Genomic DNA, 72089 nt, shown 5'->3' with positions numbered 1-72089 from the left:
GAGGGGGGGTCTGGCGGCCGCAGTCGCCGGGGGGGTGGGGGGGTTAGGGTTGAGGGAGGGGGGGTTGGGGTCGAGGGAGGGAGGAGGGGGGGGTCTGGCGGCCGCAGCCACCAGGACCCTTAGAGGGGAGAGGGGAGGGAGGGGGTGGGGGGGGGGTTGGGGTCAAGGGAGGGAGGGAGGGAGGGGGGGGGTCTGGCAGCCGCGGCCACCAGGGGGGGTGGGGGGGTTGGGGTCGAGGGAGGGAGGGGGGGTTTCTGGCGGCCGCGACTGCTAGGACCCTTGGAGGGGGGAGGGGAGGGAGGGGGTGGGGGGGTTGGGGTCGAGGGAGGGGGGGTTGGGGTCGAGGGAGGGAGGGGGGGTCTGGCGACCACAGCCGCCAGGACCCCTAGAGGGGGGAGGGAAGGGAGGGGGGACCCCTAAGGAGGGGGGCAGGGGAGGGGGGGCAGAGGGGGGGAGGGGAGTGGGGGCGGGGTCGAGGGAGGGAGGGGGGGTACTTTCTTATTTTGTATCTTATGATCATGACATATTAACATATTTAATATGTCATGATGGACAGTGCTGCATATCGGCTAGTATCTGCTATCAGAACAACCACGGAGTAACAAGACCAAGTAGAATTCAAAAGACGTCTACCAGTGGAGCAAAAAGATGGGCACAGGTGTGGGTGGAGAGTTGCCTACAACTGCATGTTGTTTCTTAGAGAGATTTTTGATTTGGAGTTACCAGTCAAAATGGAATCATATACAAAAGCCGATCTGCTAGCATTTCGAGCTAAGAGTATTCAGCATCTAATTGCTACCATTGGGAAACAACCTGAAAATATGACTACATTGCAGCATGTATAAAACCTTATCTTTATACTTGTATGCTTGTTCAAGCCTTTAATTGGGATGTGTAAATCTCATAACTTTTTTATATTTTCCTCCAAGAGGGGAAGAGACTGAGTCTAATGAAAGCATGCTATCTTTATACTTCTATGATTATTTAAACCTTTATTTTTATTTGGGATGTGTAAATCTCATAACATTTTAAAATTTTTCTCCAAGAGAAGGAGAGACTCACTCTAATGAAAGCATGTATGAAACCTTACTTTTTAAATTTTTTCTCCAAGCCGAGGAGAGACTCACTCTAATGAAAGCATGTATGAAACCTTATTTGCTTGTTTAAGCCTTTATTTGGGATGTGTACATCGCATAACTTTTTTATATTTTTATAGCAGAAGGAGGATGTAGAAGACATAGCAAGTGAAGAAGAATACGATGTAGACTACTCTCTCAATAAGATGAGTCATGAAAATATGAATCTATTGGAGCAGATTGGAAGTTCATTCACCGCTATGTTGTTAATTCGACAACAACCTCATTTTTTTGAATTTGGTAAAGAAGAGATTTCAATCCTCTTGAATCCTAAGAAAGAGGTTAATGTCAAAGTCATTACAACCATCCTCAGGTTTGATGCAGCCTTTTCCTTGGCTTTATACTTTGCTTATTTTGATTAAACCTAAGAAGCTAATACTTTTTTTTTAAATATAGTAATGTTATAGCAAATTTTTCGCAAAATATACAAAGCGTTTCATATATGCTTGATCCTCGTATTTCGAAAGTGCTTAGCAACAAAGAAGAAACCATAGAGGATGTTTGCAAGTGGTTGAAGCACGTTCCTATGAATGACGCACGAGTTATTTTTATAGCATATTATGAGAAGTAAGCATCAAACCCTACTTGTTTTTCCTATTGCATTGCTAGAATTGTCTCAAACATAGTAATTATTCTTTATTGATAATGCAGCTCACAGTGGAGTCTGGTAGTCGTGGACATCTTTGCGAAGAAGTGCTTCTTTGCCAACTCAATGACATCTGTCCATGGCACTGTGTTAGAGTAAGTATAGACTACACTTGTTGTCACTTCTTGACATGTAGATTGATATGCAATGCACATATTCACTGTTGTTATATGTTTTGACGTGCAGATCAGCTCGAAAGTTAGTAGGTGCTATTGACACAGTAATGCAGCAATGTGACTTGGCACAACAAATAGAGTATATAACATGTTAGGTATCACATCAAGAGAATAGCCACATCTATAATTGTGGATGGAGGGTGGGCTACAATTGCTTTTTGGTACTTGGTCAAATTTTTGAGATACAAAATGACACCACACTATCAACATATACGGATTTGCATCTCTATGCATTTATAACATGTACCATTCGAGCAATCATTAAGGGCGACACTATGGACCCTCCCACAAGGCAAATAGATAATGGCTCAAAGGAGTGCAAAATGAATGCCGTCAAAGAGTCAAAGGGGATAGAAGACCTCAACTCTACAAACATGGCTTCATTGGAAGAATTGGGAAGCTCTTTTAATATTAGGGTTATGATTCAACATAGACCTTAGTATCTTGAATTTGGGGGAGAGGAGATTTCAATCCTCTCTAGAGCTTCAAATGAGGTCAATAACAACATTATGATGGCCATTCTGACGTTTGATACAAACTTTTTCTATGCTTGATAATTCAATATTTTGATTAAATCTAATAAGCTAATATTCATTTATTTGTTGGTGTAGTATAGTTATCTCATGATTTGGTAGAGCTGTACAAAACCATGTGTATATGTTGGATTCCTTCCTTTCTCCTATACTTAGCGATAGCAGAAAGACGATAGCCGATGTTTGTAAATGGTTACAGCCTTTACATTTACATGGCGTGCGAGTCCTATTTATGGCATATCACGAGATGTAAGTATCATGGCAACCTTTATTTTCATCTTATACTGGCAACATTGTGTTAAATAATAATGGTTCTTAATTATTCATGTAGGGAACATTGGAGTCTGGTGGTTTGGGACCTTGAAGACAACTATTGTTGGTTTGTTAACTCGATTGCATGCTTTCATGGCTCAGTGCAAACGTAAGTATTCTATTAATTTGTTGTTACTTCTATATTATGTACCTTATGTAATAGACACACTAAGTTTTTTTAATATGTCATGATGAGCAGGCCGATTGAGAAGTTGGTATCTGCTATCAAAGAAATAGGACAGTACAAAGACTCCGTAGACTTCCAAAAGCATTTAGTAGTAGAGCAGGAAGATCGGCATAGTTGTGGGTGGAGAGTTGCCTACAACTGCATGTTGATTTTCAAAGAAATTTTCTCACTTAAGCCACAGATCTCATCGAAAGACTCTTTGGAGCTCAAATATTCAGAGGAGGATATACAATTGTTTAGGGCTGAAATCATTTGAGACCTAATTGCTGCCATTAGAATACAATGTGTAACTGAAGCAATATCAAAGCTTGCATTTAAGGAAGAGGAGACTGAGTCTACTGTGAAAGCACTGCACACTACAGAAGAAGTAGAGACTCAGTGTACACCTACAGCACCACAGTCTCCACTGGAAGCATTAGAAGAGTTGCCACAACCTCCGAGAGGATACTGAGTCTACTCTGAAAGCACTACATACTACAGAAGAAGTAGAGACTGAGTGTACATCTAGAGCACCATAACCTCCATTGGAAGCATTAGAAGAGTTGCCACAGTCTCCACTAGAAGCATCAGAAGAGTTGTGATGCATGTATAATGTTGTGTTTGTATATATGCATGAGGAGCATATTCTCATGATGTTGTTTACTCCATGAATATTATGGTTGACATTTATTTGTTGCAATGTATGAATCATGATATAGTTTTTGTTGATTATACACCAATTTCTGACTTATTACTTAAGTGGCATTTAGTCATGATATTTATATATTTATTTCATGCACACAATTTTATGATATGAATGTGTGATGATGTGATTATTAGGAAATATAACCATTTGTGATGAGAATTTTGATATGAATATGTGATGACGTAATATTTGTAATATATTTCATGGCAAAGTATCAATTCCCAATGCTCCACTGACTTAAAGTACAGCATTCCCAATGCTCTGCAAAATTTTATTCAGTTGGACAGTCTCCACTCACTTAAAGTAGAGCATTTCCAATGCTTCTCTCACTTTATTCCAACCCTTATCCTTATCATAACGAACACATCGTGCCTTAGTGCACTTGTAATCTTCCATCGTAGTCCTTCCACAAACACTCTCTTATTTCTTACATCCTAGTCCTTCTGATTAACTTGTATTCATCTTTCACTTTACGTCTTCCCTCACTTTCTATCACTCTTGAAGGAGGGGCAGCTCACTGTGCATCCCTCGCTATTGCTCCCTCACTCTCCTTCTCCCACTTTCCCTCTAAGACAATGACTAGTTACTACCCAACTTCATTTATTGAACTCAAATTCTGTCTTAGATCTCTTTTATATGGACCAATGAAGGGAAAATCATTCGAGGAGGATATGTTACGCACATGGCTGCTTGATTTGAACTCAGCAGAAGAGGTGAATATCCTTAGCTTTCTTTTTCGCTTCTTTTAATCACGTACTTCTTATGCGAACGAGTTAACTTTTCGTACAAGATATGGCGGTGGCTAGAAACTGTATTGAAAAAATTGGTGAAGATGAGGAAAGCCAAGAGAGAAAAGAAGAGTTGTTGAATGCTTACAAGTTGGCAGAAGATTCGAAACAAGTTGTGAGGAGAGTCTGTGAGGAGATTTGCGATGCTAACCCTGGTTATGCATGGCCTGCAAGTTTAAAGTCTGCTTGTTTTCATGAAGCCAATGCCATAGTAGGCACTTTCGAGGACATATGCTCTCTCTAATGACTTAATAGTCAAGTGATGGAAATTTAATTCCATAGAAATTTAAAGTAACTGTGAAATTTAATTCCATAGACTTATGTGTTTTCTAAAGTAACTGTAATAGACAAGAAATGAAACTACAGTTCCATAAAGACTTTTTAGTTCTCTAATGTAAAGTTGTAATAGACAAGAGAGACAAAGATGACATCTTCTAGGCTGAGCTAATGGAAGGTGTTTTTTAACACCATATGGCTTTGAGTTATATGATCTACTTCTTGTACAAATGCATCATGCTTTTTTTTAAATGTACTCTAGTTTTTTTTCTAATTTGATTTTTTAAATTCTTACTTTTTGTCTCTTTTAACAACATGAAGTCCTCTTTTTTTAATGTACTCTAGTTTTAATAACATGTCACGCCATTTTTTCTAATTTGCTTTTTTAAAATCATACTTTTTGACTCAAAGCTTTGTTTTATAAGAGCCTCTTTTTTTGAAATGCTTTATCCAAAATTATCTCACAAAATGAATTTGGACAGTGCACTAGTCCAAAATTAATGAAATAGGTGTTATTATGAGAGGACGTTAATTCAAGGCTTCTAGTCATTTTAATGAACAAGAGTTATATTTATAATGGTTATGGAACCACCATAGGTTAAAAATGTATGATGACTTTGAATGGGAAATATATCCACGAAAGGATGAATATGGGATTGAAAAGAAACCCATGATATATACCATCAACTGTTTAATGGACTATACGTTAGAGTCATCTTGGAACACTAATTTGTCCATGGGTAAGTAGAAGGGACATACAAGTACCCGTAGAGATTGATTTTACCCAAGGGATCCCAGGGGATGAAGGAAGGATAAAGAGAGGGATAAAGATTCTAATTTGAGTGCTATATTAAGACAAGTCCCTATCCTACCTTACTAGGGTAGATATATACACTAGGATGGGAACTGGGCACCTGTTAATACCGCACATTGAGCAATTAGGAGATTGCAGCCAGAGAGATTTTGCACTAATAGGCAGCCACAAGCATAATGGAAGGCAGTAAGTACCAAAGGACCCCCTGGGAGGGAGAGTCCTCCCCACTGCCCAAGATACTGCCTCGATACTGCAACACCCAAAGGGAGATGTAGAAGATAGGGAGTCCGCCAGAAGAGAGCTTGCAAAAGTAGGACTGAGCTTCAAGACAAGCACCTCCAGTGGAGAGCATCCAAGGCAAGGTTGCTAGTGAGAAGCATGAGATACTGGAGGCACTGGAGTAGAAGGGACAAGTCCAGCATGATAAACTAATAACAAGACTTGGGAACTTGTGTTCACACACTATGAACACTCAGGAAGACATACTATATGCAGACAAAGGAGGATGGATGCTCAACAAGTAGGCTATTGCATCAATTTGATCAAATGCACAGCAGCCAGGGCAGTATTAGGATGCCCCCAAAATCTCCCGTTGGAGGCTAGTACCAGCATAGCCCTCAGTGAAATGTTGTAGTGAATACCATCATAAAGATCGATTTCTCATAGATGGAGCTTAAGTCTGGGTGTCACGGGAGCACGTTTGATAGTTAGATGATACAGTTTGAGAAGAAAGGTCTCATAATAGAAGTGCCCAGTAAGAGCAATGATGCTGAACACTGTGTAGCCACCTCCCACTCGATCATATTATTGTCTACGTGAACGGTTGTTGAGGGGATGTGGGAAGCGAAGTCCATTATGGGACATCTCCTCTAATCTATGGAGATCAATCCAATAGTATAGATTACCACATACTCGAGACCTTCAATATATGCATGCTGTAGTGCATCTTTTACAGAAATAGTATAAGGGTCTGCTTACCCAGAAGTGTGCCTCTGTGATTCCTTACGTATTTTCATTTTTGAAGCACCTCCATGACAAACAAGTTTAATGGGTAGAAGGAGAGTTTCGACAATGCAAACAGATCACAGTAGACCAGGAAGTGGATGTCACATAGCTCCCAATGAGCAACGGCTGATTAAAAAGGAGGGACTAGCCTCTGTTATGTTCTCGCCGGCGAGAACGTAACACAAAGCAACTATAGATGCGCTTGGTAGATGCATAAAATAGCGGGCGCGTCTATAGGCATTGCTTTAGTAGAGGAATTATGGGCACATCTACAAGTGCATCTAACAACTCGTCTATTTGCGCATGTATTAACACGTCTATTTGTGCGACTAAACTGAGAAAATACGAGCCCGTCTAACATCGCGTTTATCAACGTGTCTATTTACACGTGTATTTGCGCGTTTACACTGAGAATCAGATGCGCATTTAGATGCGTAGATAGACGCAAACCAGAGAATACAGAAAGTGAGATTTTGGTGCACATCATTGCTTTCCAAACATTGCTCATGATTACCAAAGCACATAATTTTAACAAAAACATCAATGCTTTTTTGCAAGCCCACATCTATAAGAATTAAGTGAGGTGAGGAGAATGAAACAATATGTAAAATAGTTTTGCCAATATCAATGATGGGGCTACGGTTCAATCTCATCCTCAATGAGATCAACCCTTGCCAAATTATCTACTTCAAAATCCAAACAAGTGTTTGGATCTATAAATACATTCAACCCACTACTACTTGTGCTACTCATGTGCTCATCGAAATCAGCATCACCAATGGTAGGCTCGTCCTCACAGGTAATGGCCTCAATATCTGTATCTCCTATCTCATGATCATCCTCCTCTCTTGTATCATGGTCATCATCATGTCCATGGCCATGATCATCCTCCATATGCTCCATATTAGTAAATGTACTATACATCACTTTGGAACATGGCATAATAGGTATGACATGCCATCATCTATTATTATCCACCATTGGTTGATAGACAACCTAATTCAAACACAAATATAATCATGTTATTTTTCTTACATCAAATATTTAAAAGCGAGTATTTTTATATGTGTGCACAATACCTGTTCACATTGTTGCGGTAGTACTAGTGTGTCCTTCCTACTTTGCCAAAACTTTGTGGAGTCAATAGTTACAAAGCCACTTGCATGGCGTTTGATTGTTGCATTAGGGCCTCTTTCCACCAGGTCCTTAAACCACTTTACATCCAAAACATACACAAAGAAGCGTCGAAAGTCAAGCATAATAATATCTTGGATTATGCCACAATAATCATCCATGGCTCCATTGGCTCCCTCAAAGCTAGCAATGACGCCGCAATCTTGTGTGTTTCTCTTATCATCAATCCGTTGTGTTCAAAAATGCTTGCCCTCAGACCATATAGCATTGAACATAGTGCACTACACCAAGAAAAAATCAATTAAATAAGCAATCTAAATTATTGAAAGCTCCTAACTTATGCATAACATTCTATATACCAACCTTGCTCATGCATCCCTAGCATACTCCCATTCTTCCATTGTGATATGCACCCCCTCGTCTTTCTTTGCTTTCTCCATTTCATCAAGTAGCCAATCCACATGAATATCCTTTGGAAGTGCTCTTAGATACTGAGGGTATGGCACACGAGATCCGTGGTGTGTATGAAAGAGGGCCCTTTCTTCTTGTCTTCTTGCCTTTGCATCCTCGTATCTTGTCACCCATCTTTTCATCACATCACTATTAAGCATGCAAAAGAGGTTGATACTATTATGCAACTCCGTGTCTATTACTTTGTTGCATCCTTTCCCTTGAGGCACAATAGAGGTCATCCTTAGGTCTTCATCATCTCTCCATAGTCGTGGGAGAGAGCTATCCACATCAACAAGAAACTCAGAAATATATACAAGTGACTCTTGTACCAACCAACCCTCGGCCATGCTACCTTCGGGTCTTGCATTTTGTCTCACGAAGCCCTTCAAGGTCTTCATGAAGCGCTCGAGGAAGAACAACCATCGTGCACGTATAGTACCGCATATAGCAATCTCATCCACCAAATGCACTATAAGATGTAGTTGGCTTGTGAGAATAGAACGTGGAAATGTCTCCTCCACTAAACAAATCACCTCCACTGACATAACTCAAGCATTCTCAAGCGTGGTGGGATCTATTTTCTTTGAGCTCACATACCTAGAAATGAAAAAGTACAGCATATTAGCAATATGCATTCAAACTTGCATGGAGCATTGATATGCATCATATTTCGTATCATGTAAAGTACCTCACAAGCTCGCCCATCTTGTAAATACAATCTTTCACATCCTTCGATGCACTACGTGAAATGCTAGTAGGTAGTATGAACTGAACCCACGAGAAGGTGGTTGATTAGTTGCTTATAATTATTCACTCACAAATTTGAAAGGAAAAGGACATTATGCACATTAAATACTTACTTGGAGCATCTTGTGCCAATCATGAGATTTCAGTCATATAATTGCTCTACACCTCTTTTCTTGCTCTTTGTAAAGGCTCCCTTCAAACACTCCCACATTTGAGCTCTAGAAGCTGAATTTTGAGAGGCATACAAGGAGCCTCTTTCAAAAATCTCTCCATTGATCATACATTGGATAATCATCCATCGACCACCAAGATCATTACATGCTATCCAGGGTTGTAGATCATGTCTGGCTAAAATGCACAGCCCAGAGAATTGTTCAGATCCTGCATAAAATATTTCATATCCTGAAAAGAACCCATGCTGGCCAGCAAAAGAATGCTGATTATGCTCTTGCAGACACACAACATCTGGATGAGTTTTATTTATATAATGCCATAGGAGCCTCCATTTATTCTAGTTGCAGAGGCCCTGTATATTATAAGAAATACATTTAAGAGAAGCACGCATGAGAATATGTACAAGAGATGAACAGTCCTTTCACACCATTTTGTAGCAAAGGCAAGAGCACACTACCCAAATTTCCTCCACTCTACTATAAGCTCAAGGGAAGGATTGACAGGTTGTACAGGACTGACAGGCTGTATGGAACAAAAGACAGGCTGTACGGAAAAAGTGAGGGGTGTACGGGAAGACTGATGGTGACGGTTGCACGGAAGATCTGACGGGCTGTACGGACGTAGGGAAGGTAGTCTGCAGGAAAGGTACGGCTATGCAGGCATGTATGAAGCTCAGTTCAGAGATGCAAAGAGGTAAGCCAGACGGGTGTACGGGAAGATCTGACGTGCCATACGGGAACCGTACGACAGCCGTACAGATGTACGGATGGGGAGACAGGCGCCACGCGATCCCTTACAAGGATGAACAGTAGGGGCAACGAGCTCTCACACCTGCGCAGCTCTCACACACACATCGACTCTCTCTCACACACACACTCACACACACACACACACATTTTTTTTAGTGAAATCTTTATATTTCTTTGTGGGAAACCTCAAGAGAGGTAAAAACCCACTTGAGGTGGGACCAATATGGTAAACGATAAAAGATGGAGTATCTAAACAAAATAAAGTGTTAGCAGGCAATCTTTATTTCCAGCCAATATAGCACACAATAGTTACAAACCCTTATCGGCTCATGCCAAGTGGTGGAGGAGTCATGGAACCGTCCCAAATTCTCATCCAATCTCTTGCGATGAGTGATTGTGGGAGGACTTCATTCCAAGGGGCAACATATCTAGGATGATCAGGTGGGAGAAATCGATGGTGATTCTCATAGATGACCTTATTCAATGCATCTGCCCATGAGGCAACTAGCGAAGGACCACAAATAGGACATGCAAGGTAACCCGATGTAGTGAGACCTGAACAATAGATGCAATTAAGAGTTGAAGGTGGGTTTAGGGTGCCACATCCTTTGCCTATTCATAATTAGAAGTGCAATGCTTACCTGAACACTTGCCATAGCCTGGGAAGTCATGCATCGTCCACATCAAGACTACTTTGTAGTTGAAGTCTCGTGACGAGGGAGGCCTGCTCACATCATGCACCTCGATAGCTCTCCAAAGTATCTCTAGCTCATCAATCAAAGGCTCCAAATAAACATCAGGGTTTTTGACTTTATGTTTCCCTGGAATTAGAAGGGATAGCATAACATGTCCTTTCTTAATAGCCATAGAGGGTGGAAGATTATAATTCACCAATATCACTGGCCATACACTGTAAGACGTGCTTTTGAGACCAAATGGGTTCACACCATCCATACCCAATCCAAGTCTCAAGCTCCTAGGTTCTTCCTTGAAGCTTGGCCATGTGTCTTCAATATGCTTCCACATAGGAGAGTCTGTGGGAGTTCTCCACTTGCCATCGGTTGATCGATGGGAGAAATGCCATGACATGAGCTCTGCAATAGATTTGCACTTGAACATATGTTGGATGTGAGGGATTATGGAAAAATGTCACAGAACCTTACGAGGCACGTCCAAAGTTTTGAGATCTGCTCTATATCTTCCCTCTCCACAAGTAGGACACTCTCTTGCATCCTTATGTAGTCCACGAAACAAAACGCAATCGTTGACACATGCATGGATGCGCTTGTAATCTAATCCTCCAAGAGAGGTCACATGTTGCCTTGCCATATCTCTTGAGGTCGGTAATTTATTCTCCCTTGGAAGCATTTTACACAATAGCCTACATGTGAAGACCATAAATGAGGAAAAGCATTCGAGTAATTGACCCACTAGCATAATTCACCATGTTTGCAAAATAGACTTTAAACTTACTTGAGTAATGCATTCAAACTTGCATTGCTCCATCCATAGATGGTTTGCAAATTTAGTAACTCAAGGGAGGAACGTAGAACAGAGAATGTGCACCCCTCAAACAGTGGAGTCGATGCTGCAGTAAAAAGATCATCCTGCTCCATGCTATCATCCCTCCCTTGATGGACATATAAATCCCGCACCATATCATCAAACACCTCCTCCTCCATGGCTTCATGAGGTGATGGTGGAGGGCTACTATCACCATCACTCCATGCATCCGTAACGGTCCCTTCTGAAGATCCCACCTCATATCGCCGACGCTTTGCCTCCTCATGACGAGCATAGGGCAACATATGCGGGTGTGGCACTGCATCTTGTATCAAATTAAAACGGGATCATAACTCAAACATATGAACACCCATAGGTATCTCAATCAACCTTAACTTACAAGCTCTTACCCTGTTTATGGTCACATCCCATTCTCCATACTTTGAGATGTGACTGAGTGTAATCCTGTGTGCACGATACATGTTTCCTCGACATCGATCACACATACATTTGATTTTTTTCTCCAACCACATTTTGCGATGGTGGATACGGAGGGATTCATCCTCACTGGAGCTACTTGTTGAAGATGAAGACATCCTACAAACAAACAACCCAAAAAAATTTGCTCTTCTTCAAATGTTTAATTTTAAACTCTATGGCATGTCTAAAGGCGTGTCTAAAAGCACGTCTGCTTGTTTTTGATGCGTGTCTACAGGCGTGTCTAAAAGCGCATCTAAAACCGCATCTACTCTTTGTATTTAGACGCGCCTATAGACGCGGCTTTTAAACCTGCTTTTAGCGTGCTCGCTTCGCTTTTCTTCACATTACTTATACTTTGCGGCTTGCTTGCTTCCTTATTAGCAGATCCATAGTTTCGACACTTAAGAGGAAGGCTCCCACTCTTACTTCCAAGCTTACACTTAAGAGGAAGGCACCCACACTTACTTCCAAGCTTAAAGGAGAGGAGGGCGAACAAGGAGGAGAAGCAACTTTGAAAAAGGAGAAGAACCTTCCATACCTCTATCCAAGGTAAGTCTTTTTGCAGTTGATCTTTTTTGGAAGTTTGCTCTCTTTGGATTTGTACTTTCTCGTATCCAAAAAACGCATGATCTGGGTATCAGTGTCACGTTTGTGTGTCGGGCGCAATGTCCTTTTCTACTTTTTAGAAAAGTCCATCTGTTGAAGCGCGTCTATAGGCATGTCTCAGAGCACGTCTAAAACCGCATCTAAAACTGCATCTACAGGTGCGTCTAGCTTGTTTGCAGACACAGACAACTGCATCTATAGATGCGCTGTTATATGCAAAAATAGACGCACTAATCAAACGCGTCTATAGACGTGCTTCGACAGTCCGTAATCCTCTCTTCCCTTCCCCTTTCTTCTCAGCTCATCAGTAATAGATTTTTTTTCTTTTTTCCAGTTCAACATGTGGCCAGGAAGTGCTTCTAGCTCACCTGATCCTCGGGATTCTATTTGGAAGGACTTATATAACCTTTTAGGGCACCTTCCTAGTCCTGCGGAGTTATATGGGTATATGACGGGTACTTTAAACACCCCACAGGAGTCGGCACTACAGACTCCAAACCACCCCACACCAGCTGAGATCACCCCAGCGGAGTCAGCACAGCCTAGCTAGCTACACAACACAGGCCCATCTCCCATGCCGTCTTATGCCCCTTCCCCCATGCCGTCTTATGCCCCTTCTGCCATGCCATCTTATGCCCCTTCCCCCATGCCGTCAGGAGGTCCTTCTATCTTGCAGAGCCGTCGATGTACTCCTGTGCAGTCAAGACTCGGTTCTCCAGCTACGAGTGGTCAGCGTAGTCCCGTGTAGTCTCTAGCTACGAGTGGCCAGTGTACAAGCTCGACACAACACGGTAGCAGGCGTACTAGTAGGGAGAGCGGTGGAGGATGCATGGCACAGTGCTTTGGGAGGGGTGGCAGTGGGGACGATGATGATTCAGGTGATTTAGACGTGCCTCCGAGTGATAGTATGATATTCTATGACATCACTCAAACAGGAGGCATCTTGATGGATGCATGAGGGAAGGACATCATGGCCTTCATGCGCTTTGTAATTGCTAACAATTACAGAGATTGCTTTATCCACTTCAAAGACCAGCCAAAGAGGTTGGCTGATGAGACCCTCGCTGCTATTCACTCTAGGTATCCTAACCTCCCTAATTGCCAGTTCACAGATAAATGGGCCAAGTCAAAGATTATTATGATACTTGGCAATAAAAGATCTTCGCTTAAGAGGCATGCACTAGCGGAGATTGCCAGGCTCAAGGGAGGTCAACCACCAAGGGGCCCACCCCACACCGCTCACAAGCGTGAGTGGAAGAAAGCAATGAAGTCAGCAAGGGAGGACTCTAGTCTGTAGCACATGGAGGCACGAAGGATCCAGATGGAGGAATATTGAAGCGCGCATTTTGGAGCAGGGGGTGTTGATTCATGGGAGGCCCGATTTGTAAGTATCGATCTCAAATTATATTGCTTATGTAGTTTATTAGGAGGTTGTTTCTTTGTACTAATCCCTCCGCAAATTGTGTCGTCTTGTAGCTTGAGATCGTGGGCAGATACCCTACTCCTATGGAGATAGCCTACCACCACCACCATCGCAGAGGAGATACATGGAGGCACTTCTATGATAACGGGTTAATTACTGAGGAGTAGTATATCCGGGCTACTGGAGCGGCCCCCGAGGTATTTGAAAGTAATTAAATAATGCCAATATAATAAGTAAAGATTTGATTTTTCATACATTGATATATGTTGTCCCTTGTTTACAGGCCCGTGCACAAGACGACGAGGAAGACGAGGAAGGAGGCACAGAAGGGAGCATAGAAGGGAGTGCAGAAGGGAGCGTGGAAGGCAGCGAGGATTAGTCATAGAAGTAGTGCTAGCTACTCTTTTTTGTACTTAAAGCCACTGGCTTGGCTTCGTGCCTCTTGTATATACACTCCTCTTATTTTTTGTACTTGAAGCCACATGACGTGGCTTAGCTTCCTTATTTTTTGTACTTGAAGCCACATGACGTGGCTTAGCTTCGTGCTATATGTACATACAAGCACTTTTTGAGCTTTCAATTTTATTATGTTTTGGAGTTGTAATGTTTTATTTGGAATTGTAATTAAAATGTGATTGCATTGGCTGTAAGAATTGAACTACACAATGTGGAAATGGGATTCTTGTAACTATATAGCATAACAACATACACAGCATTCTGTAAATTAAAAAAAATATATTATAAAGCGCGTCTATCAATGCGTCTACAAACGCATCTATATACGCGTCTGTCTATTCAATAAAGTCTATTTTTGTGTCTATAAACGCGTTTATAAGAGCATCTATTTAAGTGTCTAAATGCACGTCTATACGCACGTGTGTTTGCTATATAGACGCACTGGTAGACACAGGTCTCCAGATGTGAAAATAGATGCGCAAATAGACGCGCCCGTAAGTTCTTTATTTAGTTCAATAAACGCGTCTGTGTGCACGTCTATGGGTGCTTTGTCTTGTTGTGGCCCCGCACTGGTGTATAGAAGCGTATCAACAAGAACCATGCACTATGTATATTTGATGAACTCCATGAAGGCTTGGGAGCCAGAGAGTTCACAACTAGGTTGGAATAGTGAGGATCCTAGTTATGGGACTCGTGAGATGGCTCCAAGATATGAGGGTCTATAGAGTACTAGTGACAAACCGTAAAATGTCATCATGGAGCTCAATGTCCAAGCCAAGACTTTCAGCCACAATGGAGATATGGGCTTCTCCCCTTGAGCTCACTGCCCTCCATTCTCGTAGCCCGCATCTCATACTAACCCCCATTACAAGCCACCTTTCCAACTTTCTTCCTAAGCCCTCAGAGGTACCTTTATCTCTCTTCTCTTTACTTCCACCCTCTGTGACAAAGATCCATGGTGATACGGATCTCTCATTCCCACCATAGTGCACAATATCCATGCATAGGAAGTAGAAGCATTACGTATTTTTTCATGCACACAGAAGAAACATCCACATTGTAATTGATGGATTTTTCGTATCGAGACCATGGTTGGATATGTAGATGAAATACTTTCATTCTATTGTGTATATCATCAGTAGACCAGTAATACATGACCATTAATATTTGGAGTAGTGAAGGATAGGTTGACCCAGTGTTGGCAACAAGATTACTTTTAGTCTGAGCACATTCGAACCGGAAGCTCGCTACTGTACTTTCTCCACCTGACTACTAAAGGAAGGAGAGAAATTGGTTGTCCTTGTATAATGAACGTTATCTATTTTATTTCGTTGTTGACATGCAATTTTTTATATCAATGAGTTTTCAATTAGATATTGGAAATAATTAGTTTAAAATCTTTCTTACATTCAGTGATTGAGCTATTACATTATATGGGAAATTGTGGAGCTATTGACATCATATATACTTTATATATTGAAGTTATAGTTTTGTGTGTTGCAATATTAAACTAATATGCAAGGGATACAATTAGTTAACATATCCCCACTTAATAAAGAGAATGCCTCCCATTACACAAATTATATTAATGATGGATTCATTCGTGTTTATGGTCTTTATTACCAAGATTTGTTTATTGTGTACTGCATTTTTTAATGCCATTTACTGATTATTCTCAAAATGGATAGAATGTACTGAAGGTTTTTATTGTTGTTGTTAGCTCCATATTTTATTATCATTTAGAAAAATTTTGTGACCATTTATCGAAGGTTTTTACCATCATTTAATGAGGAATCTTATTGACATATCTAAGACAATCTTGAGATACAAGTGCCATAATGAGATCAAATGCAAGTCAAGTTGGGTGACAGGGATAACAACTGTGTGCTGGCATAGTCTAAGCCTGCATTCCCACATTAAAAGGTCATCGTTCTAACTTGCCCTTTTTGTTGATGGATGCAGGTGAGTTGGCATACTTCTCAACTAGATTTGCTGATGATGTTTGCTGAAGATGCCACTAGCACACTTTATACTACCGGTGGAATAGATGGATGCATATGTTCATCTTATGATAATAGTGGATATTTTGGATGCAACTTTTGGCTAAGACTGAGAATTTTGGGAGTAGATTGTCCTTTGTATGGGTCTACTATAAACATGGAATTTTGAGTCAACTCAGTCATCTATAGCTATAACTATGATTTTATAAGTTTTTGGGGAAGACAATAGTTTTTACCTTAACACCTTCCATTAGATTTGATGGTGTAGGATTTTTGCATTGAAGGAGGACTGATAATAGGGAAATTGGAACACCTTGTACCCCCCTTTCGAGATTACATTCAGTTGTTGCTAATATTACGGCGCCTTTACTTTCAGCCATGCCAATCTAATGATATATAATATTCTCTGATCTAGTTGAATGGGGAACAGTGGGACTTGGATTTAGGACTTGGATTTAAGGGTGTGTTTCTTGCAATGAGAAACAGTAAAATTGAAGATTTTTATCAGTGGATGTAACTAGGATAGTGGATCTCCTTTTGCACCTCATAAGAGTAAGAGAAGGTTAAAGGTTCCCCTCTTGTAGGGAACTTAGAATCCATCAAGTGTTTCAAGAAGTCCCTTGCAAATGCTTTAAAGGGTTTTGTCAACTTTCGGAGGTAGTCCCCTTCATGTTTATCTATCAAGCCTAAAACTTGGTACTAGGCATACATCAATGTATAGAGTGCACCCTCCAATTGTATCCCTTCCCTTGGGATATGATTTGACCTTTTTGTACCTCATTACGAAGAAGTTCATTTTGAATTAGGGAAGTATCCAATGTTACTACATGGTTCCAGTTTTGTTAATAAACCTGGCCATGTGTCATGACTGCTTGGGATGCTTGAGAAGGGGCTAGTAATGGATCCTCATAACCAACGTTGGTGAGGTCTACGAACCAAGTAGGCACCTGGGGGGGAAAAAGGGAGGGAGAAACAAACCCATCAAGTTAAGATCTTTGTCATCACGATGAGCTTGTTACGGTGTGTGTTGCCTACTAAAACAATAAAATCTATTTCTCCCTTATTATACCCTCTTGGCTCCCATGCATTAAACCGCCCTTAACATCCAATGCATCTCCATTCCCATGCCATTAGTGTCTTCTATGGTGTAGTATATTTCTATGGTGTTGCACCCTATGTCCAAGGTTAATGCTAAAACATATATCCATGGACATACAATACTATATCAAGACTATCATGTTCAAGCTGCATATCAATCATATAGTGCAGAATTCAAATATTGTTTTTTCACACATAGTTTTTAAACCATAATTCCTAGTTTGTCCAAAACAAGGTACAGCAAAGAGCATCCATTATTTATGTCCCGCTTGCATAATATCCACACTACAATAAACAGTCCACTGTCGGATCAAGTATTGCTTGTATTGAGCCTCCCAAAAGATGTTAAAATGTGTCAAAACCCTCTTGGGGGCAAGGTAAAAGTCTTTCTTGTAGTAGACATTCCCGAATTGAGGAACACTATATAGTGATTAAGTTGCTAGTAGGTGTATCACTATCCTCCCTCCTTTTAGCCAAAAAGCTGAGACAAGTAGCTAGACTCACCTGCATCAATCAAGGTAACATAAGGGTTAGAACCATTGCCTTACACTTGTAACCGCATGCTTCACGACCCAACCATGATTGTTAATCTTGTCATTCCCAACAATTCAAGAAAAAGAGGAGTTTGAAGGAAATGCCTATATCCTTCTTAAAAACCATTAACAGTTCTTTTTAGCAGGCTATAACTTGCATATAGTCCCATTCTATAGTGGATTTACCTCAATGAAGATCTATACATATAACAACATCATTACACAATTCTAGGCAAATTGTATAAGGTCATTAGGAGCATGTGGACCTTGAAAATCTACCATAAGTTGCAGTAAAGGGTAGTATAGAATTTGCCCTTAGTGTATAACCTACTAAGAGATCATCCCAAGGACAGAGAGTGTTGGAGAGATGTTGCAATGACAGGTGACCCCCAACCATATCGAGTTGTATTTCCATGTATAAGAAGGGTATCAACCCACAATACAAAAATTTTGCATTAGATGACCCTTTGAGAGGTATAGTAGGTGAAGAGGAGAAATATCTATGGAAGGCGGAAAGGAATGACAAAGGTAGTGAGCCATGCCCTTCGAGTGTACGCTCTTCAACAAAACCCATTGATAGGGGCGTGAACGCAGCCTGCAAGTCATAATATGATTACCAGGCTAACCCATATCTCCAAAGTCACTACCATTTGAGTGTCTACGTAAGGCCACCATGGGTTAATCTATTATCATGCAAGCAATCATAGCCGAAAAGTTCCATAATAAAGCAAGTTATATAGGGAACAAATGGAGCGCTATCATTTTAAGCCAAGACTTTCTTGCGCTATTCTACACAGAGAGGAGTTCGAGATGTCAAGCTATACCGGTTCGTACCAAGCTTTCTGGAGAAGAAGATAATGGCTGCACACATGTACTCTCTCTGACGAAGATCATCCTGTGGTAAGGAATCACCTATCAGTGGTGTTTCAGTTCGGCCCTCATTTTTCAGACTTACGTATTAGCTTTAGAGCAAAAGACGGTAGCTCAGTCCCTATCGCTCCTGCTTCCATTAGTTTGGCGGACAAGGAAGGAGAGAGGTGGAACATTGTATGTTAGAAATGGTTTTGAAGTTGTCCTCAACAACGTCCCAGGCTTCCCATGTCCAGCTGAGTACTCGGCCTCGGCTGCTCAGAGCTATTGTATTTATTCACAACCATATTCTCATGGTGAAAGGTTGCTACTAGATCTCAGGTGCCCCGTATGCAGACAACGACTGTTACAGGAAGCTCATATAACGTAACCGAGTCATACTCCCACAGCAAGCGAAAAAATGTTTACAGAGTTATCAAGCACGTAGAGAGGTCGATTCCGCGCACGGAGCACATGCAAAGTGTTCTTTTACGTGGATTGCACTGGCCTTATCTACATGCACCGTTTTGGTATAGTAGTTGCTACTATCATGCGAAGCGCATGCAATCGTTGCTCATAAGTTCCATCATAAGTTATCGGAAACAAGAGACGAGACTCGAGGGCAGCGTTGTTCGAGGGAGTTCTCATGCATGAATGCGTGACGTTTCTACGTTCTCCTTGACTCCCAGCTTCCTCATGCTTCAGTCGACGGTTCTCAGTCGTTTCTTCCTCTTCATGAGAAGTAGTAGGAGAGTTTTTCGTGGGGATAGTATGCAGGTACATATATATATCTATGACTAAAAATATTAAAGTATATATATATCCCCCAATGGGGTATTGGCATATACATTTATCCTTATCACTCCCTTTTTGGCCTTTTTCTCTTTTATATATATGCCGACATGAAAGCATATTTTGTTAAGCATCTAAGCATGCCTTCGAAGTATAAAGGGTTTTCGACGTTCAAATTTTTGTCTTCTTTTTCTTTTTCTTTTAACCATTGGAGTGAGATTGGAGTATTGTGCCTATAGTATACCCCCATCCGGGTAATATCTATTAGTATTTCTCATCTCATTTGAGTATATGTTCTTCTTCCGGGTAATATCTATTAGTATTTCTTATCTCATTTGAGTATATGTTCTTCTTCCACAGGGTATTGTCCATTAGGGGAGGTGACCAAATGTGTGTGCTTGTCACTAGAATGTGTGTATGTCCTCCTTTCAACTTTTCCTATTATTTTTTCCTTGATGTTATAGTTGTCTATTAATCTGTGGAAGTGGGGGGACTGATCTTGTAAAGTTATTTACTGTATCCATTCCTCCTTAGGGAGTCCTGTCTAGATGTGCACTATTCCTCTTCAAATGTGCACCAATCTAGTGGGGTATTCTCCCTCGGTCCTTGATCATAAGTGTGTGTCTCTGGTCTCTTTTAATACTAGGGTGGATGCTTATCCTTGAAGTGGGTCCCGTCCCTCTGGGGGGCAAACGTGCGTGTGTGTGTGTGTGTGTGTGTGTGTGTGTGTGTGTGTGTGTGTGTGTGTGTGTGTGTGTGATAAATCAATATGTCATGATCAATCGCTTTGAAGTTCACCTTGGGGTCCACCTTTTAGTGGGTGTGTGTGTGTGTGTGTGTGGGTGGGCAAGGTTTCCATATTCATTGAAGAATCCTTCGACCAGTCGGCCGAAAAATACTATAAAGCGTAATAAGTAAACATCCTACAACCAGTTGGTTGAGGTTATCAATAAAAGTAACAAAGAGAAAATGTATTCTTTCCCACTTAATATTACAACTTCAAGCATATAAACAGATTCTCTGCAATAATTGGAGCCTCGTACTTAGTTATCAATAGTAACATATTAGAGCACAAAGCAAGCTAAAGAGCCATATAAGTCAATCACAAAGTTCACCATGAGCAGGTGCAAAATTTTATCCCTTTCTTTGGAAATCAAATCCATGATGAGGATGTCCCTATACAAACCCCATGGGAGGATCACTACGCAAAGCAGACAAGCCTGCTTAGTTCCTGATGTTGATAAATCCAAGTCCAAAATTTTGGTAAAAATATCTAGAAATGGAATCCAAAGGAGGGTGGAATATCCAAGGCATTTCAAGATATCTGTATGTATGCATGTATGGACATACGTACAAAAATAGGCATGCATGCATGTATGTATGTATATACATATGTATGTATGTATGCATGCATGCATGTGTGTGTGTGTGTGTGTGTGTGTGTGTGTGTGTGTGCGCGTGTGTGTGTGTGTGTGTATGCACGCACGCACGCATGCACGTGCACACACACATATGCTATCAATTTGCCCTAGTCAACAAACAATTTGAATGAAGGAGAAATAGGCCATACAAAGGAGAATACCTACACAAATACTTTATGCCCATGTTACAAAACTCACTTGAAATTTGGTTGCAGTACCACGAAGACATCATTGGGATACAAAGTTCCATAGACTTTCTCTAGAAGCAAATATCAAGTGGTTAAGGATTGAAAATTATTCCAAAGTTGTACATCAATTCAAGTGACATTGATCAAAGCACTCAAGATACGTGCAAAAAAGATGGGTGGTAATCCAAATCTAGTTTTAAAAGATAGTGCAATCTTTAATGAAATGTTGGTATTAATCCATGAAGCGCTAGTCTCAATAGATAAGCACCCTCGTATATTGAGCTTTGATCCCAACATGAAGATAGACTCAAGAGTCACTAGTTGTCTCCACACTGTCAATACTCTTGAAGGCAGCCATATGTGTTGATTTGAAAAAATGGTCCATCGTGGATTCTTAGAGTTAAACAATGATGTCTATGGATCAAAGACTTAGCTTGATCAGCTTGCTATAAGTTGGATTGTATTAGAACATTTAGCATATATGATAGCATTAGAATATTGGGATACATTTCTAGGTTTTTTAATTCCATATTCTAGAGAGAGAGAAAATAGGATTACAGACAATGTTGTTAACTATGAATCAATAAAAAAAGTTTAAGAATCCCCTAATCAAGACTCCATTTTCACTTTTGTATGACCCATTTTACATCAAGACCTTGAATTTCAACACCAAGTGTATTTTAGGCTAGAGAGAGGACTAGTTCTAGCAAGAGACTGGAGCTAAAGTGCACTAATAATACCTATTTCTAAACCCTGAAACCTCACTCCCTATTCCTTATTTGAATCTAAATCTCCTAGGTTAGCATATCTAAGCCCTTAACCCCTCAAATTTGGTGCCAAAGGATCACTTCTAGATTCTTACCTTCTTTGAATCTAAACCAATAACTTCTTTCAAAACCCCACAACCTCCTACCCTAGAACCCATTACTCTTTTCTAAACTCTACAACCCCCTTCTATCCCTAGAACCTTGTGGAATGGTTATCTCTTAGACCCTTTTGTGATGAGACCTCTTGCAAAAGTACATTATGTAGTATAACATGCTTGTTTGGTAGTTCAATCAAGGATGGAGGAGTTGAGATCCAATGATCATCATGCACAATCCTCTTACAATGTGTCATATGAGGACCATTTACAAAAACATCCCTTTAAAAATCTTTATATATGTGCTCATAATTTCTTCTTCTAGTGGGAACTAAAACAAGACAATTTGCCACAGTACACGTGCACTTATGATCACACTAAATCATTCATGCCCCTAAGAGCCCTATAGTAATTTCCTCTTCTCAACGAGACAACCCTATCTTGGTCTCCCTTGCCCTAGGTTCTTCCTCTACCCTAGATATACAATCCCATGCACTGTCAAAAGTGATGATTGGTATTTTCATTCACCTCTATTGTAGCTTCTACATTCCTCCCTCAATCCTCATGATTGGTATTTTCATTCACCTCTATTGTAGCTTCTACATTCCTCCCTCAATCCTCATGCCTCCTGACCACCAAATTCAATATAAGGAGCAAAGCTTGCATGGGCAACACAATTGCTTATATGTGCATCCTTAGTTGAACCGTGAAGAGCCAAAGAAGATCTCCAATTGGTTCCTTGCAAGTTCTTGCAGAAATTTATTTACATGGTAATGAGAATGTTGGATCCAAGTGTATTTCCGAATGATTGTGATTGGCAACATTAGACAATTTCATTAACAATATATATTTAGTACCTATGGCGTATTATTAATTCAATATATACCTTTGTAAGAGTAGAGTAAATCCAATCATAGAAATTTAGATTTTTTGTTGTACTAAAGACCAAAAATTCTACACAGAAAATAAAAGAGAAGCAAAAAGAGGTAAACAAAAACTTTATGAAAAACAAAAGGAAGATACACTTAGCAAGCAAAGCAACACTTATGTCGTCTCATCAATGCCGAAGCATAACAGCTATATTGTGTTTCTAATGACCCGCGGACTCTCTTGGGCAAACCCAGTGCTTACTAAAATACGTCAAATAAACAAAAGAGAAAGAAAACACGAAATAAAGAAGAAAGGAAGAAGGTGAGTAAGCAAAAATAAACAAGCAAGTCAAGAAACAAAATCTTCCAAAAAACTTGAATCTCTCTCTCTCTCTCTCTCTCTCTCTCTCTCTCTCTCTCTCTCTCTCTCTCTCTCTCTGTGTGTCTCTCTCTTAGCTAAAACATAAAAAGCTAAATGGACCCTTTACACTTATGTATCACTTCCTACAAAAAGGCAAAATTGCATTCCTAAATTAGAAAGCACAAGCATAATCAATCAAGCTCTCTTTTGAAACTAAAAGAAAAACAGGCTATTCAGCTCTCCGATTTTTGTTTTTCAACTTATGTTCAATCATTCTAAAAATACCTAAGGCTGATACACCATAGATAAAAGACTTTATATCTAAGATTGTGCGTACTTTTTTCATTATTTTCCTTGGATTATACCTCTTGTGTAATAGTAAAGGGATTAAATTACTACATTGAGTGATAAAAGACTCCTTAATTGTACAAAGGCGGGAAAATCTATAGAATTGGGAAGAAATGACTCCTTATTTTGCCAAATGAGAAATGTTTGAGTCAATGTGAGGCATTTTTATAATGTGTAAACCACTATATTCAGGTTGTTCACGTTTATCGTATATATGAACCTCTCATCCTATGGTAGATTGAGAAAGTCTAAGATCTAAGAAAACACAAGAATCCCCTCTTGAAGTGCAATTCAGTTCACAAGAGTCACGATGATAGATTCCTTCTCCAAAAGAACAAGCGTCTTTGTACGTAAAGTCTTGAAAGTCAGGAACATCTGGTACAAATAAATCATCAATGAAAAGCCTAACTTGTCTAAGCTTATGTAAAATGATAGGGAAGGTATTGATAGGGATTCCTATAATTTATTGAAACAAAGAATCACCTATTGTGATGTAGAGATTATTTAAAAGAAAATCTATCCAAGAGTAAACATCTTCAACACTTACTACCTTTGTGTATCTTTTCTTTTTAGAACTGATGTCATGATCTTTAATATTTAGCCACAAAAAGTCAAAGCATCAAGTTGTCTTCTCAACTTTTAGCACTTGCATTTATCTTTGTCAAATCTCAATTTGAAAACTTCACCCACTAGCTTTTTTATTCTAATCTTCAGGTCTTCCAGCTCGATCTTTGTGTAAAGCATGGTAAAATCATAGGTTTGAAGGAGAATAAAAGACTCTTTTTCTTGAATGCTTCGAGAGGAATTTTTAATTTAAAAAATTTACAACAGGAATCACTCCTATAGAGTCATTTAAAATCTAGCTTGAGTGCGAGGGGACATCTGCCTCCTTTACTAAGTCCCTCCAAAGTTCATGGATGCTAACTAGACAACATGGCTTTGAAGCAATAGCTTAGCCATTTAAAGACATCCGTCAAAGTAGTCTCACAAGCAACTGCAATAAATCTTGGACTTTTTGAAGTTTTGTGGAACTTCCAAGCAGCACAAAGAAAAGGGATACTTGGATTGCAAACAAACCTAGAAGACTTGCAAAAACTCCAGTGTTTTTGAGAACAAATCCTTTTGAGAAACTAAGGTAGGGGCGTAAGTTTTGGCAGACGAGTTCACTTCTCTCAAAAGACATTCTAGGTAAAACTTTTTGCAAATAAAAACAAAGTTATTGAAACATTTGTCCATATCAGAAATGACAAAATTCCAATGGAATTTTCGAAGAAGAGTTTCATCTTATTTAGAAAGATGGTTACTTTGCTTTGAGCAATTAACCAAAGGAACTTCTTCTAGTTTCAAAGCAACTTTCTTCAAAACCTTTCCTTTCCATTCTGATAAGATATTTTGAACTCCTAAACATTCTTCTAATTGCAAAGCAAACTTTGAGATTCCCTTATCAATAGCTTTTAAAAGGCAAGACTCTTTAGAAGAGTACAATCAAAATTTCGTGCCTTTCATGAAAACATCTCGAGTTACTAGAAAGCCAAATTGAGGTATCAGCTGTGACTACATGTCCTAAATCAGCATCAATAAAGCTTTGGAGTTCCTTACTTTTACAACAGGGTTCTCTAAGGATAGAAGATTTTGAATGCTCTGAAAGCCTTTTACCTCTCTCTCCATAGTTGAAAGTCTTTTGTCCTAAAGTTTTTACATACTTCAATTGAATGCTTCCAAATTCTTCTCACAAAATGAGGGAGAGCATCCATTACTCCAAGAGACTTCAAAATTGAGTTTGAGCCTACCTTGTCAAGAGAGGGAGAAGTAAAAATACAAATCAAGAGTTCCTTGGACTTCTTTGCTTTGAAAGGAAGCTTTTACTTTTAAGAAGCGATCCAACAAAGTTTTAAGTTGTATACAATGGAGCTTATTTAGATTCAAATCCTCAAAAGAGAAGTTTTCCAAGGTGTATTGAAGTTTTAAAAGAACTTTGACATTATATTTTTCAAAAGCTTTTATTGAAAGATGACCCAAAGATAGTAATCTATCTAGGTAAAGGAGTCTTCTTTTATACTCTCGAGAAGAAAAAACTCTTGGAACTGAGGAAGTTAAAGGAACCAAATTTAGGAGGACGTGGGGGAGGCAACTCACGAACATGCGAGTGTAGAAGAGCTAGGACAACCCCGTAACATAACTTTAGGTTTCCATACGAGGTTAAATATATGACTATGTTGGTAAAGAGAAATGTTAAAGGGCTTGATACGAGTTCTCAACATCAAAATATTCTTTTTAGAGGTTCTTTTATTCTTATGATGAGTTGATTTTCCTTCCACATTAAAACCTCTTGGGAAGAACGTGTGTAAAGTTCTCATCCAAAACAATTTACGAGAACGAACAACCTTCTAAAAATCATTGGCATTACTAAAATGGCCATCTATGCTCAATGGGAAAGCAACGAAAAGATTCGAAACCAGACTTTGCCATTGCCGCATATAAGGATTTTGCATTCTCAAATTAAGGAATTCTTCCTATGAACTTTTCTAGCTTCCCTAACATCTTGAAAATAAATACAAGCTATCCTATAGATTTGTCCTACATAAAGCATATTACTAGTATGTATGTTATAGACAACATAAATTACTTGTGTGGCATGAATAGGACTAAAGAATCAAAAGTCTTGAGATGCTTGTTTCTAAGACGTCTAGTTTTTAAAGGATTTTTATGTTATTATTAGCATAATGAGTGCTAACTAATAAAGCCTTAAAGTTAGACCAATTAATGTTACCTTCCCCAAAATCATGAAGATTATTCATGTTTGACCTAGCTAAAAAGTTAAATCTTTCTCTATATATATTTATTATAACTTTTTTGTTTTGATTTACCAAGCTAGACCCAACTAAATCACCTACAAAAGAGACGAGCATCATGAGTATTTCCAATGTTGTTTGGTGAGATCAAACGATCCAACATTGGAGAACTTGCCTCCACTCTCCTTGCCCATCCCAAGGCAAATTCTCCCTTGCTATATCCCCTAACTCTAGCAAGAGCAGGACTAGTATGTAAGGGGGGAGGGGAGGGCTTGCTTGCACAATCGTTACTCCTCCCAAGGTAACTCTCCTTTACTACTACAAGGGAATGTCACAAGAGCCAAATGACATCCCAATAGATCGCCCTGTTGGTTTCCAAAAGGAGAATTCATCATAGCATATGTATTGCTAAGCCAATATACCCCTAAACTAGCGATTACAGTTAGGGTTAGCCAAGACCCCAAGGCCACTGTCAGAGATTAATCAACCTAGAAGCACCAAAGAAAGAGAAAGAGAAGAGAAGTTACCATTATTAAAAATAAATAAAATTTAAAAAATAAAAATAAAACGAACACTACCAAAGACAAGAAAAGAGAAATAAATAGTGAAATAAACAAATGAGAGCAGCTAAAATAAAACGCAAAAGCTCACTTTTTGTAAAAAACTATAATAAAAATGACAATAAAAAAGTTAACTAAAAAATGAAATAAATTTGAAAATAATAAAAAATTAAAGAGAGAGAGAGAGAGAGAGAGAGAGAGAATAATAATAATAATAAAATATTAAACAAAAAGAAGAAAATTAAAATAATAATAAGAATAATTGAGAAGAATTTTAGCTATTGGGGCTTCTCCACCCATGCAAGATAAATCAACGTAGTTAAACAGCTGATCACCACTTGGACGAAATTCAAAGAATTTGCATGTCCGCTAAGGTGATAGAAAAATATACCTTTGTAAGACTAGGATAAGTCCAATCGTACAACTTTAGATTTTCTCTTTACAAATTCAATGTCTTCTTTCATTTTACATTATACTTCTCTACATTGTTCAGCACATATATTATCCTCAATAAAAAAAGGATTCAATCTCATGAACAAGGCTCTCTCCCTTGTGGAACTGCAACGTTCAAATGCAACTGCACAAATGTGGAATTAAAGTGCAAGCAAAACAATACATCACACCTTTTGCTATCATTAGCCCACCTTTCCTTACTTTACAATTGAAAACTGGTACTATTGTGCCCTAGATTTCAACTCCAAATACAACCACAGTACCTACTGCAATCTCAATCCTCTATTTATTTTTCAAGTGCATGAAATTTCACACAAACATGCGTATAAAAGGAGCACAAAATGGATATTGCTAGAAAGTCACTTGTGTACCAATGTCAGAGATTAGCGCTAACCTACAGTTTGTAGATGTGCCCTCCAAGCAAATTTTGCAGAGATATGGGCGAAAAGCCATTTCTCACCTTCTCAACACAAGAACCTCACCTAGAAGTTTATCTGGCATCTCGTGGAGGTTTCAGTGCAACAAAAGCTTTTTTGACAGCTTTTCTGTTCAACATATGTTGTTCAACAATGTAATCAAATTTTTTTCTTCTCAGGCAGAATTTGGAATGAGATAATTTCAAGCTGAGTATGAATAATTTCATTGAAAAATTTTATGACGTAAGAGACTGCTATACCTTCAAATTATTTTCTGATCTTTAGGCCAAACTGTTCCCAAACTAATCAAATGGCAGCATTCTGCATCCAGTGAACTCTGTCAAGATGATCTTAGAAGGGTCATTGGCATTGATCACCTAAAGTGATGTTGCCTGTAAGTCCTCAGTAGTGCCAATTTGGGACCAACCAAAATAAAGGATACACTTCTTGTTTCCTTTAGGATTTACTCAATTTGAATGGAAGTTCCTTGAAGTTAAAAGTTCTTGATTAAACTTTTCATGGTGCTTATCCTGCTATGCAAAATGTTATAACTTCTACTATAAGGAAGGTTCTGAAGTTTTAAAAACATGGTAGTCTGATAAATCAAGTTGGAAAATGAACATAGTGGCACCCTCAGTGCAGAAATGGGACCTCACGAGGCAGAGCAATTATGATTAGTATGGTTGAAGCAGAGCTGTGGGATCAGATCCACTAAAGCAAAGATTAATAGAAACAAGCAGAAAAGGTGTTATTTGATGAGCATAAAAGAAGAACCAGAATCCAGTCAACAGTGATGCTTTCATGCAGTAGCTTGAATGCAACTGCAACTATCCGATATTCCAGTTCAGCCAGAACCCTCGGTCTTCTCTCTCCACCATTCCAAGAACTTTAGATTTGTGTCCATGCAATCGAACTTGTGAAGCCCATAAGCAATAGTTGCACCCTCTTGTGCAAGGCTCCACCCAACTGCCGCCCCTGCCACAAGTGACAGGAATGCCCCTACAGGAAACAAAAATGGATCTTAGTCAGCAACCATAAGAACCAATCATGAGTGATTTGCCATTGAAGAAGTAACACATCGATTTGCATGTAAAACTTCAGCCTTAATTATTAGAAAATAAATAAGCCGATGAGAGCTAAGCAATAACGGAATAACTCAGAGAAAACATGCGATCCTTTGAAATTTATTGTAAACAGAACTAGATGAAATCTCTCGACTCAAGGAGGGATACGGGCATAGTTCTTCCCTTTAAATTGTTTCCTCTTAATCAAACACCAAGCATGTGACCAAGTTCACTGTCTTGAAACAAAAATCAGTATTTGCAAGTAACAACAAAATAAACTACACCCAAGAGATTACAACTCATCAAAGAACATTCTTGTGGGAGACAATGCTCTATCCTTGGGGCCAGAGGGGTTAGAACAACCACTTGCAGATTACTCAGTGATTTTAGGACTTTATTTATTTGCATTTCGTACATAAGGAACTTGAAAACGGAGATCGTACAACTCAGGGTTGTGCAGTCAAGGTGGGGATCGTCTCCCGAAGGCATTTCTATTAAGACCTTCTCAAGGAGTCCGAGACTCAATGTATAAGCAAACACTTGTGCAATGAACAAGAAAATACAAAGACACTTGGCTCAAGACGGGTGCGATATAGATATCTGAAAGTGAGAGAGTATTGAATTCTCTTTCAGTCCATCAGCAACTGGTTTGGGGTTTGGTAAATGAGAAGATAGGCCCTGAGAAAGAGAAAATTCCAGAACAGCAGCTCCAAAGCTCTTTCTCTAATCACACTCAGGGAATCTTGGCCTTGAAGCTTAATGAAGAGGCTGGAAAATCAGAACAAAAGCAGCCTTGAACTGCTTTAACACCTCTAGTGTGTAGATGCTCAGCCCAGACACTATTTGTAAGCTTCTTTCCACCAGATAGTGTAGAAAACAACCTAAAAACTGAATATAAAGAAGTCGTTTTCAATATATCTTTTCAATAAGTCCCATTGATACTTCAATTTCAGCCAATACAATGCTAGGATGAGAAAAAATATAACAGCTCCAAATGCAAAACTGAACCAAAACTGAGTGAAAACTGTAAGAAAATCCAGTGGAACCAGTTGTCTTTTGTTGGAAATTGTTTGCACGCAGAGGTTTTTGGCAGCACATAAAATGACGTTTTAAGAACAGTAGAAAGAACTCGCAATGAAATTACAAAGAGCAAAACACTGCATGCATTGGAAAATATGCTCGACTGCTTGACACAGGACCTTGCCGCAACCCTACGGGGTTTGTAAGCATACAATGACTCAAAACGGACAACTAAGGACTCCTATGACCTTGCTGAACGACCTTCTACTGACACCGACTCTCATGCCTTGCCACGTTGAGAATAGCCACGTGTAAATCATGCATTGCTAACCGCCTCAGCCTGCCAATCATCAATCACCTTCATGCATGGACCAATCCTGTTGCTCTGTCCAACCAGCCACATCTAATGTCTATGCCATTGGGCTAATATTCACGTGCCATTACCAAGAACAATCCACTCTAAACCTTCAAACCAAATGCGCATCGTGCCAAAACCCACACTGGATGTACTTCTATGAAGATCATTTGCCAACAATCCCCCCCTTGATCTGAATGGGGGAAGACACACAATAGTAAAAAAAGGAATCGGGCACAAACATCCAAAACATCTATAACGTGGTCAACTCTATTGTTGAGTCCGTTCACCGTCAAACACTCGCCACTACCAGGCAATTCTGAAACATGCTCAGGATCTCAAAAGGCCCACTCATCTTCATCACAACCCTTGACTGTCACAAGTCCAGCAATCCTCACAAGTACACATTGCCACAACAGTTTTATTATTGTCCACGCATCCATCCTTGTGCAAAGGTATCGATCCACTTCGCCAAGGTGTCAATGGAACTCACAACATATAAAAATTCTACATATGTCCCAACCAAAAGGATAGAAGCTCAAGTCTTCTCACAAACTGGAGCAATCAAAGTAGTAGACAAGTCCACAAAGGACCATATACCAGAATCACCAGACGAAAGAGACGGTCACCCACACAGGGCACAACCCACCCAAAAAAGAATCTGATATATCTGAAAAGTCTTCTACGCTCTCAGTGATAATATGACAAGCAACCTCCTTATCGGTGAACAATTTGACATCAATTGAAGCAACGACGCGCTATACTCCTGTGGCAAACCAGAGAACCTCAAGGTTGATGGGTGTAGAACTAACGAAACTTTGGCATCAACAAATATCGTCTACGACAAACAGCTGTATAGTATATCCTTCTCCTTCAAAGCTGACAAAATATTCTTATGCCAGGGTCCCGAGCTTGAAAGATGGCGTGAATGGCATGCTGCTAACAACGAACTCTCCTTTGGACAAACAAACCACAACACTTCCCAAGTCGAGACGCTTTGACAGCAACACTGGCTTTCAGCACCGAAACAATTCACTCTAGATGCTGCGATCTCTTTCAAGAACTTCAAAGCTGCAAACTGATGCGCTCACTAGACCACAGCTCTGTGAGGTGGGAGTGAGAGAGAAAGAGAGAGCACACCGACACACACAGTAGACACAAGAGTGTGGGGATAATGAAGTATGTGTGTACCTCCCCAAGCACACAGTCAACCTTTTATATCAATGGATAAGGTTACAACACTAAGTACACCGTACTTAGTGTACTTAGCAATAAAAGTACTAACTGTACTTAAGTGTACTAACTGTACTGGGGTGGCCATAGTGCCTTTACCCCAACAACCTCCCACTTAAAGGCAATATGCCCTCAAGTAAAAATAAATGAGAAAAATACAGCATATACACAATGGAGTACATGGCCAAATGAGGCTCAACCTATACCCATCAACTGTCGGCAGTGTGCAAACCGCTCTGCAGGCAAGCCTTTTGTCAACAAATTTGCTGGATTGTCATCCGTGTGAATCTTGACAAGCTGAATCAGCTTATCATCTATTACCTCTCTAATGAAGTGATACTTCACATCAATGTGCTTCGTCTTTGCATGAAAGACAGGATTGTGTGCCAACTGAATAGCACTCTGACTGTCACAATGCAACAATGGAATATCACCTGTAATGCCCAAGTCTCCCACTAGCCGAGATAGCCATAAGGCCTCCTTGCATGCCTCTGTGGCTGCAATATATTCAGCTTCCGTGGTAGACAAGGCTATGCACTGCTACATCCTTGACATCCATGACACTGCACCTCCAGTGAATGTATAAACATAACCGGTAGTAGACTTCCGGTTATCTGGATGACCAGCATAATCTGAACCCACATAACCATGCACCTTTGCATCCTGCTTGCCAAAGCATATGCACAACTCCTGTGTGCCTTTCAGGTATCTCATGATACCTTTCACTGCATTCCAATGCTTCTTGCTTGGATTTGCCATATACCTGCTAACCACTCCCACTGCAAACGCAATATCAGGTCTGGTAGCAACCATGGCATACATGAGACTGCCACAAGCTGAAGCATACGGAATCTTGGCCATTTCAGCCCTATCAGCATCTGACTGTGGGCTATCCATTGCACTGAGTTTCACATATGGAGGCAATGGAGAACTAAGGGTCTTCCCCCCTTCCATATGAAACCTGTGCAATACTTGCCAATATACTCGGTCTGAGACAAATACAACAAACGTTGTCCCATGTCTCTCCGTATCCGCATTCCCAGTATGTGATTTGCATCACCAAGGTCCTTCATATCAAAGGCCTCATGCAATCTTTTCTTAAGGTCATCAAGCTCCTTACGAGCTTTACCAGCAATAAGCATGTCATCCACATATAAAATGAGAATGATTAAGCTGCCATTTGCAGCCCTTTTGGTATATAAGCAGTGATCGACATCACTTCTCCTGAAACCTTGGGACTTCATGAAGGTATCAAATTTCTTATACCATTCCCTTGGTGCCTATTTCAGCCCATAAAGGCTCTTCTTAAGCTTGCATACAAGTGACTCCTTGCCCTTGACTGCAAATCCCTCTGGCTGCTGCATGTAGATCTCCTCATGAAGATCACCGTGAAGAAAGGCTGTCTTCACATCCATTTGGCATAATTCCAAATTCTCACATGCAACCAAAGCAAGTACAATCCTGAGTGTGGTCATCTTAACCACTAGAGAAAAGATCTCATCAAAATCAACACCATACTCCTGCTTAAAGCCCTTGGCAACCAACCTGGATTTATACCTTGGCTTAGCTCCAAGTGTGACTTTCAATCTATACACCCACTTGCATGGCAGTACTTTCATGCCCTTAGGCAATTGCACCAATTCCCAAGTACCATTTTTATGGAGACTGTCCATTTCAGACTTCATGGCTAGTTCCCATAGCCTTTTATCATGCATTTGCACGGCTTCCTTGTAACAAGAAGGTTCTCCACAGTCTGTAAGCATAATAAAATCTGCCCCTGGAACAAATCTGTCTGGCTGCCTCATTTGTCGAGTGGACCTTCGGACCCATTGGTCTTGCTGTCCAGCCTGCTGCTCACCTAAAACAGGTGGCTGTTCCAGTAGATCAGGCTGCAGAAATATGCCTGGAAGATCTTCCAAAGGTGGTATATCCTGTAGGACATCTTCCGCCACTGCGGGCTGTCCATTTGGACCTGCTGCAGCATCATGCATTGGCTGATTACGCTGCTGTTGTGGCTGATTTGCAGCCTGCCTGAATTGTACAGGATGTCCCGAGTCATCAATGTCAACCTCTGAAGCATCAGAAGGCTTATCTACTGCCTTAAACATACATGACTCATCAAATAAGACATCATTGCTGCGTATTAGCTTCTTATTCACAGGATCCCATAGGCGGTAACCCATCTCACCACTGTCACCATATCCAAGAAAAATGCATTTAAGAGACTTAGGATCAAGCTTGCTGCGATTTTCTCTGCGTATATGCACGTACGTAGTGCAGCCAAAGACACCCTCAAGTGCTTATAGGAAGGAGGTTTTCTTGTCCAAAGCTCCTCTGGCACTCTGCCATCCAGTCTTTTATTTGGTGACCTATTGATGAAGTGTACTGCTGTTTTTACAGCCTCAGCCCAAAATCCATGAGGTAAAGCAGCATGTGACATCATAGAGCGTGACTTTTCCTGTATGGTTCTATTCATACGCTCTGCAGTGCCATTCTGCGCTGGACTGTAAGGAGCAAGGAGTTCCCTTTTAATACCTCTAGCATCACAAAATGCATTGAATGCATTAGATATATACTCCCCACCGTTATCTGACCGCAAAACCTTCAGTGTTTTGCCTGTTTGGTTCTCAACCAAAGCAAGCCATTTCTGGAACACTGGAAAGACATCACTCTTCAATCGAAGAGGATACACCCACACCTTCCGTGTGGAATCATCTATAAATGTGACAAAGTACCGTGCACCTCCAAGTGAAGGACTAGGCATCTCACACACATTTGTATGCACAAGCTCAAGTTGAGCATCTTTATGTCCTAATCTCCTCTTATGAGGACACTGTAATTGTCTACCATATATGCAGTGCTCACAAAACTTTAAATCAGAAAATTTCAGAGACGGTAAGTAGCCAAGGCGAGCCAATTGCTCCATTCCACTTATGCTCATATGTCCCATCCGGCTATGCCACATAGAAATATTCGGCAGCTCGGTGGCATGAATATCAACATGATTACATACTTTAGCATGAAGGGTATACATCGTGTCAACCTTAGAACCTCTGGCAACAACCAGGGCACCTTTGGTGACCTTCCAGAAACCATGACCAAAGCTGGTCACAAAACCTTCGTCATCAAACATGCCAGTAGAAATCAAATTTTTCTTGACTTCGGGTACATGCCTGACATTGTGAAGCATAAGTTGAGTACCATCAGCAAATACAAGCCTGACATCTCCAACACCGACAATACTGCATGCATGATTATCCCCTAGAAACACGACTCCATTACTGCCTGCTGCATACCTGACAAACAACTCTCTGTAAGGTATAACATGGAATGAGGCACCTGAGTCAATGATCCAAGAGTGCATGTCTGCAAAATCTCCTACATGGAGAGAATGAGCATCCAAAGTAGAGAGAAATAGAACCTCTCCCTCACTGTCATAACCGTGTGTAGAATGAAGCTCTTCAATCTTCACACTGCTCTTGCCCTTGCTTACTGGTACAATTGCCTTTGCATCTGACGCATCAGTGTCCTTGGCTTTGTCTCTCTTATCATTTTTCAGTTTAAAGCACTGCTTTTTGGTATGTCCCTTTTTGCCACAGTAGTAGCACTCAACATCTTTGTTGGAGCGGGACTTGCTCCTGCCTTTTCCCCTTTCCTGGGATTTGCCTCTTTGCTGACTTCTCCCCCTTGCATTCAAGGCATTGTTAGGCTTTACTGCATCTTGAGCTTTCAGCTTCTGCTCTTCTTGCAAAATCAGCCCTGTGATGTCTGAAAAACTTATGAAAGTGTTTGAATTTGTTACAGCTCTGGTGAACGTATCCCAACTTTCAGGAAGAGAGATCAAGAGTGCCATACCCTTGGTTTCCTCATCCACCACATACTTCTGATTCGCAAGTTGAGTAACAATTGAATTAAACTCATTGAGATGTACATCCATGGAGGTCCCTTCCTTCATCTTCAGATTGAAGAACTTGCGCAACCAATATATCTTTGTGGCTACACTTTGCTGCTCATATGTGTCCTGTAACTTTTTCCACACACCCCAGGCTGTTTTTTCACCGTCCACATTCCAAACAACACTCTCATGGAGTGACAATTCAATTATGGACTTTGCTGACAGATCGGCCAGTGCCCAAGCATCATCAGATGTGCCAGTGGGCTTCACACCTTTGTGTATAATAGGAGCATGAAACTGCCTGAGGATTAGCACATTCAGAACCATCTTTTTCCACATCGGGTAGTTAGCAGCACCCTGCAACTTCGTAATATTAAGAAGAGAGGACTCCGAGGATGAAGCCATTACAATCAGCAGGAAATATAACCCACACTTGGGTGCCTGACTCCCTGCAAACCAAGTGCACATAGGCACTTGAACTGTGCTCAAAAATTTAATTCCTGCAGCGGAACAACAGGAACTGCACCTGCAACTGTTTCTCCCAATTAAACAGAGAATTATAACTGTTTACTGCTTGCTGCAGTATCCGAACAGCAACTGTGTTTGCATCATTAAATGCACTGTTGTACAATTAGCAGTACTCTGATATTAAAGCAGCATCTGCCCTGCAATTACAGTGAAAAACAGCAGTGTATTTTGCACTCTGTACTTCTGTACAGTGACTGTAATCAGCCCCACAGTTGACACAGAACAGTACCTAACTGTACCAGAAAGTACAGAATCAGTAAATGACTGTTTGACTGTTCAAACCTGTCAACTTCAAGCTTCAAGATACAACTAAAACTGTATAACACAGTTTAGAGTAGGATTTAGGCAAAAGCCCCTTGACTGGAAGAAAAATTCTCAGAATTTGAGTGCATTTACCGCTTCACTGACCACTGTAAGGCATTTAATTGCTTCCCCCAGCACTGATATGCATCCAATTGCAAAACCCCCAATTTGACTGGCACATTCAGTGCTCAAGTCTACAATGTAGTGCTCAATGCATCTTCCACTGTCCCGTAGGTCAACAAATGCATACGAATCCTGCAAGAATCAACTCCAAATAGGAGGATAATTGCAATGCGTGCGTATACAAGCCAATACTTGGCACTGGCTACAAAAGCCCCTTGATTCTGCAATTCAATGTTGAGGATTTCCTCACACAGTAGGCATAGACTGTTATCTGCTCACTGTACTTGCATTTGACCAGTAATGCTCACAATGAGCTCGAAGGCTGCACCTGTACCTGTAACGCTGCCGGAGCAGTTGGCGAACTCCTGGCGGGAGCTCGTAGGCCTGGCGGGCTGCTGGCGGGTTGCTCGCCTGCGTGGCGAGCTGATGGCGGACTGCTGAAGGCGTCGCTTGTGTGGCGACTTGGCGGCCCGCTGAAGGCGTCACCTGTGTGGCGACTTGGCGGCCCGCTAGCTAGCGTCGCCTGGCTAGGCGACGCTTGCCGCGTTTGCTGGCGCCGCCGCTACTGGCGTCGTTGGTGGCGCTGCTGGCGCTGGCTGGCTTCGCTGCCTACTAGTGCTGGCAACGCTGGATGCTACTGGCCCTGCTGAAGCAGCAGATCGCTGCTGCTGGCGGCGAAATGCAGCAGCTTAGGCTGCTGCTGCTGGACGAATAGGAGGGAGATGTGCAAGCTCAGGCTCTGATACCAGTTGTGAGGTGGGAGTGAGAGAGAAAGAGAGAGCACACCGACACACACAGTAGACACAAGAGTGTGGGGATAATGAAGTATGTGTGTACCTCCCCAAGCACATAGTCAACCTTTTATATCAATGGATAAGGTTACAACACTAAGTACACCGTACTTAATTGTACTTAAGTGTACTAACTGTACTGGGGTGGCCATAGTGCCTTTACCTCAACAAGCTCACTCCACAAATTACTGCAAGGAAACCTCCAGTCGCCACGAGCAGAGATGAACCCAAGAATAAAGGCAGCCAAAATCGTGAGCAATCAGTTGTTGCTATCAAACCACTTCATCTATAGCCTTTCATCAGCATGCATTTAGACCTTGGAGAATTCTCTTTGACTGCTCAAAGAATTTCTGACTCCCTAAACGATTTGCTCTGAGAATCTCAACATGAAAACTTTCAGACAATCTTGGCAAAGACTTGCGACAATTTTCTGAAGTCAAGTAACTCAGATAGACTTGACTTCTCTAGAAACTTCCACAAGTCCTTACATACAACATGCTCAAATTCTCTTAGCACCACACACGCCCTCAAACGACTCGGCTCTGATACCAAATGTTGGAAATTGTATGCATGCAGAGGTTTTTGGCAGCACATAAAATGACATTTTAAGAGCAGTAGAAAGAACTCGCAATGAAATTGCAAAGAGCAAAACACTGCATGGATTGGAAAATATGCTAATCTGCTTGACACAGGACCTTGCCGCAACCCTACGGGGTTTGTAGGCATACAATGACTAAAAACAAAGGACTCCTATGAGCTTGCTCAACGACCCTCTACTGACACGACTCTCATCAGAGAGTTTGGACAAAGAGACCAAAGTAGTCGCCTCTCAAGATCTTTGTAGAAGTAGAGCACGGCCCTGCCACGTTGAGAATAGCCACATGAAAATCATGCATTTCTAACCGCCTCAGCAATCACCTTCATGCATGGACCAATCCTATTGCTTTGTCCAACCAGCCACATCGAATGTCCACGCCATTGGACCAATATTCACCTGCCATTACCAAGAACAATCCACTCTAAACTTTCAAACCAAATGCACATCATGCCAAAACCCTATGAAAATCATTTGCCAACATCTTTGAATAGAACTTCTTTTGGCAGCCTTCTGGAGAGGATAGGATAGAGAATCTGAAGAAACAGAGACTGTTTCTGAGAGTAGCTGGAAATAGCTTCCTCATTCAGGTGGAAGCAAAACGTGGAGCTTCTCCAGTAGATGGTGGGCTGGAAAACTCCTCCAAAAGGGCTGAGGCTGCATAGAAGGCTTAGCAATACGGGAGTCGGGACAAGCTGCTCCAAAAACCGCCATGACCTTTCCATTCATAGGGTCTGGGGCAAGTTACGCCCCTTCATCACTGACATCGCTAAATCCAGGGGCAAGGGAATGTGGGCAGGCCTGCTTTGAATAAGTCCCTTCAAACAAAGAGTCTGAGCACCTTTACAACCCATCATAGCCTCTGGTGCGATGCTGTACAAAACTGATTGAATTTCCCAATACACTTCATCATCCTCAACAGGAGCATATCCTTCTGAATCCCTAGCCTCATCCACGTAATCATCCACAACTCCAACATTCCAATGGGTGGATCTTCTTGGGTACTTGGGCTGACAATAACCATAAGTCATGGTACCTCCAAAGGAGACACCACCTAGGTCAAAAGGGAAGGAAGACTCCTTTTTGGATCCATGATTGGCCACCTCATCATCTTGGCTATCATTCACATAATCATGAAATTCAGAATCTGCTTCTGGAATATCAGAGGGTAAATCATCACCAATCTCAAGTATCATGCTAACATTTTGCCCCAGTTTTAGCTTTGCACACGCTCCTATGTTCCCGGGTCCATTTCTCTCCACAAAGATAGCACAAATTCTTCTTTTTCCTGTCATCAATGATTGCTTTAGATAGTTGCTTCACCATCTTGTCTTTCTTATCACCTAGATGATCCTTTTACATGATGGCATTGCATCAGCAGCCTTATATGCCTTTGTATGCCCCATGTTGCTGCCATACACTTTAGGATACCTAGGGATACAGGGAACTGAAGAAGATACCACTGATTTCTGGTCCAAGGTGGTGCTAACCTTACTCATGGGCTTATTGCCAAAATACCCTATACCACTGCCGTTTCCCTTCCAGCTATACTTAGGTTAGGCTCATGATGTTCAGCAAGCTGAATGGCTTCCTTAAAAGAGCTAGGCAGAAACATCAGAGGCTAAGCTAGGGAGAAGACCATGAATGAACTTCATCATTTTGCCCTTTTCATCAATCCCATGAGAAAATAGGGATAACTTCCAGAATTGCTTGATCTAATATTGTACTATTGCCTGCTGGGATAAGTCATACCACAGACATATTGGTCCCTAGCAAGTGGTGAAACAAAAGTCCTAAATGTTGGAGAAATCATAGCCAAAGACTGATTTGGTGTGTCTACTAGGAGTTCTACTAGTGGTTTTTTATGTGTGAGTGCCACGTGTCACTTTGGGAGTTATCCCATATACATTTGGCACTAGAGTGTGTGTGCCTATTCTATAAAGGCTTGTACTTCCCATCAATGATTATATGAATGAATGAATGCCTTTCCATTATGTTTTCATTTGAGTATCATTTCCTCTCACCCTAGCCTCTCTCTCTCTCTCTCTCTCTCTCTCTCTCTCTCTCTCTCTCCGGAGAAATCTGATAAAACTGGAACGATACAGAGAAGATTAGCATGGCCCCTACGCAAGGATGACATGCACAAATCGACAAATGGTCCAAATTTTTTGTCCCATGGGTCATTTTTTCCTTGAGGATGATAGATTATGCAGAGACTTTGGATGCAAAGCTGAGAACAATGACCAACCCTAGATGGACAGCCCTGCAAGAAGCAATACTTGCCTCAGCCACACAAACATTTGGAGCAACATCTACAAGAAAAAAGAAACAGGTCAAAGGGTTACCACACAAGAAATGGTATGACGAGGAATGTAAACAACTGCGCAAAGAGCTGAAATACATACTGGATGCAGACAGGCATAAAGAATTGGAGAAGACATACAATGCCCTCAAAAGGAAAAAGAAAAGAAAATATATTCTAGAAAGAGAGAAATCTGATTTGATTACTTTCATAAAAAATCCAAGAAAGGGCTGGAAACAAGTGAAAGGCAGATGGAAACAGGTTACAGGGGATATATCAGATGCAACCATGCTTGATTATGTTACCAAGTTGTACAATCATGCACATGCCACTGAAATGGGGAAGGAGGATCTGTCGGTCACATGTACTAGTCCTTTTACCTTTGAAGACATTGAAGCTGGACTAAAGAAGATGGCTAATGGCAAAGCCTCAGATCACATGAAGATACAGGCTGAATTTGTGAAATGGATAGGAGACTGAACAAGAACATGGCTCTCACACATCCTAACACATGCTCTACACCATGGTTTTCCTCAAGAATGGCAAAAAAAACACAAGGGTGGAGACAAAAATTCAGTCACAAATTACAGAACCATAATGGTCAGCTCTACATTGGCCAAGCTCTTCAGTACGGTGCTTGAAATGAAAATCAGCTCATGGGCAGAAGAGGCCCAGAAAAGGGCCATTGGACAAGCAGGCTTTTGCAAGGAGCACAGGACAACACCGACCACCTTATTACCTTGAGAGTCCTCACGGATAAGTGCAGATTGAGAGGACGCACTTTATTTTGTTGCTTTGTGGATTTCAAGAAAGCATTTGACACAGTTCCAAGAGGAGGACTATGCAAGAGAATGCAAGCAATAGGAGTCCCATTGGCCTTGAGAGTAGGCATCTCTCGTATCCATGAAAAGGTAGCATGCCTACTCAAACAAGCACAGGGTATGTCCGATGTATTTGAGAGTAATATGGGAGTGAAGCAAGGCTACCCTCTATCACCTACCTTGTTTGGAATATGCATTGATCAACTGGAGGAACTCATCAATGAATTTGCAACAGAGGAAGGGTTGCAAGGACCGCAATTGGGACTATGGACAGTGCTATTGTTGCCATACGCAGATGATGTAGTTCTTTTTGCATACGATCCGGACTCTATGCACAAACTTTTACAAGTGCTCAAGACTTTCTGTAGGGAAAGTGGGCTGCAAGTGAATGTCGGAAAAACAAAGATGATGGCAGTCTGTACCAATCAGCCAAAACATCCCCATGAGATCACCTTTGATGGCCAGATTATTAAGTATGTCAGCACCTTCAAATACTTAGGGGTTGATATCCTGGCAGATCACAGATGGTGGCAATGTATACACAGAAGGATGGACATTGGCTGGGGGAAGTACTACCAGTTTGAGAATGACTGCAGGCACACTGACACTAGGAACTGGAAAATTCGAAATGTATTGTTTGATGCATAAGTAGTACAGACAGTATTATATGGAGTGGAAGTATGGGGAGGTAGTATTTTGGCCTCTACATGGAATGATATTAAGAAAATGCAAAAGGCTTTCTTACGGCGACACCTTGGTGTCAAACCCACTACTCCTTACTCAATACTTCTGTTGGAAACGGGAAGGAGGCCGATTGAATTTCATGCACTAATCAGTGTTATGTAATACCAAATAGAGGTGCAGCAAATGCAACCTGATAGGTTGCCTCATAGATGATTACCACTACTCTGAATTCTCTTCCTGAGTCTTATCTCAGCTTTCATACCTCGCTAAATTTGTCATTGAGGGAATCCTCTCAATTTTCACGAGTTGATAGGACTTCTGTTGCAGGAAGAGCAGACCAGCAAAAACATGGCTTCACGAGCAGGTGAACATGCCATGCTTTCAAAATTCAAGCCTAAAGGAAAGGGACAAGCAAAGACATCAGCAAATCAGCCTTCCAGTGGTTCAGGACAGCCTTCTCAAAAGGCTAAGGGTGATGCAGATAAGCCCAAGAAGAAGGGTATATGTCATTACTGCAAAAAGCCAGGCCATTACATTGGAGAATGCAAGAAGAGGCTTGCAAAAGAAAAGAAAAACAGCTCCAGTATGGCTGTTTCAGATTCAGCTCCTCATGCATCTGACAATGAGGAAGCTACAGCCAACTTTGTGGAACACGACTATGCCTTCTTGTCTTGCATTTCAGACTCTCAGTTGGCTGCTCCGGATATTACAGCCACTTGTAATGATGACTCTTACGCTTTTCTGACATGCAATTATGATTCTTCCAAGGATGCATCAGCTTTCAGTGTCAATGAGACACTAAATACATGGTATTTTGATAGCGGTGCCTCAAAGCATATCACTTCCAGGAAGTGTCTTTTCACATCTCTGCTTCCACCTCCCGTTGGTAAAAAGGTCACATGTGCCAACAACTCCTCCTATTCAGTTCGTGGTACAGGAGAAGTTGAACTTACAGCCATTGATGGCTCAACATTTAAAATTTCTGATGTCTTGTATGTGCCTGGTATCACAAAAAATCTACTTTTAGTGTCCACTCTTAACAGAGCTGGATTTCAGGTCATTTTTGAAGATGACAAGTGTGCAGTCCATGATAAAGAGAATGACTATGCCTTGAGATTGTCTGGCACTTTGTTAAGTGGTCTTTTTCAGCTTGACATGTATGAGAAAAGACCAGCACATGCTCTTGCAGTTTCCACTCCTACTACTGCTATGCAGAATGCGGAGTTATGGCATGCCAGATATGGACACATGCGTTATGGCAGCTTGATGACACTTCAAAAACATGCTATGGTTGATGCATTGCCTCCTCTTGAAACACCTCCTCCACATGCCTGTGAAGGGTGCATTCTTGGTAAAATGCACAGATTTCCTTTCAAGAAGGATGGATCAGTAAAAGCTGTTCGAAAATTACAGCTTATTCATAGTGATGTCTGTGGTCCCATGAGGACTCCATCATTGGGTGGTCATCTTTACTTTGTCACTTTTATAGATGACGGCTCCAACGACACTTGGGTTTATGGGCTGAAACGCAAATCAGAAGTGTTTATGGTTTTCAAACACTTTGCAGCCATGGTTGAGAATGAATCAGGACTCACGATACAGACATTACGCACAGATAGAGGAGGGGAGTATTTGTCTGCAGATTTTGATGCATTTTTTAAAGACAAGGGCATTGCACATCAGCTTACAGTGAGGCTAACTCCTCAGCAAAATGGCAAAGCTGAGAGGAAAAATCATACTCTTATGGAGATGGATAGATGCATGCTAAAAAGCAAAAAATTGCCTCACAAATTTTAGCTTGAAGGTCTCATGTGTGCCAATTATGTTTTGAATCAGGCTCCCACAAAAGCCTTGAAGACTAAGACTCCCTATGAAGTTTGGAAAGGGAGAAAGCCTTTTGTGGATAATTTTCATGTTTTTGGATGCCTTGCATATGCTCATGTGCCCGTTGAGTTTCGGCATAAGTTGTCTGATAAGGCAATAAAATGCATTTTTGTTGGGTACAGTGCAGAGAGCAAGGGCTACCATCTCTACAATCCTGTCACACGCAAGATTATTGTCAGTAGAGATGTTATATTTTCAGAAAATTCAGCTCACACTCAAGCTGAATTTGATATGCCTACTTCTTCCGATGATGTCTTTGAGGGATTACTACCCATTGCCTTGGGTTCCCTTGCTAATATATCTGATGCAAATCACAATTTACAGATACCTCCACATGCTCCGATTCAGCCACAGGATGTCTTATCATCTCCACAAGCAGTGGAAGAGGTTGTTCAACAAGAAATTGCAGATATACATGCAGCAAAAACAGCTCCAAATTGGCTATTACAAACTCTCAGGGAGAGTAAAATTGATGCTCCATTACCTGGCAGAACTCGTAGTGCAGTAAGGCATTGGGGGGGGAGCTCTTTCAATTGAATCAGCTTATGCAGGTACTCTTCTTGATGAGGAGGAGCCTGAGAAATTTGAAGAAGCACAGGATAATGTGCATTGGATGAATGCCATGCACGATGAATTGCAGTCCATTCAGAAAAATCAGACATGGGAAGTTGTGGATTTGCCACCAGGTAAACATGCCATAGGTACACGGTGGGTTTTCAAAGTCAAAAGAAAGCCAGATGGGTCCATTGATCGGTACAAGGCAAGGCTGGTTGCAAAAGGATATGCTCACAAAAAGGGCATAGACTATGAGGAGACTTTTGCTCCTACATCCAGAATGACAACCATCCGGTTAGTTATAGCCATGGCTGCAAATTTTGAATGGAATGTTCATCAGTTGGACATTAAAGCAGCTTTCCTTAATGGAGACTTGTTGGAAGAGGTTTATGTCAAACAACCTCCGGGCTTTAAAATTTCAGGAAATGCACTTCAAGTATGCAAGCTGAATAAAGCTTTATATGGGCTGAAACAAGCCCCACGTGCATGGTATGCCAAAATTCATGCCTTTTTGACCAGCAAGGGGCTGCACAATAGTCCAACTGAGAGCACCCTCTACATCAAGAAGGATGGGGGGGATATTTTAGTCATCATTCTTTATGTAGATGACTTACTGCTCACAGGGTCAAATGAGGATAATATTGCAGATTTTAAAGCTGAATTGCAGACCACTTTTGACATGTCAGATTTGGGGCTGCTACACTTTTATTTGGGGATCCAGTTCACTCAAGAGAAAAGTGGCATCGTTATGTCTCAATCCAAGTATGTGCAGAAACTCTTGGACAGATTCAACATGCAGGATTGTAAGCCCATAGCTACTCCCATGGAGCCGGGGCTGAAGCTTACAATGCATGATGCAGGTGAATCAATTGATGTCACACTCTATAGTCAGGCTGTTGGATGCCTCATTTATCTCTGTAATACACGACCTGATATTCAATTTGCAGTTTCTCAGGTGAGCAGGTATATGCACAGCCCAAAGACTATGCATTTGGCAAGCCGTAAAACGCATCTTCCGTTACTTGCAAGGTACAAAGTCTCTTGGCTTGATGTTTCCCAGAGGGGTGACTTGCAGATGCATGCCTACAGTGACTCAGATTGGGCTGGAGACTATGACACTAGGCAGTCCACAAGTGGCAATTGTTTCTTTTTGGGCAAAGCTTGTATTTCTTGGCTGAGCAAGAAACAGTCTACAGTGGCTACCTCCTCATGTGAAGCTGAGTACAGGGCAGCTTGCACAGCGACAGTTGAATGTGTTTGGCTGCGTCATTTATTTCCTGATCTTCATCTTTCATTGGAGGGTCCTTCTCCAATTCTCACTGATAGTCAGAGTGCTATTGCAGTGGCAAAGAATCCTGTGTTTCATGCTCGCACGAAGCACATTGAGGTTCACTATCACTACGTCAGAGAGAAGTTGCATGCAGGAGAGATCAGTATGATCTATGTGTCAACACATGACAATGTTGCAGACATTTTCACCAAAGCACTTCCACGTGAAAAGTTTCGCAGTGCCCTGAACTTATCTCCTTTTGGTGATTGATCATTTCCTTGTACATGACATTGGCACTGCAGGGGGGTGTTAGAATTATTGTTATAATTTAGCAGTGACCAATGTAATGTAATAAGTAGATTAGGGGCACTTTTCCCTCATTTTAGAGGTTTTTCCCCCAAACCACAATTAGTTCACTAACTACGATAAGTGAAGGATAAGGTTTTGTCACTTAGACAAAACCTATCCCACTCTTCAGTTGTATCACACTCTTCTATTGCAGCTATTGCTTTCGGCTCTCTCTCTCCTACTCTCTTGCTCTATTGCTCACACACTCTGCTCTCTCTCCCTTAGTACTCACAGTTCGGAGACATTGTAAAATCAAGTGAAATTGCTCAATTTTGAGTTTTCAAGCACAGTATTGGTGACTCTCCTTCCGGCATTTGGAGAGTCAAGGACTGATTGCCCTTGGTAACTGCTCCATGGACGTCATCGACTTTATCTTTGCGAGACACTCCGGACATGATCTTCATCGAGTAAATCTCATCCTAATGCCGAGATGCGCGCATTTGAGTGCAGCAGCTACTTGGGGAACATCTCTCCTCCCGAGAGATATATATTTTATCTCCTATATGTATGAGTCAATAAAAGGTACTCTACCTTAAGCAGTCCCTCTAAAATGAATGTATTTGGAGTCAATAAAGGTTTTCTTCCCTTGGTTGTCCCCCAAAAATGATTGTATTGTCTGTTACTTCAGTATGATTGTATTGACCACCTTACAGTGGTGGACCAGTTTGCTTTTGCAGGGCAAGGGCACCAGTTACTTGAGTTGGTGGTTTCAAGCAGGTGTTTTCAACTGCGTGGCTTACTACGACTTTTGAGGTAGATATCATGACAATCTGGCATAAATTGGATGCAAGCAATGCTATAACTTGGAAGAGTATAATAAGAAATTAATTCTAAAAAGAATAGGCAAGGTAGCCTATAAATTAGAATTACCACCAGGGTGTAAGGTGCACCCAGTGTTTCAGGTTTCTCGTTTAAAGAAATTTTTGCATACAGGTGACTCACTAATCGAAGGTGTTGTTTTGTTTTAGGAGATAGAGGACAATGCAAGACGCAAACCAACAAGAATCCTAGACCGAGGAACAATGCAAGTGCACAATCGGAAGATACCCACGGTGTTGGTTGCATGGCATGGTCTACCTCTATCAGAAGCTACCTGGGAATCCGTATACCAGTAACGGAGAGTGTTCCTAAATTTCATCATCAAGGACGCTGATGCTTAAAGATGGAAGGAATGTTATGCTCTAGCCGAGATAGGCTGACCTCGGAAAGATCGGTGGGCATTTTCTCTTAGATGACCGACTTCTGTAATATTTTATGTGCGTAAATAAAATGGTCAAGGGAAGTAACTGCCAAGGTCCTAGGTGAGGGTGTATTGGCATCGACTAGGTGGTTCTGAGTGCTAAGGCCTAGGTGCACCTAAATGTGTAAAAATGCCAAGGGGCAAATGTTTTAATTGTGCCCCAAGAGAGGGGTAAATGGTGTACCGAGCTAAAGATCTAAAATGATGACATGTGGCAGAGGGAACCATCTAGGGAACTGAGGGCTTGTGGATAGACATAAAGGAAATAAAGTTACGTATCTTTGTGAGCATGCCATCCATGAGATAGGCTGGGAGGATATTCGGGATGCCAGCACCCGTGAATTTCATCTATGAATCTGCAAAAAAGAAGAAAGAGAACATTTCACGTATGGAATTATTAAACTGGATTAGCCCTTTTCACAATTTTAATCCATGAGAGGCCAAAAATATTCATAGGTCTAAAAATTCACGTGCCCATGACATGCATGGATTAAGCCATCGCATGTGGGCTTGACCAAGATTGTATAGATCCAGTAGGGGTTGTGGTTTTCTTTCCAGGATCACACAGGCGTTGAGGCAAGAATGACTTCAGGAAGATCCAAGAGCAACTTCAGGAAGATCCTCCTTCGTGCATGAGTAAGGGGAATAAACTTGATGGTTCGAATTATACTCATTGGAAGCTCAATATGAAGATATGGTTCATCCATAAGATTCTATGGGAGCTTGTTCAAGGCTCCAAAAGGAAGCCTGTACATCCCAAGAATTCCATCTACTCGGATGATGTCCGGGAAGAGGAATTTCTGGATGAGCTCAAGGATTGGGAGGACAGCGACTCAAAGGCTCATTCGGCTCTGGTGAGGTCAATCACGAAGGAGGTGTCTCCAACCGCCCAGACGTTGACTAGTGCCTCCGAGGTATGGTCAAACTTGGAGGATCTCTATGAGGATCAAAGCTGCCAACTTGAGGGAAGTTAGGGCGGCACACTTGGCCTGCAACTGATCATGAATGACCTTGGCCTCCATCAGGAAAGGCTGCATTGCTACCTTTGGGAAACTCAAGATTGAAGAGCTAACCTTGCAACACAACAACACTCCCGACTATGACATGGTCTCCCGAGCTTTGAGGTGCCAAATCACAACAAGTCAATTGGAATTTGATGATCTGTGTTCCCTTTTGCTTTGGAGGAGTTAGTGTTGGTGTCTCAAGGCAAGTAGCAAATCACTGCAGGTGGTGGCAAGGCCCTTTCATCTCAGCACAAGGCCAAGAAGAACCGGAGCAGGTGCTACAAGTGTGGCAAAAGAGGGCATTTGGCAAAGGTCTTCAAGTCCAAGGGTAAGTCTCAGGACCAGGACTTATCATTGGACTCTAACCAACCAAGTGGTGCCAAGGATCGCCAGGCAGTCCCAACCTTCTGACAGTAAGCAGACTCCCTCCACGAGTCACAACCAGAGAGGGCATGCAGTCAGGAGACAGGGCTGCTTCTTGCCCTCATTAGTTGAAATTCTGGCAGGCAAGGTAACAGTGTGGAACTATGGACGAGATGAGTTCGAGGTTCATTGGGTTTGAAACAAATTTGGACCGATGACTTCGAGTTCATTGATCGGGCTTCCTGTAAGTGATGAGTTGACCATCATCATATTGGATGTGCTGTGTTCCACAATTCATATACTCCATTGGGAACTCAATATGACTGGCTTGGGAAATCCCAGTTAAGGACGACTCTTTCACAGTTCAAGGCAGCACTTCTTCGAGGATCCAGGCTATCCAGAGCTATCTCCTCAGATACTCCCGTATGCACAATGTTGGAGGGTCCATGGTGGCACCTTCATCAGCTTGCTTCTTCAAATCATTTGCTCACTTTGAGCTACAAAGAGGGTGTTAAAGTTATGTGCATCTCACACTGAGTGAGGGTTGTGCCTGCCCTATTTTCACACTAGTAGGTATTCCTCTGAGTGGAGGCCTACTCCAAGGCTGTTTGTAGGGCTGAATGGCTCAGCCTCTAGGGCCACCTGGCCAGGCCATTTCAGAGACAAACCCTGGTCGGGTCAACCGACCAGAACTAGTTTGTTGACTGACACTGGGTTGAGCCCTAGGTGCTGCCACATGACAGGCCTATAAAAGGCCCTGCCGTCCTGTCTTGTCAATTATCTCCTGGAGCTTTTCTCTCTGTCCCTTCTGATGTATTTCCTTGCTATATACAGTTGCCTCTCTCTCTCTCTCTCTCTCTCTCTCTCTCTCTCTCTCTCTCTCTCTCATGCTTCCGCACTTCTCCACTCTAATGCCCATGTGTGGCCCAGCACCATGGCTGTCTTTTGAGGGACAGGTCTGCCCTAAACGATGGACCTCCATTAATTACAAGAAGGATGCTTGTATGCTGCCCATGTCGCAGCCTGTGTGCTGCCCACAAGGCAGGCTCCCTCTTCCTCCATATTCCCCCTACCATGCTACAAGTGTCACTCCCCTATGCTCTCCTCATTTGGGGGCTCTGAGATGATATACTCCCCAATCTTCTTGCTCTTCTATCATGGCAAAACCATCATCTGGCAGGTTCTTGATTGTCCAAAATATTTAAACATGCATGGCATTCATGCACATTGCACTCACAATATTACATCCTTAGGCTGAAAGAAAACTTAATTTCTAATCGAGTGGTGCACGTTTCAAGCACACGAATAGGTAAAGCGCAAAACCATGCCACTGAAGTGGACATACCATGAGGGCTTCTGGAGTACTTCCAAACCACTGCTGGAGTTATCAACCCGCCGAGCACAGCTCCAGCGGCAGAGACTTCAGCTCCCTGCCTAATGAGCTTCAACTGTACAATAAGTACAGAGTCAGACCCCATAACCATTGCATATTTTGCAAGAGAGACCGCGCGCGCATGCATATGACACAAGAAAAGGGGAAAAACTGCAAACGTGAAGCGATATTTTGAACTAGCAGTACAGATTCGAAACAGCAAAGCACAAAGCCTATGTCGCTCGCGCGACAAGCAAAATTTACATTAAAGACCGTAAAATGTGTTCACCTGCGGTCCATGCACGGGATCGGACCGTATAAACTCCTCGACATCCGCCTTTGACCAGGGCTTCAGTGGATGATCTCTGTCCTTGGTAATGCTGGTAAGTTTGTAAAAAAGCACAAATCTCTCACGCCAAGCCTCCTTATCGATAGCCCACCAGGGTTTGGATTCCTTCGACGACTCCGCCATTGTCTACACGATCAGGTGAACAAGATAAATTTCATTCATGTAGATGGTGAGCGGGAAAGGGGCGAATTGCAAGCGGGGAGAGAGAGAAGGGGAGAGAGAGAGAACAAGAGGAATATTATTGAGAGAGAGAGAACGAGAGAGAGAAGGAGAAAAGAGAGAGAGGGATTGGCTCTTTGGCTAGGGATTTCAGTAGAGAGAGTGAACAAGATGAATATTATTCAACAAGGTGAATTTCTTCAACGGGCCTACCCTTTGAAACCTATGGAAGGAAGTTTGTTGATTTAAATTGATCTATGTGTATGCACTATCATGTGGTCGGACCAATATGCGAATGTCCATCCTGTGAGTGTGTCAGATGCATGTTTATTGAAAAGATGTGGTCAAATCCCGACCTGCAGATTGTTGTTGCCCCTCTATTCATCCGGTACATGCTGTGGTGGAGCATGAAATCTTACAGTCGTGCCATTTGCGTGGACGATTGGGTCATGTCAATGTTGAAATCACCGAGTGCATATGTTGTTGTGGATGGCCGAATGAGTTCTATGAGGTTATGTATCATTCAAAGTAGGTACTCCACTTTTGTTTTGGGTGATTTGTATGTGTTAAGTATTCCTATTGTTTCTTTTTCATTGATTTTGAACACCGTGAGTTGGATCTGGCACTTGTCATCCTCGATGTGAGTCTCTTGGATGAGGTGCAAACTCTATCTTTAGAAAGTAGCAACACCCATGCCATCATGTCTGCAGACACTTAACAATGGTGGCAATGATACTGTATTTATAGTTGTTGTTCTGGTCTCTTGCAAGCATAGGATCTAGCTGTCCTTTCCAAGATCCCCGACGATGAAATGTCTTGTGCATGATGAAGGAGAGATCGTGTGTTGAGTGTTAGAAGTAGCGAACTCTTATTCTGTGTGTTGGAGATGTCATCCATTTCGAATGGCCACCAACGAGTGTCCCTCAGTCTGGAAATTTCTTGTTTGACCATAGGGTCAACGTTGATGTGCTTGTGCTCAAGCCTGGATAGAAGGTAAAGGTTTGAGGGTTCTCGGACGTGTGACAGTGTGATGCAAACCAGCCCATGTGCATGTATGCTTTTTGGGTCGAAGGCGACTGACTGCATTGTAAGGCCTTGTGATCAGTGCGTTGTTCTTGCCATCGCAAGCTGCACGGGGAATCATTTTTGTGATATCATGTTGAAGTGGTTCTTTCCAACGTGGAACTCGCAAGGATGGGTGTCCAATGTCTTGGAGTGTCGTCCTTGTAAAGATGTCGGTTCCCGAACGTGATCTTAATTCAAAGCGTTGGTCATTGAAGAGCACCCAAATGACGTATCGCTTGACCTCAGTGTTGCTGTCCATGAACACCCCATCTACATCATTAACAATCCCGTTTGCGACATCCGAGTTCCTGGAACAAATCTCTATAATCATCCCCCTTTTCAAGCATAGTTCATTAAGAAGCCCACCTATTTGTCGTGGGTTTGATGACACTCTAATGAATTTGCCTTATGTCTTTCACGAGAAGCACATGAGGGTCTGTTTGAAAGATGTTGAAAACATAGTCGTTATGAATGTCCTTGGTAGCGTTTGTATAGAAAAGGTGAGGAATTCTATGCTTTTTAGATGGGTTTTTTAGGTGTCTACTATTTTGGAGCTCGAGGACGGCATCCGTTTGGCATCCTATCCTGATTTTGTTGAGAAATGCGAGGAATTGCTAGTCTTTTTGGCACATGGGCTTTCGCAGCTTGTAGAAGCATACTTCTCCAAAAGGAACCCAGCATGGTCGACGGAGTGGCTCTGTCATGGAAAATCCATGGTTGGGCTCGCTTGGTAGAGGTCTCCACATAGCAGAACATCGACTCCACCAGAAGGCTGGTTGTGGTTGTGTTTGATTTCTCTCATGCAGGAGTCTGCACCAGCAGCAAAGATGTTGAGCCCTACCAAAGATATCTCATCAATAACCAGTAGCTGCACCTCTTTGAATGCTTCGAAAAGCTCCTGCAGTTTTTTGCCTGAAAGTGATGTGTAGGTCAATGAAAGCAGTGGAAGGTGGAGCACTCCATGTAATTGCGTGAGCGGCTCTTCTAGTATAAGCGAGCAAGATTGCCCTAGGCAAGTCAATATCAGATGTGTCTTTATGCGAGTAGAAGCAGAGCAGTGCTTGAACCAACAGCATCAACATGAATGTTTTCCCAATACCTACCTCGGATGGAGTAAAACTATGCTTGTGTCAATGAGTGCATCTTTTGCTTGTAAAGTTCTGCCTCTAAGCTGACCCTTTCGCATTCAAACCCATGTGGATGATAAGACCTGGCATATGAGAACTTTCATTGTTTTGAAAAAAAGATTATATATGCAAGTTGCGAAGCATCTAACCTGGTTCGTCAACTCCCACTTTATGATTCTTTGGTAGCTTGTACGCTCCGGGAGTTTGTAAGAATGCGCGTGGTCGTAAAACAATCTAGGGAATGCCATTTCCTCACAGTGTTTGTCTTTGAAAATGCTAAGTGGAGAGAACCCTTTTGATGGGGCGACGACTATTGGTTTGTCCTGGAAGTCAACCACTTGTTGTGCCGTATATATGCTATGCACAAGAGTGTCTGTCTCCACGCTGTTATCTTCGTATGTTTCTTCTACCATGGTTGTCCAACTATGGTAATTGTCAGTACTACAGATCAATTTGATAGATTGAAAATGCTATTGATACTATTAATATTAATATTGATACTATTGAAGGGCCAGGCTAAGTGCTACCTAATGCTAACTACTATATAGCCATCCTTGTGCTGGTCTCACAACTTTGTTTCATATATAACAGTGCTATAATTGCTATGTGGAATGCATAGCAGTGCTTAGAGATGATATAGCATTGCTACAACTACTATGTACTATATGGAGAACAATTACGTGGTAGCATGATGGTTGAGAAGGTCTTCAATCTTATTTTGAGCTTCTAACAAGCTAAGTGCCAATTGCTATGCGTTAGTACTTAACAATGTCTAAGTGCTAAGTGCTAAGCATTGATAAGTGCTAATTGCTAAGTGCTAGCATTGATAAGTACTTGCTCGGCACTAAGCATTAGCATTGCTAAGTGGTAAGTGCTAGCATTGATAAGTACTTGCTAGGCGCTAAGCATTGGCATTGCTAAGTGGTAAGTGCTAGCATTGCTAAGTGCTATGTAGTACTAAGTACTCATTGGTAAGCACTAAGTTGCTAGCATTGCTACGTGCCATGTGCTAAGTGCTAATTTCTAATCACTAGTATTGCTAAGTACTAAGTGCTAGCATTGCTAAGTGCTAAGTGTTAAGCATTAAGCTTCTAGAAATGATAAGTGCTCAGTGCTAATTCCTAAGCGCTAGCATTTCCTAGTGCTAAGTGCTAGCATTGGTAAGTGTTAAGTGCTAAGTGCTACGAAGGCTAAGCGTTAAGTGCTAAGTGTTAAGTGCTAGCATTGCGTAGTGCTAAGTGCTAGAGTTGCCCAATGCTAAATGCTAGCATTGCATAGTGCTGAGCACTAGCATTTCCTAGTGCTAAGTTCTAGTATTGCCTAGTGCTAACTGCTAACCACTAAGCGCTAGCATTGCTAAGTGCTGAGTTGCTAGTAGTGCCAACTACTAAGTTCTAAGTTGCTATAAGTGTTATGTGCTATACGGTAACTACTATAAGTGCTATGTGCTAAGTGATAGTATAGAACTACTATACTTAGTGCTATGCACTATCCATACTGGTGCTAAGTGATAGTATAGCACTTCTAATAGCTATGTGCTATATAGAGCAATGGCAAGTGTAGCTATAGCACTGCTATAGTTGCTACGTGCTATACATAGTAGTGCTAAGTGATAGTATAGCATTGTTATATGATAACTGCTATCTGCTCTATTTCCATTTCATTGACCCTTGACATCATCCAATACCCGACCATTCTATTTCCATTTTAGCTAGATTATCTATCCCCTCATCTTCCTCTCGATGCGAATAGTCACCTTGTTGAACATCATTCCCCATGAGAGTAAGGATCAAAATTGTCAAAAAGTTGAAATACAATAGTTGAAGTAGAATATATACCACATTCCTCCTACAAATAAAAGTTACATAATAGTTGAGTGGGATGTTGAATGCATTGCTTCTTGCTACTTGAATCTTACATACATCCTTTTTATTAGGTGAGCCATGATTTTTCTCAACCAATAATGCAACAACAATATCTTGAAACTCCTTGCTAATCACATCATTTTATTGTCGCCTTTTACACGACTACAAGATATTGTTGTTGTAAAATGCAACGTGCATCAATTCGGATGTTCTCAATATGCTCCATCCAGATAGGGTTTATCTTCACACTGCTTTCTTTATATAGTGGTGTTCGTATGAGTTCATGCATTATTGCAAGCATGGTCTTCGCTCGCCGCACAAGGCCACTCATGTAGTTATGCGTGTATTGCAACCTCCGCTTGATCGCAACTAGTACGATTGCGTTGTGAGTTAGGAACCTCGACAGCACATGCTACGCCTTGTCGATGTCTGCAAACACATTCACGACACTTCTATGCAGCCCATATTGGCCCTCATAGGATAGCTCCCGAATCTGTGCAAAGGGTAGTCTTATAGCCACGAGTCTTTCTTGAACCCTATTAAGAGTCGACACATGTTGCATTGCAAGTTGCAGTGTCATGTTGCCCAAATAAAAAGTAGGTGTCTTATTCTTTTGAAAATCTTTCAAGCAAAGGTCACAAATGCATGGTTTTGTGCTCGGAAGTTCTCCCTGCACAGTGTCCAACAATTGCAATGGATCTGCGAATTGGATAGGAAGCTTCTTGAAATTTGAAGCAAACTTGAGGGTCCCAGAACTTGCGCAAGGATAGCTAGGCGTCTCTTCAATGATGATCTTGTATGTTTGTTGGGGGCTCCTACTAGCTCTTTTGCGTTTCCTTGGCGTACAACCCCACTCCACATCTATGGAGTGTTGCTCTACCACTTATAACTTTCGATGGAGGTAGCACCCTATGTTGGGGCCGTGCATTGACGTGTCGTCCGATGTGCACTTGATCTTGTGGATCTTGCTGCAAATGCTGGATATGGTATATTGGTAGTTATTTTCTTGCTTATTGAAGACCAAAGCCACCTTGCTTGTAGGAAGTTTGAGCAGGCTCCGCACAAGCATTCGCAAGTGCAGCTCCTCTTCTTTGGACTAGTGAGTGTAGCCCTTTTGCCTCGGACTGTGAACAGTGGGGTGACAAATGCGAGGCACACCCAATCATTCATTAATATTTTATGTTGTGTGAAATAGTCCCCATTGTTGATGCCAATCCATTCTACAACAGAAACACCGTTGTGTAGTACTAGAGTGAAAGCCATTTTAAGTGCTTCAGACAAGCGTAGCAAGCAATCACGTACAAGACATCTTGATGTGGAGGAGTACATAACTTCGTCCCTCATTAGCATATCTTCTTGCTCACTCTGAAGCGTTGCTCTAAGATTGTGCCAAGGCGATGTAACTTCACAATGTGTCATGAAGATGTATTTGTGTAAGATACTCAGCAAATGTTCTTATGAATGTTTCCTATTGAGGGCTACAACACACCTCAGTATGTTCGATGTTTTCGCCTGGCATTTCATGGGGGTTGCATCAAGAATGACATAGTAAGAGTTTAGCTCAAAGTTCTCGTGTATTAATACCTTGTTGATGTTTTCCATGGGCCAAACTGAAAAAGTAAGTGTGCTGTGCGTGCACATTGTGGAAAAAAGTTTGGAAGCATGGGTGAATTATAGTCCATGAATGATCGGTGCAGGCTTGAAATGTCTTCAGTGGTGGAGCCACGAAGCTTTACGTCAACCTCAGATTTGTCACGCATGATAATCCGGCCCTTGAACGAGGCAAGTGTGAAAATGTCTTGTGCGCTCGCGCACTAGTAGTCAGCTCAGTGAATTGCAAAACACCATTGACCTGTTCACATATATAGGAGATAGTTAGACATTACAGCTATGCATATACACAAATGCAAAAGCATGCAAGCATTCTGGTCATAGCCAAGATTAGATACTTGATGTGCGAAAGCATCTTATAAAGTTGCCCACCCTTCCTTCCGATACGTCTGTGAGAATGGTAAAGTCGAAAATGGCCAATGAATGACGGTTGCGCATGTAGGAAACGTTTTGTGCAACGTACATAACAATAGATTCCTTGTTGAATTCTTGGATGATGCGGGTTAATGTTGGCCTCTGGTCATTGACGAATGATAGTTGTACGGTTGTGAAAAAAGTGCGTCAACAAGCAACCATAAATGAGTGGTGGCATTCACAAAGAAGTTAATACTTACTATTGCGCGATCTTCTATGTTTGGCCCATCTGCAATGATAATCTGATCGGATTGAGGCCCCTCCAAATCAACCTTCACCACTACGAAAGCAATATCTTCCTGATAGATGTGAAGGGAACCTTCGCTGTTTGCATATGTTGAGATACCCATGGTGCATAGGAGCTGATTGTAGTGTCCGAAACAAAGGATGGAGTTCCATCAAAAGGCTCCCCTTTGATGATAGTGGTGGTTGCGTCCACGTGTAGGGAGGCCAAGGACGTCCTGGCTTCACTAGGTGGCTTGGCTATAATAGCCGGGCCCTTTATTTTGTAGAAACCATCTACATCTAGAATATCCCTGAGCTAGGACACATATATGTGCGGGACGTGGAGGGTGACTGTTTGCCAACAATCATGATCGATTAAATCAACTCGCATGTACATCGCATACGAGGCATCACATGCCATAAATGTGCCATACTTCGAAAGCACTCTTCCCTCGAATGTGAATCGGTAATCGATGTACTCAGAAAGGGCATTGACCTTGACCACGGGCAATGAATTTGAGCTAGAAGGCTTTTGTGAAGTTGGGAACAAGTGCCTTGCATGGAGGATGGAGAGTGGGAAGGGCGTGTTCAGACAATAGATTGTCATGCACTAAGGTTTCCTCTTTCTTCATGACTGCAATGCTTATACCTACAACCAAGACAAAAGGGTTTCAGGGGGTTGCTATGTTGGTATTATGTACGTGCGATAATGAAGAAAATATTAAATGCTTTGAGCCCTGGGAAGAGTTACATTTGCTCCTTGGAATTGGTGCTTGGGATGTTGGTCTTGGTACTCACATAAAATTTCTAGGAGATATTATTTGCTTGTCATGTCATTTATTTAAATGGGTTCAATACATGGTTGGAGTTGGAAATGGGAATGGTTTGAGAGTCACATTTAATGCAAACTGTTGCCAACCCGTGCATGGCGGTTCATCGAATGTAATGAAAGAGTTCCCCGTGAAGGATCTAAAAGAAGTGGAACGAGCTGATCGCCCAAAGTAATTAATACTTCTAGAAATAGGAAGAGAGATCTAGACGTTAGATCTAGAAGGAGACGAAAAGGTGAGGAGGACAATAATAGGGCAATTTGAAAAATAAGATAGCTGTAATCTAAAAGAGAAATCTAAAAAAGGTAAGGAAAATAGACGGGGTGCGGTTGGGACAGCCCTTCCCGACGGGTATGCTTGGATACAGCTACACATCCGAATCTAAGGCGACTTGCTGTTGCGTACTCAGCTCCCGTCGCAGCGATTTTTTGGGTGCAGGGAAGTCTTCCTTCTTTTGGTCTACTATGGTAACTCGTTATCACTCCATTCCTTCCCCACCTTCACTTTGACGCACTCATCATAACCCAATTACTGACACGCGGCGGATGTGGAAACGGAGCATCCACGAGTTGGGATCCAGATGTGGGTGGGGAAATCAATGCAAAGAACTTGCGAATATTTTACGTCGTAAGGCATACATTGACCGTGGGTAGTGCAGATAGGCGACAATTTAAAAGACTACGCACTAATAAAGTGGAGCTACGTTTCTACCGTGTTGTTGTGTTCGGAGATGCACTACATGGAGTTCAAGTTTAAGTGGTACCCAAAAAATTTAGTGCGAGATTGCTTATGACGAAGAAGCTCCCTCGTTTATTTTCCCATTGAGCATATGCAAAGCGAAGATACAAAACGTTGTATCCATCCAGCAAACGGAGAGAGTGTGCGCTTATTATAATGCAGCAAAGACGTAATTGTATGAAAGGTTGACATGTGAAGCTTTGCCTCTCCACAGTTCCAACCGCGTTCAACTCCCTAAACAACGTCGCTGGATCCGAAAATCGATTTGGTGGTTCCTTCTTCAATCGCCTAATGTATATATGCATCGCACACTTCATCGTGCCTTTTATATGGTCAGCCTTAAGGAGCTTCCGAACTGCAAGAAAACAGTTTGCAGATATAATTCGAATGTACTACTACGATAACACTCATACGAAAACTTGACCTTACCCTCGGTATATGCCTGATCTACCATAGCCTCAAAGTCTCTCCTGAGGGAGGACTTCTTCTTCTTCTTCATGCCAACGAACTTCGTGAATGAACCACCCTTCTCCGAAGCAAGCTTCACATCTGGCAAGTCCACGGGGACGTCTATCGTGGTGCATGGCAGGAGGAGGTAATCATGCATGTGGAAGAGCACTTAGAGCAGCTCACTGACACTCCTGCTTCCCGACGAACTACTTTAGTAACACAGATTTGAATGGAGACCGCAGCTATTGCAATGGCCAAAATACGGGTGGTGACCTATATCTACTTTTGTGCCTGCAGAGCCCTTCTAAACCTCCGACAAATCAGCGTCATCAACGCAACAGGGCCCTCCCTTGACATCGTACTTCTTCAGTTTTGCACACGTGAATACAAGCGACTCAAATAAATGTGAATTCGGAATTGGAAATGAGAAGAAATGGAGCAGGACTACAGGACGTGCACGAGATGCAGGAGGTGCAAGCAAACGATACACCCGAAACAGCGAAAAGATCAGCGAACAAAGCTTCCACTAGTTAGTTCACCCCTAAAACAACAGATAACTCGCAAAGTACTGCTTCCCGTGTCCATGGATTCAACAGGTCCCTCCCTTTTGCAGACATTTGCAGCCTGAAACATGACCTCAAATCAAAGCTCTGAAAACGGAACGGAGTTGAAGGATGGATTTATAACTCTCAAAGGCTCCACATACGCGGACTCCAACTGCCAGATCACCAATTTAGACGATCAGTGCACTGCGCCATGCTGCACAAAGTCGAATTAAGAACGCCACTTCTAATGCACACGTGGATGAAAGTTCCAACACGGGCCAATTACGATGCCACGCAAAAAAACACGGGCCAATTATGCGATGCCACGCAAAAAGGCCCTAATTTCAATATTTGTGCGCTTCAATTTCAGTTGTTTGGAATGGTTTCATTACTATGACCTAACCCCTCGGCCGAAAACGAGTAAATGGACCCGTCTACATGGGCTTCTCTCTCTCCTTTCTCTCTCTTCGCCACGTGGAGCCCTTCTTTGCCTAGAACCTTACTCTCCTCTGAGTGCTCAAAGTTGTTTATTCTTAGAGGTTAGGGTCCTCAATTGTAGTGTAAACGATTGAGTGGTCGGACTAATGCGCGTTGTTTGTGCCTTTCATCTCTGGTGTTTTGGTTGTTGATGTTTAGATATGGTCTAGAGTGGAGCCATATATTTTGTTAGCATGTGTATTATTTGTTTGAGATTGTGTGTTTTTATGAATTCATTTATTAGCATTGGCTCTCCTAGAGACATTGGAGTTTTGTGATTATTCCTAGTTTTTTATTTTTTTTAAATTCTGAACCTCTATTTTTGGATGGTTGTTGGTTTTCTAGCTTTTTTTAACTTGCCGTTTAAGCCATTCCTCTTTCTTGCGAGCAGTTTGTTGCATCTACAACAGAATTAGTCCGATTTAAGGAGTTTGCGTCGATTGCAATAATATCCTGGCAAGGTCTAAACTTGAAACTTTGTTGAACTAGATTTACCAACACCGTCACACCACAGTTAGACCCAATGGTGGGGAAGAAAGGAAACGAGTCTTCATTTGGGATAGCATAGCTAGTGTTGTAGCAAGCCTCCCACACTTTGAAGAAGACCGTTCCCTTAGCTACATCGTATCCACGACCCACAGTTGCACCAACATTGCTCCACCGGCTTACAAACTGTTGCCCGTCGTCCAGATTATTGATGAAGAGGTAGCCAGTTTTAGAATGTAGAGCGAGAGAGATGGGAAGGAAATTTGTGTGACAAGGGAGAAAGTATCAATGTAGTCCACACCTTATCATTGAGTAGAATCTTTAGCCACTAGATGAGCTTTACATTGTGCAACACTGTAGTCCTTGTTATGTTTGATCCTAAAGACCCACTTTGTTGGAGTAGCTCACTGACCTTGGGAAAAAAAGGTGTTGAGAGTTCACGCTCAACATCATGTTATCATGTGTGCATAGCACCATTATGTGATCATATGTGCATAGCACTAACCCAATAGAGTGCTATAAAGGAAAGGGTTAGATGCCCTAACCCTAACCCTAACCCTAAATTGGTTTGTATATATTCTACATTTTTAACTAAATCTAGTGTATAGTTAGTCATTTGTGGTGTGCTCTCTAGTTGTGCCCTCTCTCCTCATCTACACTCTTCTCCTCTCCCCTCTTCATATTTTGTCATCTCTCTCTCTCTCTCTCTCTCTCTCTCTCTCTCTTTCCATCGCTACTACCCTTTCTCTCTCAAAACCCCCTTTTTATCCTTCTCCTAAAACCCCCTTATTTGGCCTATTCATCCCCTCTACTAAGAATTATTCCCAATCTTTCCTAAATTTCCCTAAATTTACTTAAGTCTCTCTCTAAACACACAACCCCCCCCCCCCCCCCCCCCCCGACCCCGTGGTCTTCTATCTTTCTCCCACTACCCTTCCAATTCCCGATTGTTCTACTTCTCCCTAACTTCTCCCTATATAAGTATCCCCACTACTCACTTACCCCTACCATATTCTCACCACTCCTTTACCTCCCATTGCTACATCACGGTCTCCCATGCTGCCTTTGCTCCCTGTGTGCAGTGTTCAGTCCTGGCCTTCAAACCGTCTGTGCACCCTTGAATTTGCCTTTGTAGTGTTTAGTGCACCTGCTCGTGCCCCGAGGTGACCTCATGCCAAGATACTATGTGCAATCTCTAGGCTACGCCCACACGTGCCTCTTTGTAGTTACTTCTTAGACTGCAAGTCCAAATCCCTCTACTGATAGACTGCATTCACCTCGCAATTGTTCATGCAAATTGTGCATCACCTGCCTGTCATATCAAGATACTCCACTAGCCTTGGTCTTCCTAGCTTCATCACTTGCGCCCGCCCTTGGTTTTTGCCCTTCACATGCCTTCGCGGAATGGACTCACAAGTTTTTAAACCTTTACTTCTAAGTTTCTTTGTCCCCCCCTCTTCCCTTTTTTCCTCTCTAGTTAATCATTTCTTCCCCCCCACCCCCTTTACATTCTATTTCTATATCTATCACCCCCCCTCTTCCCCTTTCCCCTCTCTATTTAATTATCTCCTTCCCCCCCCACCCCCTTGACATTCTATTTATATATCTATCACTCCCATTCTCTATAGAGATATACTTCCCCCCCTTTTTTTTTACTTTCTTACAATTTTTTTCTTCTAATGGTTCTACCCACTTCCATATAATTTCCCCGCCCGAGCTATTTTTTCCTCTCTTTATTATTCCCCCCCCCCTCCCCCCTTGTTAACATTTATCCTTAAAATTTCCCTCGTCTATTTCTCCTTTTTCTCCCTCCTTTTTTACATTTTAAAATTTTCTCTTACAACATCCCCTTATCTTGTCACTCTAAAAACTTCCTTTTGTAATCCACCGCTATATTGAAATTCCCTTACCTTACCTCTTAATTCTACCTCTCCTTTTTCACCTTTTTATTTAACTTTAAACCTTTAATTTTCATTACCTTTGCATCCTAATCCCACTTAGATCTTCTTCCTAACCTTATCTTATTTATTTAAAACTCTAGGCCTTCTCCCCCCCCCCCCTGCTTCCTCATTCCATCCACTTTTTTTCTTCTTTCCTACTAATCCTAATACATGGCTTCTACTTATCATTTCCCTCCCCACCGCTAGTTATCCCAATAAAAATTCATCCTCTCCTGAAACTAAATAAAAATTTATCTTTCCCATCATCCTCCCACCCTCCATTTTTAAAGTTTTACACCTTCCCTTCCTCTCTGTATGAAACTCAAGATTGGTTCACTTCATTCCACAATTTATCTTTTTGCACCTATAATACTACATCAAGTTGTTTAAGTTCTCAATTAAGCTTCTAACTTATTGTGACCCTGATAACAAGGGAGGGGTGTTTATGACACTTGTCTTCCCAACCTAAGTTAAGCTGGTTCTTACCATGTTTTCTTGTTGGATGGTGGCAGGTATGCAGACTCTCCTCTTCAATAAAAGAGATGCTTGTCAGAACTTCACCGAGCTCTAATTTTTGCAAAAACATTGTCAGCACTTCTTATCAAATCTCTTACATACTTTTTATGCAATTTCATAGGACATACTCAAACAATTCCTTAATTCTATAATGTTCTCTTTCTATCCTTTTGGATAACTCTTTTGTCTTTTAACTATGCAAAAGGGGTTGTTGTCTTGTCTCCCACACACACACACACACACTCTTATTTTGGGGGGTGCTCTTCAATAAAAGAGATGCTTGTCAGAACTTCACCAAGCTCTAATTTTTGCAAAAACATTGTTGGCACTTCTTATTAAAACTCTTACATACTTTTTATGCAATTTCGTAGGTGCTTTACCTACATACTCAAACACTTCCTTAATTCTATAATGTTCTCTTTCTATCCTTTTAGATAACTCTTTTGTCTTTTAACTATGCAAAAGGGGTTGTTGTCTTGTCTCCCACACACACACACACACACAACACACACACTCTTATTTTGGGGGGTGAGAGCACACACACACACACATTTTCTACACTCTTACAAGCACACATTCATGTAGTTATTGACACTTACATTACCCCCACTTTCCCACCCCTCCCCCCCCCCCCCCCCCACACACAGACACACACACACACACACATTCTACCCCTTCCTACTTTGTTCTCTATTTTCCCCCCTTTCCCCCCCTCCTCGCCCGTCTTCATTTTTCCTTACATCCCTCATTCCCCCCCCCCTTTTTTTAGGTTCTTTATTCTCCTTGATTTTTCCTTAAATTTAAAAAAAAATCCTTAATTTTTCCTATGATATTTTCTCTTCTCTTATTTTAAACTTTCCTTATGAATTGCCCCCCCTTTTTTTGAACTATCTTGCTACAGTTTTCTATTATCTCTAATTTCTTTTTCTTATTTTTTCATATTTTCTCCTATTCCCTTTTTCTTTAATTCCCTCTTTATTTTTCCTTAAATTTTCCTAATTATTTCTTGTCTTCTTTAATATATGTACGCTATATATTATTTTCCCCTAATTATTTTTATTTTTTTACACTATATATTCCCCCCAATCATACCTCCCGGGTTCATCCCTAGTGCGTTGTACACATAGAGTTTTGGCTTTTTACATGCATATGTGTTATATATACTTGTTATATGATTATATGCCCTTTATTTGCCCATTTACCCCTTCTACTTCGCCTCTACTCTAACTTCTTCTTTTCCCTTATATTTTTCGTAATTTTATCCCATATATTTGTTTATTTGTTTTCTTATTGATAATGTGATATAATTATACCTATATATAGGCATATTTCTAACTTTGTCTACATCTTTTAGTTTGCTTTTACTTGGTTCATAACACAATTTCTTTCATGGAACAAACTTTTTTTAATTTTTATTGCTTGTAGCACCTCCTTAATGCATTATTTTACATATTTATATAGTTATCTCACGATTTTTGCTCTTCATTGACATTATTTTCTTTTCTTTATGTATTTTTCAAAGTCTTTAGTCTTTATATATATGTATATATTTAGATTATTCCTTTTTATCTTCTTGTTTATCGAAATTAATCTACATTTAGGTTAGATCTTTTTCAGTGGTGTGCACAACTAATTGAATTCTCCCTAGTCCCCCTAAGTTTTGAAGTTTAGGCCAACCACAAAGCCCCTACTTGTCTCGAAGTAGTCTATGTTTAATTGTTGCTCAATTTCTTAATTTGATTTAATTACTTTATTTAAATTAAAGCTCACACTTTCTTCAAATATATCGATTTGCCAATAAGGCATGGGATATCCCCCATTGGCCAAAAACATGTTTTAATTATTGAGAGGTTTTCCTCCCTTATTGGCACATACTCCTTTGTTTTAATTAATGAGTGGATTAAAATTGTCTAATTAATCATTTCCCCTATGAATTCTTTGTTTGTTTTCCTATGTGCAATTTATTTTTCATTCAATTATTTATTTATTTTTTCAAATGGTTTTGACCTTTAATTGCCACTCATGGGTGTGGATTACCCCCCATCTCTATCTTCATCTTCATTTAATAAAAATAAAGAGACATTTCGCTTTTCCAAAAGGAGTGGACTACCCCTCTTGTCTTTTTTCAATAAAGAGGTGGACCATCCCTTGGTTCCCTTTAAAATGATAATATTGGTTCCCTTATCGTCTCACACACTATATTGCTATCTAATAAACGTGTGTATTCTTGTGTTCCTCATGGCTAGAAAAATGTCCCAAAAATAGTTCCATGATTGGCTACAGCCGATCTTGCATCAACCTAACTAGCTACCCATTCTAACATAAACATATATGAGCTTTCAACAACACAAATCTAATACCCGAAGGGAAAAGATGACATTTTCTATTACCATGTGGAGAATTTGTCCCTTCCCACCACTTGCGAATGAAGAAAATTCATCCCTAGCTACCACCCGCAAATGATGAAAAAACTCCTTTTTTCTTTAAGGGATAGCACAAGGAAAAAACCTCCTTTTAATCCTAAACATCTTCTAGCCCTCTTCTCAACTGAAAGCCATGCATCAAAGTTTGTAGAAAAGTACACCTGCTCACCTGTCACCATCCACCACAAACAATGAAAGTTAGTTTGCTAGTGGGAAGACAGGCTTCAATAGGGTGTGTAGTTATTATCCATGTCCATCTACAACTTCTACAAGACACAAGCTTAAAGGCTACTTGTTGGATCATATGTCTAGAACTTGTTTTGTAACATAATGTTAATTCAGTAACAATCAGGTATTATGAGAAGAGGGTGTTCAAAAATCCTTTGCCAAACTCATATAAACTCTTGTGTTATTTCCCTAGTATTCAAACAATCAGGGGTCTATTCAGCATTTTATAGTAACCAGTTATGTAACTTAACCACAATTTTTGCAACCAACCCTGTAAAATGCTACATAATCCAAAACATCTCTCATAAGATCTTATAAACTAAATACTATTGGCTTAACTAGGCTCTACCAAAAATACTAGTACATGGTTTACCAAAAAATTCTCATTATACATGCTATACATCTACTTGGGGCATCCCCAAGGATATGAATTGACCTACAAGGTTAGTATTCCATGTCTAGAATTACACATATAATCAAATGTTTAGGTAGTTCCTTTTTATGCATGATCTCTGCCCTGTTTTATGCATTTCCAAAAAACTAAGACCACAACCAACAAATCCTAGACACCAATTAAGCTATTCCATTTTGGCTACTGCCATAGTCTCCTTAATCAATCCCCTAGCTACCCCTTGTGCCACTGGCAAACCATTTTATCAAATCAAACTAACGTATTAAATTGGCTCTTCGTCTTCTATCACAACAAATTGATGCCTCTTTCATGCATCATGGCACACTTCATTTGAGTTAAAATCCATGGGTTAGCAGGTTTTACTGGTTTGCTATTACTAATAGATCTCGGCATGGTAGGATTTCTGTTAAGAAACTGTGTTAGACATCATGAATATGCAAAGATAAAATGAAAAGAGATCTTGGCCATTATGTTTCAATAGTTCATGTGCAATCTCAGGCTAGGAAGATCCTGGGATGACCAAGTATGTGCAGTTTAACCTTCTACACCTTCATCCAATCCCCTTAATCATAGTAGTGTATGCATTGTCAAATGCATACTTCTCTCCATATATATACATATGTATTTATACATGCTGATATATCCACACACACACACACATTTTGATATTCATGTAATATATATATATATGCCTCCATATTCATATAAATAAGTACTAAGGAATAAAACCATGCAAAAATGCATATGCTCGAATGGTGTAACAACATTCAATCACATGTGCAAATTTAATTTCTAGATGGCCCAACCTTTCTTGCATGTAAACTTTGAGTGTCATCAACTATGAGGCATTGTAATACCCTAGTTGCATCGGAATGCCTCTTGTCTTTAACTAGCATTGTATTATAGAGATATTATATATTGAGCAAGTTGAGTATGAGCCCCACAAAGGTAGTTCAAATTTCTTAACTATCAGCTCATGATCACATTTATGAGTGCTCATAGATCAACATTTCTTCTTTCCACATTCAACAACCTTCCACAATGAAACATCTCAGTGTTCTCATGGGTAGATAGTCTTGATGGAAGATGGTTAAGCTGAGGTTAAGCTTCTCATAGATAGTCTCTAGAACGGAGACATTAAGATTTTGATCATGACCCTGAAAGAAATCCGCAAATGGAGATCACAAGTATGGCAATAATTTCGAGATAAAGGCTACAAAAGAGATTGTTTGGGTTGGTAAATGAGATCATTTGGGCCTTGTAAACCAAAATCCAACTCGCTAGATATGAGAGGAGTTCTCATTAAATGTTTGATCCAAGCTAGATGGGACAACTCGATATAGAAGAACAAAACCCGTAATAAGGTAACCACAACAAGAAAAGATTTGAGAATTTAATATTTGAAGGTGATGAATAAGTATGTGTTCATAGCCCACAAGAGAATTCAAAGGCATGTAATGCAATCATAGCAAGGATTATTCAAAAGCTTTCTTGCATAGTGAGCATCTTGAAGATGGATCAAAGACATTCTAAGCCAATGTTAGAGGTGCACACAAACACCTATAATAATAATTACTCACAAACCTAGATGCAAAGCCTTTTATAGTGAGAAGGCTATGAGACCGAATTCTCACACATTTAGAGTGGATTCCTTGATGGTCTCACTTGCTCTTTTTTACTATGCATATGAACATCTTCATAGTCTAAGACCCTATTAAAGTTATTTGTTCTCATCCTCATTTTTGCTAGAAGTATATACACAAGTTGAGAGACTCTTTAACATGAAATAGTTTTTATCCACACTTGAAAGATTAACCAACATGATAAGTATTGTGCACCCATATCTATTTTATGATCCTAATGGAAGCGTGTGCACTGGCTCTTTTTATGATCTATGTATAGTGAAATGAAACTTATTTGAATGGCCACATATGATCTGAAGTAAGGTATAGTCTCCATTAAGTTTGAAATCATTTTTTCTACCCTTAATGTAATACAACTTTAGTGAAGCATCCACATTGTTTATCTTTGCATGATATAAGAGAAGTGTTATATATCATAGAGAACTCAAAAGATATGATTTCAGAAGCTTTTAATCTTTGAAATTAATACCTTGAGGTAATTTTGAAAGTAAGATAATTTCAGATATACTTTCAGAAGCTTTTAATCTCTGAAATTACAACAGTAAGATAATGATAATTTCAAAATTTTGAAATTGTTTTAAATAAAAAACCAGAAAATATAATTTCATGAACTGCCTGGATTTAGCTTCCGCACACTTTAAAATCAAATTACAACTTTCAGCACAATAAGATAAGTTGCAGGAATCCCCTTCAAAACCCAAAAATCCATATAGTCTAAAAGCCGAATTGCATATATTACTTGTGAGATATTACATAGTTGAAGCATCCAAAAATGGACCTGCTAGAAAAAGTGTTGAATATCCAAAATTACAATAGCCCAAAATAGGCAACAAGGCTAGGAAAATCTGCAGTTTGGTACATAGATATAGGTGATAACCAGGACCAACAAAAACCTACACATCGCTTATCACACTCTTGGAGATCGCCCTTGAGAAAGAGACATCGCCCTTTCAGTTGCTCTACTACTGCTTGAACCTTTCGGAACTTCATGATTCCTCTCGTATCAAGAAAGAAGTGCATTGTTTTCTTCAACACATCTTGGAGGTCTATTGGCAAGCTAGAAAAGTTAACTCCACCATCTTCACTAATCTGAGTGTTGGGGTATACATCTAGAATATCCTATCTCTTCCACTACTTCTCAAAGAAGTGTGCTTGCAAATTGCCTCCAAGAATGCCTAGCACTTTCAACAATGCTTTTAGTGATGGTAATCTTCTGACCTTGATAGAGTATTTGCCCCTCCTTCACGTTCACCACCTGTACCAACCTGGTGAAGTTAATTCAATGACAAGGATGAACTTCAATGATTGGGATAAAGTTTTCGTAGAAGAAAAAACACATGTTTATAATTCTAAGTAAATAATGTATTATACTTTACATAGACATGCATGAATTATTAGTACTTTCAAAGAATATGAGATCGTATCATTGATCTTGTTTTTTTCAATTTGTCATTTAATCTAAAAAGTATAAACTTTTTCATCTTTCAATTAGCAATATGTACATTTTTCAAAAGAAGTTTGAAACTATGCTTATTTTTGTAAAAGTTATGAAAATAGTTTTCATTAATGTCTCCAAAAGATTGTGAAATTGATCAATATTTAAGACTAGTAAAAATCCATAATAGCCTGTTACAAACGATAACTCATGGCTCGTTGTCATTTTTCATGATTCACTGTTAAGAAAGAACATGAAGCATTGATTGGACTTATTTTTTGTTTACCCAAAAGTAAAACAAGCTAAAAAATGGCCATTCAAAATGAGAACTTGACACCCAACTGGAAAACTTGACACCAGGCCTAAAAATGGCCATTCGAAGGCCCCAAAACTCAAAACTGAGTTTTTGCTACCACCATAGAAACTTCGAGCTGTCACATGCAAAGATTAAAAGAAAAGAATAGAGGTACCCTCATCTTGCGAGACACAGCTTTCTCCTAGCCTAAAACCACCTTCTTGCCAACCCGCTTTGCAGAGTTCTTCATCAACGGTTCATTCGTTGCTGCAGCTTTGTCCATCTTTGATCCAGAATTGGAAGCAAAGCCTCCTGCAGTCTTTTTCATCTTTCAATTAGCAATATGTACATTTTTCAAAAGAAGTTTGAAACTATGCTTATTTTTGTAAAAGTTATGAAAATAGTTTTCATTAATGTCTCCAAAAGATTGTGAAATTGATCAATATTTAAGACTAGTGAAAATCCATAATAGCCTGTTACAAACGACAACTCATGGCTCGTTGTCATTTTTCATGATTTGCTGTTAAGAAAGAAGATGAAGCATTGATTGGACTTATTTGTTGTTTACCCAAAAGTAAAACAGGTCCAAAAATGGCCATTCAAAACGAGAACTTGACACCCAACTGGAAAACTTGACACCAGGCCCAAAAAAGGCCATTCGAAGGCCCCAAAACTCAAAACCAAGTTTTTGCTACCACCATAGAAACTTCGAGCTGTCACATGCAAAGATTAAAAGAAAAGAATAGAGGTACCCTCATCTTGCGAGACACAGCTTTCTCCTAGCCTAAAACCACCTTCTTGCCAACCCGCTTTGCAGAGGTCTTCATCAACCGTTCATTCGTTGCTGCAGCTTTGTCCATCTTTGATCCAGAGTTGGAAGCAAAGCCTCCCGCAGTCTTTTTCATCTTTCAATTAGCAATATGTACATTTTTCAAAAGAAGTTTGAAACTATGCTTATTTTTGTAAAAGTTATGAAAATAGTTTTCATTAATGTCTCCAAAAGATTGTGAAATTGATCAATATTTAAGACTAGTGAAAATCCATAATAGCCTGTTACAAACGACAACTCATGGCTCGTTGTCGTTTTTCATGATTAGCGGTTAAGAAAGAACATGAAGCATTGATTGGACTTATTTGTTGTTTACCCAAAAGTAAAACAGGCCCAAAAATGGCCATTCAAAACGAGAACTTGACACCCAACTGGAAAACTTGACACCAGGCCCAAAAATGGCCATTCGAAGGCCCCAAAACTCAAAACCGAGTTTTTGCTACCACCATAGAAACTTCAAGCTGTCACATGCAAAGATTAAAAGAAAAGAATAGAGGTACCCTCATCTTGCGAGACACAGCTTTCTCCTAGCCTAAAACCACCTTCTTGCCAACCCGCTTTGCAAAGGTCTTCATCCACCGTTCATTCGTTGCTGCAGCTTTGTCCATCTTTGATCCAGAGTTGGAAGCAAAGCCTCCTGTAGTCACAGCGACGTCCACAGACACGGGTGGACCTTCGAACGGCATAGGGGTAGCAATGTGCACAGCAGACCCCCTCACCACAGACGAGGGTGGGCTTTCAAACAACACGGGGTCGAAGCGACCACCCGCTTGCCACAGGCTGATGAAGACAAGATGGCATCTAGATACGTGCGACCACGATGAGACAGCATCTCATGTAGCTGAGAGGAGGGCACAAACTTGATGTCCAGGTCGGTGTCGTCAAAAGCCTCATTCGAATCAAGAGCTCCGAAATGAGACATAGCGAAGAGCAAAGAAAGACCTCAGGAACGAAGAGCAGATGGTCGAAACGAAGCAGCATCATGATAAATATAAAGAAACTCCACACTCGGGATGAGGACGAAACACCACAACGCCATGATCTTCAATGCTTGAGGCAGTTGCAAATGGCGGACCTCCATCGACGGGAGGCGTGTTTCAGGCCATTTTCATTGTCGTCGGCGTGGCTGCATGGGAGACGATGAGGCGACGACCCATGGAGCAGGACAGGACTTGCGCGGGACAACGAGGCAAGGAGCAACATAGAAGAGAGGCAAGACGACTCGAGAGGGGCAGGAAAGCAGTAAGGAGAGGGAGGGGCAGGAAAGCAACAGAGAGCGGGACGGGCAAGAAAGCAGGAGGGAGAGAGAGGCGCATGAAAGTAGTAGGGAGAGGGATGGGTGAGGCAAGGAGGGAGGCAAGGAGAGAAAGCGTCGGTGAGGGAGAGACACGGGCGAGGAGCTCTAGGAGAGAGCAAAGAGGGGGAGGTCGGAGCTCCCCATAAGTTCCATTGAGCAGCAAAAGAGGAGTTCCATTGAAATCCCCAAGAGTGATCGGGAGAGACGATGGCACCAAACCCTCTGCATGGCAACCATGTGGTGCCATGCTTGCAGGCCAACCGGCGGGTGGCGGTTCGAGGCCGCCACCCGCGAACGGGCTGTTGCCAGTCACAACCAATCGCGCATGGGGGACACATTGGTGCGCCAACTGGATTTTGGCGCAGGACGCGCTTTGGATGCGCTCCTCCAAAGGCCTCCAAGTGGTCCGCGCGCAATGGTGTTGTGGGTATCGAGGTTGTCTCCGGCTCAGCTGCAGAGTGCGTCGAGTCCATTGATGGTAGATATATGTGTAAGTAAGTAGACTGCCACTCGTGACTCGTCAGGTCTGAAAGGAATTGTGAATGCCAACTGGTACATGATACACATTACAAATATCGAAGCTGGCGGAAGATGTCTGAGCATTTTAAAATTCACATGTTCCAAATCTCTGTAGGCAACTTCTGGTACCTGTACGCAGATTGTTGGGAAATCTTTTGCACGGTTTGATTGATCAATCCGTGGTAGGCACTCCTGCGGGCTGCTCAGTGCGGCACTGGCGATACGTAGTCTGTACGTGAATTCCAAACTGCTTGCTTTAGACTGACTTGATGTAGCATTAGCAAATTGCAATGATCGTCCTGTGGCCACATTCCGATGCTACTCTGTCAGGTCTCTTGTAACTCGGAAAAGGCTGTCTCTCTGCTCAACGGGATTGCTCCTGTGACTGTAACGGAAAAGATGTGAATTAGTTCACTGATGAAATTCACATTGAAGATGAACCGTATTCTCATATTTCAAATAATGCAGTAACAACAGTGCTGCGTCGGAGGCTTCAACGTGTTTTAAGTACCAACCTAACAACCGGTCTGTGCGTGCTCTAGTAACTGGTCGATGGCTGGCACCTTCTCCTTCTTGCCCAAAGGTCAAATGTGCAAACTGCAGCCTGGGCCCTGCCATCCATTCGAATTTGGACTC

At 41.2% G+C, this 72089-nt stretch overlaps 1 protein-coding gene and 1 non-coding gene across 2 annotated transcripts; one reads left to right on the top strand and one right to left on the bottom strand.

Moving 5' to 3' along the window:
• Positions 1-28082: 28082 nt before the first annotated feature.
• Positions 28083-50246, bottom strand: SDH6 (succinate dehydrogenase subunit). The gene is made up of 3 exons (XM_087380528.1): positions 49865-50246; positions 49549-49651; positions 28083-28824 (listed from the first exon to the last, which is right to left on the bottom strand). Exons 1-3 carry the CDS (start codon positions 50045-50047, stop codon positions 28670-28672), a joined length of 441 nt encoding a protein of 146 aa, XP_087236654.1. The 5' UTR covers positions 50048-50246; the 3' UTR covers positions 28083-28669.
• LOC147897301 (U6 spliceosomal RNA) lies at positions 39797-39901 on the top strand. The gene has a single exon (XR_015541725.1). It is a non-coding gene; the product is annotated as a U6 spliceosomal RNA (small nuclear RNA).
• Positions 50247-72089: the final 21843 nt, after the last annotated feature.

This window comes from Dipteris shenzhenensis, chromosome 10, assembly GCF_047967505.1.
Source record: "Dipteris shenzhenensis isolate YYH24624 ecotype China chromosome 10, Dip_SZ_1.0, whole genome shotgun sequence".
NCBI classification, from domain to species: domain Eukaryota; kingdom Viridiplantae; phylum Streptophyta; class Polypodiopsida; order Gleicheniales; family Dipteridaceae; genus Dipteris; species Dipteris shenzhenensis.
This window is presented reverse-complemented; position numbering and strand designations above follow the sequence as displayed.

Bases quoted from the DNA above. Each gene is read 5' to 3' on its own strand.
- SDH6 (XM_087380528.1), bottom strand. From the start codon at position 50,047: ATGGCGGAGTCGTCGAAGGAATCCAAACCCTGGTGGGCTATCGATAAG. The intron at 49,652-49,864 runs GTGAACACATTT...CTTATTGTACAG, and splicing joins ATCCCGTGCATGGACCGCAG to TTGAAGCTCATTAGGCAGGG. The intron at 28,825-49,548 runs GTATGTCCACTT...TGTTTCCTGTAG, and splicing joins GTACTCCAGAAGCCCTCATG to GGGCATTCCTGTCACTTGTG.